Source organism: Nicotiana tabacum, chromosome 1, assembly GCF_000715075.1.
Source record: "Nicotiana tabacum cultivar K326 chromosome 1, ASM71507v2, whole genome shotgun sequence".
Classification (NCBI taxonomy): Eukaryota; Viridiplantae; Streptophyta; class Magnoliopsida; order Solanales; family Solanaceae; genus Nicotiana; species Nicotiana tabacum.
This window is the reverse complement of record NC_134080.1, coordinates 86,973,284-87,045,372: the sequence shown is the minus strand read 5'-3', so window position 1 is coordinate 87,045,372 and position 72,089 is coordinate 86,973,284. Positions and strand designations below refer to the sequence as shown.

At 39.1% G+C, this 72,089-nt stretch overlaps 1 protein-coding gene across 5 annotated transcripts; it reads left to right on the top strand.

Moving 5' to 3' along the window:
• Positions 1-13,099: 13,099 nt before the first annotated feature.
• On the top strand, positions 13,100-30,343 carry LOC107809569 (uncharacterized). 5 transcript variants are annotated; one of them, XM_016634229.2, is made up of 10 exons: positions 13,100-13,648; positions 13,734-13,879; positions 13,984-14,142; positions 22,303-23,881; positions 27,399-27,465; positions 27,579-27,666; positions 27,948-28,098; positions 29,664-29,756; positions 29,843-29,877; positions 30,081-30,343. In XM_016634229.2, the coding sequence occupies exons 1-4, from the start codon at positions 13,640-13,642 to the stop codon at positions 23,726-23,728; spliced, it is 1,740 nt and encodes a 579-aa protein (XP_016489715.1). In that variant the 5' UTR covers positions 13,100-13,639; the 3' UTR covers positions 23,729-23,881; positions 27,399-27,465; positions 27,579-27,666; positions 27,948-28,098; positions 29,664-29,756; positions 29,843-29,877; positions 30,081-30,343. The 5 variants fall into 5 exon arrangements, with proteins under 5 accessions (XP_016489715.1, XP_016489716.1, XP_016489714.1 ...); XM_016634230.2 differs by lacking the exon at positions 27,579-27,666 and having other exon boundaries at positions 29,668-29,756; XM_016634228.2 differs by lacking the exon at positions 27,579-27,666.
• The last annotated feature ends 41,746 nt before the right edge of the window (positions 30,344-72,089 follow it).

Below are 72,089 nucleotides of genomic sequence, written 5' to 3'. Positions count from 1 at the left end.
AAGTGAGTAGTATTTTAAGTAATTTAAGACAATTCTTAATTAGGCAGGTAATTGGTTAATTAACCGGATAGCGGGATACTACTTAATTGATCATTTGATAAATTTTAAATTCCCCAAACAAGGAGAATTACGTGGCAGTAAGCCATATCTTGGAAAAATGACTCTTTTTCATTTGTGATGAGGTGGCTAACTAATGGGTTGGTTACAAAAACACTTCAATTCTAAAGATTCTTAATTAAAATCGTAGCTGGCTAGTTTTCTTTATATTCATTTTCATTTTTTGTTTTATTAGAGAAACTAAAGAATTAAGGAAACATTACTATCATGGCTGTGGAAAGATGTTGGAATTTTGGTGACAAGTTCTTGAACTCTAACAATTTTCCTCTTTTTGGCTTAGTTTTCTAGTCAATTACCCAACAAATACGTCCACTGTTGTGACGACCCAGCCAGTCGTATCATAAGTTACTGCTCCGTTTTCCCCATTTCTGCTTGTTTATGCTTCGTTATCTATATTTTGTGGTATCGGATTGGCCGGATCGAGTCCGGAATGAGTTTGGTGAAGTTTGAGACACTTAGTCTCTTTTAAGGGAGTTTAAGTTGGAAAAATCAACCGGATGTTGACTTACGTATTAGAGGGCTCGGATGTGAGTTCCGATGGTTCGGTTAGCTTCGGGAGGTGATTTATGACTTAGGAGTGTGATCGGAATGAGTATTGGAGGTACGGAGTAGAATTAGGCTTGAATTGGCGAAGTTGATATTTTGGCTATTTCCGGTTGATAGGCGAGATTTTGATATAGGGGTCGGAATGGAATTCTGAGAGTTGTAGTACTCCCGTTGTGTCATTTGGGATGTGTGTGCAAAATTTTAGGCCATTCGGACGTGGTTTGGTTGGGATTTTGATCGAAAACGTAATTTGAAAGATTTTAGAAAGTTTGGCTTGAATCCAATGTATTTTGGGTGATTTAATGTTGTTGGAGATGTTTTGATGATTGGAGCAAGTTTGAATAAGGTATTGGAATATGTTTGTGCTTTTGGTTAAGGTCCCGGGGGCCTCGGGGTGATTTCGGGTGGTTAATAGGGAAGTTGAGATGTATTGCAGCTACTGAACTTTGTTGCTTCTGGTGTTTTCGCACCTGCGGTTTGGGGACCGTAGGTGCGGCGCCGCATGTGCGGAAGGGGAACCGCAGAAGCGGATTTGATAGGAAGAGGCAGGAACCGCAGATGCGGTAATTGAACCGCACCTGCGGAGTCGCAGGTCCGTAGATTGGATCGCAAATGCGGAATTGGTCCGCTAAGTGATTTCCACAGAAGTGGAGGATAGACCGCATATGCGGTACCGCAGAAGCGGGTTTTTGACCGCAGATGTGGGTATCCCTGGGCAGAATGTATATATGTCTTCCTTCGCGACTTTTGAAGGGTTTCACCATTTTTAAATACAGATTCGGGAGCTTTGGGCGATTTTGAAGAGAGGAATCAAGGAGGCTTTGTTAAGGTAAGGATTTTGGACCTAAAACACATTTCTATGGTAGTATTTCATGGATTAAGGCTGTAATTAAAGGAATTAAAGGGCTAAAAATGGAGGATTAGGGCTTGAGTTTAAGAGGCCTTTGAAAGAGGATTTGAGGGGTCATTTGGACTCTGATTTTAGTGTTCTTGATATGCATAGACTCGCGGGGAGACGAGGAATCTATTGATGTAAAAATTCTGAATTTCGAGACGTGGGCCCGGGGGTCGGATTTTGGTAATTTCTGGATTTTTGGTATTTTTCGATTGTTTTCACTTGGGCTTCGTTCCCTTAGCATATTTTGACGCCCTCGTCCTGATTTTGGATAGATTCGATGCGAGAGGAGGCCGATTCGAGGGGCAAAGGCGTCACGGAGTAGTATTTTCACCGGTTTGAGGTAAGTAACCATTGTAAATCTAGAACGGAGGGTACAAAACCCCGGTATTTGACTTGTTTTGATAAACGCGGTGACGCACATGCTAGGTGACGAGCATGTGGGCGTGCACCGGTAGGGATTGTGACTTGGTCTGTCCCGTAGCGACTATTAAGTCACGTATTTGATTTGGAAATATTATGTTATCCCGTATCTTGGATATTTATATTGTATTATGAGCTGTATGTCATGTTTGGGGCCTTGTGCCAACCTGTAGCAACCCTTAGGGGCATTTTGACTATTTTCCTCACTTTACTTGCTAGAAGTATATCATCAGTCTTGTTTTACTCGTATAAATGATTAAAACTGATTTTATCACTCTACTCCTAATTGTAAGGATTGTTTGGGCCGAGTTCCCTAATCTCTATTGATAAGCCCGAGAGGCTGTGAGGTTAATGATTGAGAGAGGGTGAGAACTTGATTATGAGGATATTTGTATATATGTGAGTTATGGATCGTGTTGCACGCCGCATCGATATATATATTGGATCGGGTTGCACGCCACAGCGATATGACGCTTGGGCTATAGGAGCCCCTCCGGTGTCTGCACACCCCTAGTGAGCGTAGTCGACTATTATATATGGATCGGGCTGCACGCCACATTGGTTACTATGATTTCTATTATTATGAGATACTAATGAGCCGAGTGCTGAGAGTGAGTACTGTGTGATGAGGGTCGAGTCACGAGTGACTGAGAGGCTGCCCTAGGGGCCATATTCTGAGTGATTTCCTTGCCCGAGAGGCTTTGTTATGATGTTTTCACTGATTTCACTCTTCTTTTAAATAAGCCTTTGTTGATTTTAAATGTTTAAATTGGAAGTGTGATTTTATAATAAAAACAGATTTTGAACTGTAAAGATGACCTGATATTCTGTTGATTATTCAGTTATGTATTTTTGAACTGCTCGTCACTGCTTTCAGTCCTTATTTACTCTAGTTACTTACTAAGTTGGCATACTCACGTTACTCCCTGCACCTTGTGTGCAGATCCAGGTGCTCGAGAGGCCGAGTGAGGGCTTTCAGTTGTTTCAGTATTTGACAGAGACTTCGAGATAGCTGCATGGCGTTTGTAGCCCTGTTCTCTCCCTCCTATCTTATTATTTTTCTGCATTTCCTAGACTATTGATGTATTAGGTATTCAGACTTGTATTAGAGGCTCTAGACTCGTGACACCAGATAGTTGGGGCTGTGAAGTTTATTGTTATTTTGACTTTCCGCATATCTTTTGTTGCCTTAACGCTTATAATGAATTTGGCATCTAAAACTTGTGTTAGAAAATGGCTTAATGTTATTAAAAAGAGGGTTGTGGTTATTGATTAGTTGGCTTGCCTAGAATTGTGATAGGCGTCATCACGACCGGTATTCGGGGTTGTGACAAGTTGGTATCAAAGCCTAGGTTACATAGGTCTCGCGAGTCATGAGCCGGTTTAGTAGAGTCTCGCGGATCGGTACAGAGATGTCTGTATTTATCCTTGAGAGGTTGTAGAACCTTTAGGAAAAACTTTATATTCTTGAATTCTTGTTGTGCGAACTTGTTGATCCGAGTACTAAACTTCTGTTATTCCATTCTCTCACAGATGGTGAGAACACGTGCTACCGGGCAGGGTGGACGGCCCCTAGTTCCACCAGCTGGGGCCACCAAAGGCCGAGGTCGCGGTCGAGGCCGTGGCAGGGGCGGAGTAGCTAGAGTAGCACCGGCAGATCCACCAGCTGCCCCAGTTCCCGATTAGGTCCCAGTTGTGGATGCTACAGTAGCACCGGCCTAAGCACCAGCTGTGCCTATTATGATTCCGGGCCTTTAGGAGGCTTTAGTTCAGATCTTATCAGTGTGTACTAGTTTGGCTTAGACGGTTTCAGTTACTATGGCCGCAGCTACTTCTCAGGCCGGGGGAGACACCCAGACTCCCATTGCTTGCACACTTGAGCAGGTTGTGCAGGGACTCCAAACACCGGGGGCACCTCCAGCCCAGTCGGTTGAACTAGCTCAGGAGTTTGTGGTACCAGTTATGCCGGATGATGAGCAGCGTCGACTTGAGAGGTTTGGTAGACTCCAGCATCCGACATTCAGCGGTGCAGAGGGCGAGGATGCCCAGGGTTTCTTGGATAAGTGCTAGCGGATGCTTTGTACAACAGGGATTCTTGAGACTAGTGGTGTGGCATTTACTACCTTTCAGTTTTCTGGGGTTGCCTTCACTTGGTGGGAGGCGCATGAGAGGCGTAGGCCTGTTGGTGCACGGTCCCTTACTTGGCAGCAGTTCACTGTTCTCTTCCTGGAGAAGTATGTACCATAGTCGCGCCGAGAAGAGCTGCGTAGGCAGTTTGAGTAGCTGCGTCAGGGGGAGACGGTGACGCAGTATGAGATGCGGTTCTCTGAGTTAGCCCACCATGTGGTTTGGATGGTTCCCACAGATTGAGAGAGGATCAGGAGGTTTGTTGATGTCCTCACGTACCAGCTTCGGATTCTCATGACTAGGGAGAGGGTCATAGGTGCTACCTTCGAGGAGGTTGTTGATATCGCCCGTGAGATTGAGACGGTTCGCCGACAGGAGCGAGAGGAGAGGGAGGCCAAGAGGTCTCGAGGATCTGGTAGCTTTAGCAGTGCTCCTTCGAGGGGTCAGTCCCAGTAGGGCAGAGGCCGTTCTTTCAGACAGGCCCATTCAGCTTGCCCAGGTTACCGTGGAGCATCATCGTGTCATGGCGTTCATAGTTCTCATCAGGGCCACTCATCACTTAGTGCCCTTCCAGCTCAGAGCTCGTCTCGTGCTCCATCAGTCCAGGGTTCTTCCATGCCGGGTCCTTCTACTGGTCATTCCGGTGCCAGGGGTTCCCTTCAGTCCCCATCTCCAGCACCGAAGAGTTGTTATGAGTGTGGAGAGTTTGGGCATATAAGGAGGTAGTGTCCTCGTCTTTGTGATGGTCAGTATCAGCAGAGGGATCAGCCCTCCACTTCTGCTCCAGTTACCTCACCACCTACCTAGACATCTAGGGGTGGAGGTCAGTCAGCCAGGGGCCGCCCTAGAGGGGGAGGTCGATCAGGTGGTGGTCAGGCCCGTTTCTATGCTCTTCCGGGTAGACCTGACGTTATGGCTTTAGATGTTGTCATTACAGGTATTGTTTTAGTCTAACACAAAGATGCCTCTGTATTATTTGATCCCGGTTCCACTTTTTCTTATGTGTCATCATACTTTGCTTGTTATTTGGGTACGCCCTGTGAGTTTCTTACCTTACTTGTTCATGTATCTACCCCGGTGGGCGATACTGTTGTTGTAGACCGTGTGTACCGATCGTGTGTGGTGACTATTGGGGGTCTGGAGACCCGAGTGGATCTTTTATTATTGTGTATGGTGGATTTTAATGTCATTTTGGGCATGGATTGGCTATCTCTGTGTCGTGCTATTCTGGACTGTCATGCTAAGACAGTCACATTGGTTATGCCGGGTGTGCCAAGAATTGAGTGGTGAGGTGTGACTGATTATGTTCCTAGTAGAGTGATCTCATTCTTGAAAGCCCAACGTATGGTTGGGAAGGGTTGTCTTTCATATCTAGCGTTTGTGAGGGATGTCGGAGCTGAGACTCCTAGTATTGATTCTGTCCCGGTTGTGAGGGATTTTCCGGATGTGTTTCCTGCAGACCTGCCGAGCATGCCACCGAATAGGGATACTGATTTTGGTATTGACCTGGTGCCGGGCACTCAGCCCATTTCTATTCCGCCATATCGTATGGCACTAGTGGAGTTGAAGGAATTAAAAGAACAGCTTCAGGAACTCTTTGATAAAGGGTTCATTCGGCCTAGTATGTCACCTTGGGGTGCGCCGGTTCTATTTGTGAAGAAGAAGGATGGCATAATGAGAATGTGCATTGACTATAGGCAATTGAACAAGGTAACAATTAAGAACAAGTACCCTTTGCCTCGTATTGATGATTTATTCGACCAGCTTCAGGGAGCGAGAGTGTTCTCCAAGATTGATCTCCGTTCGAGTTATCACCAGTTGAAGATCAGGGATTCGGATATTCTTAAGACAACTTTCAGGACCCGATATGGTCATTATGAGTTCTTTGTGATGTCTTTTGGGCTGACTAATGTCCCAGCAACGTTCATGCATTTGATGAACAGCGTGTTCCGGCCTTATCTTGATTCGTTTGTCATAGTCTTCATTGATGATATTCTGGTGTATTTACATAGTTAGGAGGAGAACGCAGAGCATTTGAGAGTTGTATTGCAGAGATTGATGGAGGAGATGCTTCATGCAAAATTCTCCAAGTGTGAGTTTTGGCTCAGTTCAGTGGCTTTCTTGGGGCATGTGTTGTCCAGTGAGGATATTCAGGTTGATCCGAAGAAGATAGAGGTTGTTCATAGTTGGCCCAGACCGTCCTCAGCTACTGAGATTCGTAGCTTTCTTGGTCTGGCAAGCTATTATCGCTGGTTTGTTCAGGGATTCTCATCTATCGCATCGCCCTTGACCAGGTTGACTTAGAAAGGTGCTTCATTTGTATGGTCGGACGAGTGTGAATAGAGCTTTTGGAAGCTCAAGACAGCTTTGACCACAACTCCAACACTAGTTTTGCCATCAGCTTCAGGTTCATACACCGTGTATTGTGATGCTTCGAGAGTTGGGGTTGGTTGTGTGTTGATGTAGAAGGGTAGAGTTATTGCTTATACTTCTCGTCAGTTGAAGCCCCATGAAAAGAACTACCATGTTCATCATTTGGAGTTGGCTGTCATAGTTCACGCGTTGAAGATTTGGAGACATTACTTGTATGGTGTGTCTTTACTGATCATCGCATTCTTCAACATTTGTTTAAGCAAAAGGATCTTAACTTGAGGCAGCGAAGATGGTTGGAGTGGCTTAAAGATTATGATATCACTATATTGTATCATCTGGGAAAGACCAATGTGGTGGCCGATGCTTTGAGTCGAAAGGCAGTGAGTATGAGGAGTCTGGCATATACTCTAGTTGGGGAGAGACCTCTTGCAGTTGATGTTCAGGCCTTTGCCAATTGGTTCGTGAGATTAGATGTTTCGGAGCCCAGTCGGGTATTAGCTTGTGTGGTTTCTCGGTCTTCCTTATATGATCGCATTAGAGAGCGCCAGTATGATGATCCGCATTTGCTCGTCCTTAAGGACAGAGTTCAGCATGACGATGCTAGAGATGTGACCATCGGTGATGATGGGGTGTTGAGGATGCAGGGCCGGATTTGTGTGCCCTATGTGGATGGGCTTCGGGAGTTGATTTTGGAGGAGGCCCATAGCTCGCGGTATTCCATTCATCCGGGTGCCGCGAAGATGTATCAGGATTTGAGGCAGCACTATTGGTGGCGGAGAATGAAGAAAGACATTGTAGGATTTATGGCTCGGTGTCTCAATTGTCAGTAGGTGAAGCATCAGAGACCGGGTGGCTTGCTTCAACAGATGGTTATTCCGGAGTGGAAGTGGGAGAGGATCACTATGGACTTTGTTGTTGGACTTCCACGAACTTTGAAGAAGTTTGATGCTATTTGGGTGATTGTGGATTGGCTGACCAAGTCCGCGCACTTCATTCCGGTGTGTACCACCTATTCTTCAGAGCGGTTGGCAGGAATCTATATCCGGGAGATTGTTTGTTTGCATGGTGTCCCAGTTTCCATTATTTCAGATAGGGGCACTTAGTTTACTTCGCAATTTTGGAGGTCTGTGCAGAGAGAGTTGGGTACTCAGGTGGAGTTGAGCACAACTTTTCACCCTCAGACGGACGGACAGTCCGAGCGCACTATTCAGATATTGGAGGACATGTTGCGTGCTTGTGCCATTGATTTCGGATGGTTATGAGACCAGTTTCTACCACTTGCAGAGTTTGCCTATAACAACAGCTACCAGTCAAGTATTCAGATGGCTCCATATGAGGCTTTGTATGGGAGGCAGTGTAAATCTCTGATTGGTTGGTTCGAGCCCGGTGAGGCTAGGTTATTGGGGACTGATTTGGTGCAGGCTGCTTTGGAGAAGGTGAAGGTGATTCAGGAGAGGCTTCGTACAACGCAGTCAAGGCAAAAGAGTTATACTGATAGGAAGGTTCGAGATGTGTCCTACATGGTTGGCGAGAAGGTTCTGTTGAAGGTTTCACCCATGGAAAGTGTTATGAGATTTGGAAAGAAAGGAAAATTGAGTCTGCGGTTCATTGGGCCTTTTGATGTGCTTCAGAGGATTGGGGAGGTGGCTTATGAGCTTGCTTTGCTACCCATCTTGTCGAGTGTGCATCCGGTATTTCATGTTTCTATGCTCCGGAAGTATATTGGGGATCCGTCTCATGTTCTGGATTTCAGCACGGTTCAGTTGGACGATGATTTGACCTATGATGTGGAGCCAGTAGCTATTTTGGGTCGGCAAGTTCGAAAGTTGAGATCAAAGGATATAGCTTCAGTGAAAGTACAGTGGAGAGGTCGACCCATGGAGGAGGCTACCTGGGAGACCGAGGGGGAGATGCGGAGCAAATATCCTCACATGTTTGAGGCTTCAGGTATGTTTCTTGGCTCGTTCGAGGACGAACATTTGTTTAAGTTAGGGAGGATATGACGACCCGACCAGTCGTCTCATGAGTTACCGCTTCGTTTTCCCTATTTCTGCTTCTTCATGCTTCGTTATCCGTGTTTTGTGGTATCAGGTTAACTGGATCGAGTCCGGAATGAGTTTGGTGAAGTTTGAGATACTTAGTCTCTTTTAAGGGAGTTTAAGTTGGAAAAGTCAACTGGATGTTGACTTACGTGTTAGAGGGCTCGGATGTAAGTTCCGATGGTTCGGTTAGCTTCAGGAGGTGATTTATGACTTAGGAGTGTGATCGGAATGAGTTTTGGAGATACAAAGTAGAATTAGGCTTGAATTGGCGAAGTTGATATTTTGGCTATTTCCGGTTGATAGGCGAGATTTTGATATAGGGGTTGGAATGGAATTCCGAGAGTTGCAGTAGTACCATTGTGTCATTTGGGATGTATGTGCAAAATTTTAGGCCATTCGGACGTGGTTTGGTTGGATTTTTGATCGAAAATGTAATTTGGAAAATTTTAGAAAGTTTGGCTTGAATCCGATGTGTTTTGGGTGATTTAATGTTGTTGGAGGTGTTTTGATGATTGGAACAAGTTTGAATAAGGTATTGGAATATGTTTGTGCTTTTAGTTGAGGTCCCGAGGGCCTCGGGGTGATTTCGGGTGGTTAACGGGGAAGTTGAGATGTATTGCAGCTGCTGAACTTTACTGCTTCTAGTGTTTTTGCACCTGCGGTTTGGGGACCGTAGGTGCGGCGCCGCACATGCGGAAGGGGAGCCGCAAAAGCGGATTTGATAGGAAGAGGCAAGCACCGCAGATGCGGTAATTGAACCGCACCTGTGGAGTCGCAGGTGCGTAGATTGGATCGCAGATGCATAATTGGTCCGCTAAGTGATTTCCGCAGAAGCGGAAGATAGACCGCATATGCGGTACCGTAGAAGCGGGTTTTTGACCGTAGATGCGGTATCCCTGAGCAGAATGTATATATGTCTTCCTTCGCGATTTTTGAAGGGTTTCACCATTTTTAAACAAGGATTCGGGAGCTTTGGGCGATTTTGAAGAGAGGAATCAAGAAGACTTCGTTAAGGTAAGGATTGTGGACCTAAAGCACATTTCTATGGTAGTATTTCATGTATTAAGGCTGTAATTAAAGGAATTAAAGGGCTAAAAATGGAGGATTAGGGCTTGAGTTTAAGAGGCCTTTGAAGGAGGATTTGAGGGGTCATTTGGACTTTGATTTTAGTGTTCTTGATATGCATAGATTCGTGGGGAGACGAGAAATCTGTTGATGTAAAAATTTCTGAATTTTGAGATGTGGGCCCGGGGGTCGGGTTTTGGTAATTTCTGGATTTTTGGTATTTTTCGATTGTTTTCGCTTGGGCTTTATTCCCTTAGCATATTTTGACGCCCTCGTTCTGATTTTGGATAGATTCGATGCGAGTGGAGGCCGATTCGAGGAGCAAAGGCGTCGCAAAGTAGTATTTTCACCGGTTTGAGGTAAGTAACCATTGTAAATCTAGAATTGAGGGTACAAAACCCTGGTATTTGACTTGTTTTGATAAACGCGGTGACGCACATGATAGGTGACGAGCATGTGGGCGTGCACTAGTAGGGATTGTGACTTGGTCCGTCCCGTAGCGACTATTAACTCGCGTATTTGATTTGAAAATATTATGTTATCCCGTATTTTGGATATTTATATTGTATTATGGGCTGTATGCCATGTTTTTGTGGCCTTGTGCCGACCTGTAGAAATCCTTAGGGGCATTTTGACTATTTTCCTCACTTTACTTGCTAGAAGTATATCCTCAGTCTTGTTTTACCTGTTTAAATGATTAAAACTGATTTTATCACTCTACTCCTAATTGAGAGGACTGTTTGGGCCGAGTTCCCTAATCTCTGTTGATAAGATCGAGAGGTTGTGAGGTTAATGATTGAGAGAGGGTGAGAACCTGATTATGAGGATATTTGTATATATGTGAGTTATGGATCGGGCTGCACGCCGCAACAATACTTATATGGATCGGGATGTACGTCGCAGCGATATATATATTGGATCAGGCTGCACGCCGCAGCGATATGACGTTTGGGCTGTAGGAGCCCCTCCGGAGTCTGCACACCCCTAGTGAGCGTAGTCGACTATTATATATGGATCGGGCTGCACGCCACATTGGTTATTATGATTTCTATTATTATGACATACTAATGAGCCGAGTGCTGAGAGTGAGTACTGTGTGATGAGGGTCGAGTCACGAGTGACTGAGAGGCTGCCCTATGGGCCATATTCTGAGTGATTTCCTTGCCCAAGAGGCCTTGTTATGATGTTTCACTGATTTCACTCTTCTTTTATATAAGCCTCTGTTGATTACCACTAAGTATTTGATTTCAAATGTTTAAACTGGAAATATGATTTTATAACGAAAACGGATTTTAAACTGTAAATATGACCTGATATTCTATTGATTATTTAGTTATGTATTTTTGAACTGCTCGTCACTACTTTCAGTCCTTATTTACTCTAGTTACTTACTGAGTTGGCGTACTCACGTTACTCCCTTCACCTTGTGTGCAGATCTAGTTGCCCGAAAGGCCGAGTGAGGGCTTTCAGCTGTTTCAGTATTTGATAGAGACTTCGAGGTAGCTGCATGGCGTCCGCAGCCCTGTTCTCTCCCTCACATCTTATCATTTTTCCGCATTTCCTAGACTATTGATGTATTAAGTATTCAGACTTGTATTAGAGGCTCTAGACTCGTGACACCAGATAGTTGGGGCTGTGTAGTTTATTGTTATTTTGACTTTCCGCATATCTTTTGTTGCCTTAACGCTTATAATGAATTTGGTATCGAAAACTTGTGTTAGAAAATGGCTTAATGTTATTAAAAAGAGGGTTGTGGTTATTGATTAGTTGGCTTGCCTAGTAATGTGATAGGCGCCATCACGACCAGTATTCGAGGTCGTGACAATTTCTTTGTGCATTCATCTTAATCATCCTATATCACGTGGTGGGAAGATAAGATTGTACATATTCCTTTGGGGTCTGTCTGAGATAAGATGTGTGCAACTAATTGTTGCGTAAATATCTTTCTGTGTTGCTCTTTCACCTTCTTTTTAGGGCTTTTGTTAATATTTGGCGGGATTGTCAAGAGAATCGGCTCATGTATGTTAAGGCCAACCCTTCTTTCTTTTTGGCATGGTCCAAGTTATACAGAAGAAACGAGCAAATACACAATTTTCATAAACGACTCTATTCATAGAAATACTAGAGATGCTTATGTTCTTGATTCGCCATGTGTCAAATTGTTATATCTTCTGTTCATGGGTCTCAAAAATATGTAAGTTGGTAAAGTTTATTTCAGGATATTAATTAGAGGCATAATGGTCTTATGACGTGCCGAGCGATTTTGTTAACGTATTTCATATGCATTTCATGCATTTATACATGCACATTGACCCATGACCAGATGGCGTTATATACGCCTATATATATGTATATATTATATGTATACGGGATATGAAAAAAGGTTATGGCGTTATATATGCACCACCACCTGATCAACTAGTATACGTTGATGATGTTGACCACAGTGGCCGAGATGATATGATGGGATGCCCTCAGAGGCTTGATGACGTTATGTACATATAGACCTATGCATTACATGATATTTATACGCATATGCATGACCTTATAAATATTTCATGATTTACAGAGCTATCCAGATTTACAGGTTGAGTCATTTACTCCACGTTTTCTTCCATGTTTCTTATATACTTATTTACATGACTTACATACTTAGTACATTATTTGTACTGACGTCCTTTTGTTGGGGACGCTGCATTCATGCATGCAGGTATAAATAATCAGTCGACGAGCCCTCATACTAGACGAGATTGACATTCAACGAAGGATCGGTAAGACTCCACCTCATTTGGAGTGCAACCGAGTCTATGAGTCATCGTGTCAGAGTTTTGTTACAGACTTATGGGTAGGCCGGTATCTTGTTCCATTTGATGTCAATAATCGTAGAGGCTTTGTAGACAGAGATTCAGATTGTACAATATGTCAGAGGCCTTGACGGCCCATATGTATTCATGTTTTAAGAATGATAGTTTATTGATACATTAGCCCACTTACAATTGTACATTACGAGTTGTGGCCATGTTAGCCCATGATAGTCACAAAAGGAATGAATGAATTACAGAGTGGTTCGCTCTGGCCACCACGGCACCGGGTGCCAGCCATGCTTCCCCGGGTTCGGGGCGTAACAGTAGTAAAGATGTAATCTATTTGAGAAGCGAATAACTTAGTATCATGGGTGGCTACCTTGGAAAAACTAAGATTTTACTTAAATGGGAATATACACAATTTTAGCTTTAAACAAAGCAGTTTGTGGTGTTCAAATAAGGTAAAAATAAATATAAAAATTTCGTTCAAACTTCAATATGGCATCCTGGAATTTTATAGAAATTCGAAACTCCATCACGCTAGGTTGGAGTTTCATTTGTAGTTAACTTTTGAATTCCAATACGACGAGATGAAATTTCACTTGTAAAAGTATTGAAATTCAATAATCGTGAGTTTTTTCGTATTTAGCTACAAGTAATTTTATCCAAATATTTATCATCAATATCAAAAGAGTGGCTAAATGCCAATAGCTTTTGAAATAATGGCTAAAGCTTGATTAACGGTCCAGAAATTGGCTATTTGCCTAATTTCTTCCTTCCGTCCGTCCGTTCATTACCTGCCCAATATAGCACCCCCCCAACCCCTGGCCCATACAACCCCTCGCACAAATCTTCGATCTCCGTCGGCGCAATAGGTCTTCCCCTGCATACCACGCCTTCACCAGTGGACTTGAGGACAACTCCGCCAGCTCCTGACATCTTCGTGCTTATCATGGCAAGATAGAAAATTTTAATATCTTAAATTTTTTACACAATCAAAATTAGAGATTCTCACAAAAGGTGTACATTGAAGGTCTCAGTTAAATTTCAACAGGTTTTTTGGGTGGAACCGTTAGTTTTAAGGTTTAGGACTAAAAATATCAACATTTTTTATACATCGACTTCAGATGCCCAAACGGGTAACCGCCCGTTTACAGTGAAGAGCTCCTTAATTACTCTCGTCCCTTCACTCTTCAGTCCAATCCATATCAGCCGTCTTCAGCCCATCCATTTCAAGTTAACCGGAAATGCAGCCTGTAAGTCCTTAAGAATCTCTGAATCCGTTTAATACTCATTTTCTCCTTCCTTAAAATACATTTGTCCTCATTATTTTTTTTCCAGTTATTGCTTGTCTCCGAGGAATCTCAATTTCTTATTCGGATACTGAACGGGAGTTTTCAAACCCTAAACATTATTAAAGACCGTGTTTTTCATGCATTTGGCGATTTATTCTGCTCGAAAGCGAATTTGGATGTTATCGACACGAGGCATGATTAGTGGATTATATAGTTATGCTTATAATTCTCTCTGTTTTTTTTTCAACTCATTTTCTTTGCCATAGAGTTGATAATTTTTGTAATTTTATGTGTAGACAAGATAATGTAGTGCAAAGTGTGAATCGGGAGGAGCAAGGATCCAATGATTGGTCGTCTAAGGGGAACAATTCCAATCTAGAAGGGGATTCCAGAGTGGGTTTCAACGTGTTGGATGCGATGTTAAAGCATAGTTTGGATCGTCTGAAGTGTATGAGGTTTGTTCGAATTTTGGTTGGGAAGGTTTATATCTTTTTAGTTTGAATTGATGAGCTTAATTTTGTATTTTTATTGATAGGCAGAAGAGAGTACGTTTAGTGCAAATAAGGGCAAAATATTTCCCTTTCTAGTGGTTCCATAATTGATGATTTCTAGTGGCATACGATTGCGTACTGTGCATCACAAGTATTTGGATATGAGAATAATTCTGAGTTTGAAACATGGTAATTAGGCAACTGTATTGTGGTCAAAGTAGTTGTTGATATGAGTTATTTGTCATGATTGATTGATTTGATGTTCCAACTTGCACTGCAGACCGGACTAAAGCACCTATTTGTAGGAAACTTTCAATATGAGACGAATCTTTAGTTAATTGTCTTTTGATTTTTGGAATTACTTTGTAGACCAGAGTGAGGCATTTGTTTTCTGCTCTTCTGTCATCATTTTAGTTCTCCAGTGTAGTCTGGTCAATATATCATCCTTCCTTTCTTCTGTAATTACTTTAGTCCTCCTGCATAGGCTGATCAATTTATCATTTTGACGATGGCAAATTTCTGAAATGAATCCAAAAAGATGCTTATCAAAATAGTCATTTTTTAGTTCACCGAGTTGCAAGCAAATTGGATTTCATGCTCCTTGATAATGGTACGCAATCTAGAATCATTTTTGAAAATCTATGCTTTTTGTTTCTTGTTCCAGTCACGTACCATACCTTGCCTAATCATAAAGTGAGACCTTTTCCTGGTGGGAGATATAGGTACCCGGTGGAATAGTCGAAGTGCACAGGTGGTACGGACACCACCAACATCAACCAATATAAAAGATGATATGACTTTTCTGCTTTACTTTCTAATATTGTTATCTGTACTTTAAGGACTATTACGTTCATAAAGTATACACTGGACGCAAACAAGTAACTTTTTCGGTTAGAGGTACTTGTCTACTGCACTGTAGCACTGGAGTAAATAAGTTAAAATATTCAGCATGAATTCCTTTGCTGACTTTTTGCTGTGTTTTTGCCTTGCCAGACTACCTCGGGATGTTATTTAGCTTCCTTTGCAGTAGTTAACTGGCTAAGGGAGTTAACTTGGCCTTGAGGATGGAATTCTAGACACAAAAGGATTAAGAATTATGGGAATAAAATAAAGTTGTTACATCTATTTTTTGTCGTCTACTTTTAAAAATTGCTACCTCAATTCCAATTAAGAGTAGTATATCTATATAGATTATTATATCGTCTTATTTTTGACAGAATAATTTGTAGAGGTTGACGAAAGTGTTTACAATAGTGTTTTAAAATGTGATAAGGTGAAATGGCTAGTAGGATGTCAAATAAAAGTTTTAACAACCTAAATTAATAGTATCTATTGTTGAAATTAGTGTTCTTGATGGCATGCATACACACTTATAGCCTGTTTGGCCAAGCTTCTCAAGAGGCCAAAAGTGTTTTTTCCCCAAAAGCACTTTTTTCCTAACTTGAGGTGTTTGGCCAAGTTTTTTTGGGAAAAAAGTGCTTTTGGGAAGAAGCAGATTTTGAGAAGCAAAAATAAGTAGCTTCTTTCCAAAAGCAGAAGGAGAAGCAGTTTTGACTTCTCTTCTTACCTAAAATACCCTTAATAAAATATAGTATTGTCACGACCCCAAAACCAACCCGGTCTTGAAGGCGCCTATCGTGAAACTAGGGCAGCCGACACATTTCCAAAATAGCTCAACATTTCATTTAAAGCTTAAAAATACTATTTTCACTGAAATTCCATAAAAGATGTAAAGTCAAAACCAAAATAAAAGCGGAAAATAAAAGCCCGACCTCGGGTGTCACTAAGTCATGAGCAATACTACATTTGTTTCGAAACACAACTAGACCAAAATTGTCTGAAATATCCAAAATATACTAGAAGGAAGATAAAGGAGGAAGGCGGGACTGCGAACGTCAGGCAGCTACCTCGCTAACTCCGGTGAAATCTACGTCTGGAACAGTCAACAGCCGCTATCGTGGCCTGAGATACCTGGATCTGCACACAAGGTACAGGAGGTAACGTGAGTACACCAGCTCAGTAAGTAACAAGTCCAAACAATGAACTGATAGGTAGTGACGAACTAAACCTCAGCAATTATAACACATTTAAATTGTACAGGAAAGTAGACATGCTGGCAGTTTAATATTTTTAGCTTGACAATAAAGAAAAGTACTAATCCGGACTTATGAAGTATAAAGCTCAGTAAAACTCTACATGTCAATGCCAGGGATGTATGAAAATGCACCGTGTGCTCCCACTCTCAAGTTCTCAACCACTCGGTACCGCATATGGCCATCCAGCCCAGGAAATCCATCCCGGAATATATATAACATGCTGACCTCAAGTCAACCGGTACCGATGAACAAGGTTAATCCAACCCTGAGGAGAAATCCTTCTCTAGGTATCAGTACTTCGGACAAATCCATGTCCAGGGAAATCCATCCCTCAATAGTATCATCCGCGCTCACTGGGAGTGTATAGACTCCGGAGGGCTCCTTTCAGCCCAAGCGCTATAGCAAGCCAACGAAGGCATAATCAATAATCTGTTGCGGCGTGCAACTCGATCCCATAACTGTCACTCAAATTCAGGCTCTCGGCCTCACTCAGTCATAACTCTCCAGTCTCACACACACGGGCTCACGATACCAAGAAATTAGCCCGAAACAATGATATGATGTGCCAAACAACAATAACTGAGACTGAGACATGATATAATATGCATGAACAAGACTGAGTACAAAATATCTATGAAGCTAACGATATGGCAGCAAGAAACGACCTCTCGGGTTTTAATAGTATCAGCGTGAAGCCTTAACATGGTAATTAACATGATCTATATCTCATTAACTTAATCACATAATCACTACATAGGTATCAGCAAGAAAGAGTCACTAAGCGGTGCCATGGAATGATCCAGGCCGCAATTCTCACGGTGCACGCTCACACGCCCATCACTTGGCATTTGCGTCACCTCATTATTAATCATAGAACACATAGTTCGGGGTTTCGAACCCTCAGAACCAAGTTTGGAAGCGTTACTTACCTCAAACCAAGCCAAAACTCTAGCTCGCGATGCCCTTGCCTCTCAATTCGGCCTCCAAATGCTCCGAGTCTAACCAAAAATTAGTATACTAACATCAACATATGTTAAAGGAATGAAACCCACACGAAAATTATCAAACTAGACCAAAAATCCCAAATTTGCTCGAACCCGGTCCCCGGGCCCATGTCTCGGAATACGATAAAAATTACAAAACTAGAAACTCCTTTCACTCCCGAGTCCATACATACAAAAACCATCAAAATCCAATGTCAAATGGCCTCTCAAATCCTCAAATTAAACTCTCCAATTTCAAGCCCTAGTTCCCCAAATTTCTTCCCTAATTTCCACTAATATTATGATTAAACAATGGAAAAATCGTCATAAACACAAGTAATAAAGCTTAAGTAGCTTACCCAACTGATAACCCTTGATCCCTCTTGAGAAATCACTGTCCAAGCTCAACACCTGTCTTCAAAAATGGAGAAATTAGGCAAAATTTGCGAAGGAGACCTTTTATACTTTCTGCCCAGTATTTACCGCATCTGCGGTCACATTGTCGCTTCTGCGACGACGCACCTGCGGAAAAATCATCGCAGGTGCAGTTTTCACTTAACCCTGAAAATCCCGCTTCTGCAGCCATAACTCGCATCCGCGGTCTCGCAGGTGCGGTCCTTTGTCCGCACCTGCGGATTTGCCTCAACTCTCAATTCTCCGCATCTGCGGCCTCCCTCTCGCACCTGCGGTCCCCAATCCGCAGGTGTGGATATGACAGAAGAAGCAGCTTTAGCTGCTCAAACCAAGTTCCAATATTTCCGTTAACCATCCGAAATCATCCCGAGGCCCTCGGGACCTCAACCAAAAATATCAACAAGTCATATACCACTATTCAAACTTATTCCAACCTTTGGAACACTCTGAACAACATCAAAACATCAAATCACTCTCGGATTCAAGCCTAAGAACTTCTAAACTTTCAAATTCCGCAAACAACGCCGAAACAAACCAAATCACCTCCGAATGACCTGAAATTTTGCACACACGTCACAAATGACACTACGAACTTGCTCCAATTTCTGGAATTCCATTCCGACCCCGATATCAAGATTTCCACTGCCGACCGGAAACTCCAAATTTTCAATTTCACCAATTCAAGCCTAATTCTACCACGGACCTTTGAATTACTTTCCGAACATGCTTCTAAGTCCAAAATCACCTAACAGAGCTATACAAACCATCATAATTCACATCCGAGACCTCCTACACATAAGTCAACATCCGGTTGACTTTTCCAACTTAAGCTCCTAAATTAGAGACTAAGTGTCTCATTCCATTCCAAGACCACTCCGAACCCGGACCAACCAACACAATGCGATGAAATATAGCTGAACAACACATAAAAAAGCAGAAATGGGGGAAACGGGGCTGTAACTCAGGAAATGACCGGCCGGGTCGTTACAAGTATATACCAAAATAACCGTTAAACCTAATACTTAGAATATTAATGTCTAAGCATTTCTTCTTATTTTTAGGATAACTTTCTAATATATAGTGACTTTAGGGGTGAATGCTTTTATATTTGTTGAATGAGTTTTAATATATTTAACTTATATTAAAAGAATTAAGTACTTTTTAATTTTATTTTCATATTTTACTTAAATAAAATAAAAAGATTTAACTATTGCTTGTAATAACAAAATTTTGAGATTATTTATTTACTTATGATATTAACTATTAAGTAAATCTATTCATGTCCTTATTCGCAATTTGATACTTAAAAGCACTTTCTTAAAAGCTTGGCCAAACACAAATTATTGCTCAAAAGTGCTTTTCAGAGTGATTAGCCAAACACAAACTGCTTCTCTCCAAAAGTACTTTTTTCAAAAGCACTTCTCAAAATAAGCTAATTTCTCCAGCTTGGCCAAACAGGCTATTAATGTCTCTTGTTCCTATTCCAGTAAATATTGAGAAGAAAATCAGTAGATTGAGGAATAATTTTTATGGGAAGGCAATTCAGAAAGAAGGAGATGTCATTTAGTTAGATGGCAAGATGTGATGGTATCCAAAAAGGGAGGAGATGGTAGTCAAGAATCTCAGATAGCATAATAAAAGTCTGATGTATAGTGCCTCTGAGATACAATGAAGATAGAGTTGAGTTGTGTAAAGTGGTTAATACACTAAGTTTGGCAAGGAAGACTGGTGGAAGCCAAACCATGTGGTACAGGCAAGTTGGGTGACTATCTGGAAAAGCATCAGTAAGTCATGGAGGGATTTCCATATAACTGTCAAGCTGAAGGTGGGTAATGGTGTAAGGGTAAGAATCTGGGAAGAGGGTGGGTGCTTAGAGTTAAAGATAAGTTTCCTACCTGATACAGTCTCTATGTTAATAAAGGTTGTTTGGTTCAGAGTTTACTCTGAAACTGGCAGGAATGTGCAGTTTATAAGGAATTTTAATGACTGGGAGATAGATTAGATCAGTCAGTTGTTGGTTGTTTTAGAACCCTTCAAACTGGACAGTAGTAACTAATAAGAATGAAGCACAGGTCCGGCTGGCAAATAGTACAGGGAATTTTACTCTTAGTAGCTGCTATAACATGTTTCAGGAAAATTTGAATAATTGGAAGGAGACATGGCCTTGGAAGATGATATGGAAGAGCAAAGCACTTTCAAAAGTGGCATGTTTTGGCTGGGTTACGGCAAGAAATGTCTGTCTAACTGAAGATTTATTCCAGAGAAGAGGATTTATGATGTGCAGCAGGTGTTATCTGTGTGAGAAGGAGATAGGATCAACAAAGCACATACTGATTCACTGTACTTTCTCATGGCAGATTTGGACAGTTGTTTGGTTTGCAATTGGTGGTGCCTAAAGATGTGCAGAGTTTATTGTCTAGCTGGCATGGCATGCAAAGAAGATTGGGGAAGCAACAAGAAAATTTGGAGAACAACTCCTTTGGGCATCCTATGGAGTATATGGTTGGAAAGAAATAGGAGGTGTTTTTTGGAGAAAAGAATCAGATAGCAGTTGTAAAACATAAATGTGCAGAAAACTGTTCTGCTGGTGCAAGGAGGAAAGTAGAGGTTTATCAGATTTTAGACTTCTTAGATTCATTGACATGAGTGTGCTTAATAGCTAAATGGATATCTTTGTAATTTTGTAACTTCTTTTTTGCAGTACCATCTTGACACGCAGGCTCCTTTATGCACCAGGCTACCCCCTCAAAGCAAGTATCAAGATGGTACTGCAAAAAAGAAGTTTCTTGCTTATGAAGCTTAAATATGGGCTAACGAAATATAGAGATATTACCGAGATTTCTGTCCCACATGGTGTTGCACAGTGGATGTTCATTAACAGCTTATGGGACGCGTTTCAGATGCACGCCAGGTGGAGAATTCGGGACGTGCAAAGAATAAAACTCTGGAAGGTCAGATGGTTTGGGGATCAAGCTTTGGCGAATGATTTTCCAGATTTATATAATATAGCCATTAATAAAGACTGTTATATCAAGAATGGTGGGATGGTAATGAACGGAATACTCAGTTCAGAAGGAATTTCAGTGATTGGGAGTTAGAAAGTGTTGCTATATTTTTGGACATTGTTGGCAGAAGCTTTTTTGGAGGTCTCACAGCATGATTCTTTGTGGTGGAAAGGTTGCAAGGATGGTAAATTTACAGTAAACTCGAGTTATCATTTACTGGCAGAACTTTGGAGGAGTATAGAACAAATTGGCCATGCAAATCACTTTGGGAGACTAAAGCTCGACCCAAAGTCGTGCTTTGGATGGTTGGCAGCACATGAAGCATGCCTTACGCAGGAAACATTGCAAAAGAAGAGAAATCAGCTTATGTGGATGATGTTATTTGCAAAGAAAATGGCGAGACAGTAAATCATCTTCTATAACACTGCAAATTTGTGTGGCCGATTTGGCGTATGTTTCTTAACTTGTGTGGGATTCAATCGGTCATTCCAGCAAAGGTGGAACAAGTGCTAAGCAGTTGACAAAGTCAGAGAATGAAGAAAGTGAAGAAAAAGATTTGGAGGACAATTCCATTATGCATATTCTTGAATATATTGCTCAAGAGGAACAGAAAATGTTTTGAGGGGATGGATTCCTTACGGCTTTAGAGGATTCCGCTCTAGTCTTGTTGTACTCTTTCTCAGTATGTTCTTGGTACTGAGTTTATTACTAATAATACCTTTTACTTATAAAAGAAAGTACCATCTTGGTACTTGCCTTAATAAAAATTACTTACCTTATAAAAAATTGTAGTTGAACTTGATCGACGAAGAATATTCTGTTTAAAGAACGATATGAAAGGGATGATAAGTTGAAAACTCTTACCTTCAATGCTTCCCGTGATGCGGAGGATTTAACTAATACATGGATTGCTCCTGCTCTCCTCGTGGATAAGAATGATATCCTCTGCTAACCTGAATGTAAATTGGTGGGACATGTTAGCTTGTATTTTCTACAGGATTTTCTATGTTCAACACTACTAAGAGGTTAAAAAACCCGTCCTAGAGTTGAATTATAACAATGGGCTATCTACTTTAATCATGTTAATGAGTCCAAAATGTAGAAGGAAGGATAATTCAGAGAACTGAATTTAACATCACAAGCAGCTATAGATCAAAATCTTGAAGCAAGCATTCAATGATGATTGACTAGGATAAATCTGTAGTGTTGACAAACCACAAGATTTAAGTTAGAAATAGGCTTGCATAAAATAGGGGAAGTATTTTCTTTTAAAAAAAACGAGGTGTTTGGAGATTGCTAATCTATTTTGTAATTGCTGCTTGCATAGACAGAACTCGAATTAAATGTGTTTACTGATGTCTAAACAACTGACTTGTTTGTGTTTTTCCCATATAACTGTTCTTAGTTCTGTATAGATTCTTAAGTCTAGATTTCACCCTTCCCCATTTCTTTCTGAGGACAATATCATTAAATGTGAGAGAAGATTTACTTTTCTTTTGTTCAGCAATGTCAATGGAAGATTACTTTCAATCCTGTGCCTGTAGACTGTTTCTTGTTGAAGTTGAGTGTGTTGGCTTCTTTTTCAGGTCCCTAATATCTTCAAAGAAAATTACGTGAATTTTGCAGGGAAAGAGTATCCTCAGCTGAAGCAGGCATTAGTAACTGCAACTTGGAAATAAATTTCAATAGAGACTCATATGTTATTAGAGCTATGTGTCTGGATGGTAAACTGGGGGCAGCTTTATCTCTTTGGTGCAACATGATACAACATAGTATTATTCCCGATGGGATCACACACAATTACCTCATCAATGGACTGTGCAAAAAGGGTGAATTGGAGAAGGCAGAATGGATTGTTAGAGGTATGTTATATAGGGGTCCTTCTCCCACTTGTGCTACGTACAATTCCTTAATAAGGGGTTATTGCCTCATGAATGGCGTCGATAAAGCTCTAAACACCTTTTCTACCATGGCCAACCATGGAATTATACCAAGCAGAGTTACTTGTAACATTCTTGTTCATGCGCTTTGTAAGAAGGGCTTGGTGGAGGAGGCGAAAAAGCTTTTCCATAAATTACTAAGCAAAAATCATGATGGGGGGAGCTCAGATTTGATTACGTCAACCATAATGATGGATGGCTGCTTCAAAAATGGAGATACTGATCAAGCTCTTGCTTTTTGGGAGAGGATGTTAAAAGAGGGTATCAAAGTTGATAAAGTTTCTTACAATGTTGTCGTCCATGGATTCTGTATGAGCCATGACGTGGGTACTGCATATAAGTATTGCTGTGAAATGCTAAAGCTTGGTTTCCTTCCAGATGTTTATTCTTACAACACTCTTGTTGGAGCACTTTGTAAAAAAGGAAAGACCAGTGATGCTTGTTATATCTATGATGTTATGACAAGAATGGGTGTCACCCCAGATCAAATTACGTACAAAATGATAATACAGGGCCTATGTATTAACAGGGAGATTGATAGAGCCGGCTGTTTTCTTGAATACATGTTACAGAAATCCATTATACCGGAACCCCTTGTTTGGAATGTTATAATTGATGGTTATGGAAGATGTGGAGATATTGAGAAAGCTTCATATATTAGGGACAAAATGGTTGCATTTGGTGTTCTACCAAACATATTTACATATAATGCATTGATTTATGCGCAGATAAAGTCAGGAAATCTTTTTGCAGCTCAGTCCTTGGAGAAGGAGATGCTTTTGTGTGGTCTTACGCCTGATTCAGTTACTTACAATCTGTTGATTGGTGCTGCTTGTAATCTTGGCCTGATTCACTCGGCACTTCAGCTACATGACCAAATGTTGAGAAAAGGTTGTCAGCCAGATGTAATAACTTACAGCAAACTACTTAAGGTGTTTTGTCTACAAGGTATGATGAAAGAGGCAGACAAGCTCTTTGGGAAGTTACTGGCATCTGGTTTAGCTGTTGATCATGTTCCCTTTCTAATACTCATGAAAAGATACTGCAGAATGAGAGAATTTGATAAAGTCTTTGACCTTTACCAAAAGTGGTTAGTGGCAATGCCTAGATGAGAATGTTTTCCCAGGAAATATTGTGAATTCAAGGGCTACTCTAGATGTATGTGGTCCAGAAGAGAAAGCTACTTAGGCTTTTACACCTGGTTTGACAGATTTTAGGTCCAGAAGCATTACCCTCGTAGCAACAGCTGTCTTTGTTTCCCAGAGGTATGTAATCTTGGTTTACTTACAGCCTCTGCCCCGCTTTATGACCTGTTTGATTGGGCATAAAGACTATGCTAGTATGACTTATAATATTTGCATTGATTACATTCCTAGATAAACATATCCTCCTTCATCCCAATTTTATCTCATACTGTAACTGTGAAGTTGAGACGCAAAGCTCAATTGGATGTCAATAGAAGTGTGTCCAATACTGGGAAGACAATTAACTTTCCGAAGAATATGCAAAAATGGGTACAATGTTTAATTTGATTACTTGGTTTGAACCATTAATATATTTTGGTTAATTAGTGAAGTTTGCTTATACTGTTGGTTTCAAAAGTGTCACCAAACTGTCCATATTTGATTTATTTTGTGAATTTGCATTGTGAAACTGGTAAATTTTCGTCTGCGCCTTATTTTGTTGAAATGTGTCAAGATTGGGGCTTGTGCTAGAAGTTTGTTTTGTCTGGCTTAGAGATGTATGCCACACACAGAATAGGAAAATTGTGAGATTTAGAGAACTAAAAACCTCAATTTGCCTCGAAATATAAATTATTTAGTATTAGAGTGAGATGTGCCTGTCTAGAGAAAGAGGAATATCCAGAAAAGGAAATTGGTCAGACTATGTCCGAAAGGCTTACTTTTATTTCCTGAGACTGAATTTGTTTATTTGAAAACTAGCTCAGTTTTCATTTTAAATTTCATGTATATCGATCTCCAAATAGCTTTAAGGCATGAGCTTGCTTACATATTTCGTCACTCAATAGGACCTCGTACCTTACTTTTTTTTTTTAATGATATTGTGAGTTTATTCTTCATATTGTTGGTGCATGACATCATGCAGCGACGGCAAACAATACAATCATCCAAACATTATATATATCAAAACGATACAATACAATACAATACAATGCTATGCGATACATAACAACCATCCAAACAAGCTGTTAATAATTTTGCAATATAAACATAAGTAGATGCAATATATTCGGTATGCCTTAAAAGTGCCACTTTTCATTTGGCTTCTTTCTCTCTAAATGAAGATAGCCACGTTCACTACTCCATCTTTTCCACCAGTCTTGCAACAGGTCCTCCTTTGTCCCGACTTTTGGAACATGCATTTTCCATTCCACGCCCAATGCATTACACCTGTCTTCAAGCAGCACTTTTGTCCCTACCTCTTCCCATTCCTGTCCTACACCATGTGGTTTTCTATCTGCACGACTTTTTTGTTTCTCCCTGAACTTTATCAATCACCTCGTCTGGAATTCGAAGATCCTCCATGGTATTGCTGTGAGTATAACATTCTTCATTCTCCAAAATCTATCACCATCTTTGATATACAAATAACTTTCATGCAGATGGATATTCATCCGAGTATCATAATTCACCAAATGCCCATTATAAATCTCTCTCCACTTAGCTCCACCAACATGGGATGCTCTGGTTTAGTCTTGACTCTTGAGCAAAGAGAGCGGAAGCATCTAATATGTATGAAAATCAGAATTCAGCTTTGCCTTACTGATTTTTGCCCTTTTCTTTCACTTTCCTGGAAATCCTGAAAACATAGGGTTACTTTAGAGTAGGTTAACATTGTGTTGAGAGAGTCGAGCTTCTAGTAAATTGAAATTTTTCCATCACTTCTGCATTTCTTAAGTTGGATTATTGGAACAATTTTCTAGGAGTATCCTCATTTGATTATTCCAGTGTTGTGAAGAGCGTGAAGCGTGGAAAAACGACAACCCCCATTTCGCTTAAAGCGAGAAGCGAGAAGCGAAACGCTCGCTTTTTTGAAGTGAAGCGGAATTTTAAAAAAAAAAAAATTAAAATAAGAGGAAGGGCAGTATACCATTCTGTTAAAAACTGGGCAGCATAAAAATAATGAAAGAAGAACTGGGCAGCATTTCAGCGAAGAGGAGAAGACTTAGAAAGAAGAACCGAAGGTAAAAAAAAAATTTGCCAGCATTTCGCTGCTATTTGGACTGTGAAAGAAAAAGAAAAAGAAGAAGAAGATGAAGAAGGAAGAAATCATCACATACCTGTTGCTGCTGAATCTCTGTTGAAGTTGAAAAGGGAACCCTAGTTGCTGTTGCTGCTGGTCGTGTTTTAATAAAAGAACACTGAACACCCTTCTTTTTTAATTAAATAGGCTGACAGCTCTTTAAAACAAAGAAGCGCACGCTTCGCTCGATTCGCTTCGCTTCGTCGCTTCTCGCTTTTTGGTGGGAAGCACACGCTTTTGTCTACCTGAGTCGCTTCATATAGCAGAAGTGGGTAAGGGGTCGTGTCGCTTCGCTTCTCACTTTAAGCGAGGAAGCGAGCGCTGGATTATTCAGGTTCCTTTGTGTTTGATCTCCATATAGGTCTTACAGCTAGAAAATATTACTCGCTCTGTCCCACTTTATGCAACGATTTGGAATACAAGGGTCAAACTATCTAATTTTCGGTGTGATTTTGGATATAGAATCTTCAAGTTTTTGGAAATAAAATTTCATATTTAGAAACTACATAAAAAATTACTATAAGTCACAATAATTAACAATTCAAAATGATTAAAAGGCATATGAAAAATTCATAGTCAAAGAAAAACTACCGGCTCTTCAAATAGTAACTGCAGTGTGACAGAGGGAGTATTTTATTTTGTTCCTAATTTCATGTGAGAGAGCAGGAAGAAATAGGAATTTCTTCAATGGAAAGTTGGAAGCTTTACTTGTACTCAGTTTTAAGTTGTTTTCCATGTTTGCTCCTGCAAAGTCAGCATCCACTGCTTACTTGACTGAGGTTTTCGATTTAAACTCTGTTGGCAGCATATCTCACCTCTAATTTCCAGAAAAATATTCTCCATCCCTCCTTTTTTTTAATCTTTTGGACCTTCATTGCCAACAAAGGATAATTTTATTGTATTGATTGCCTACTGGAGTTCCTCCCACATTTCTGCCCTCACCCTTTTCTGATAAGAAGTTAAAACCCTTGTCCCGATGCAGCATGAGGCACAATAGCTGTGATGTCTGGAATTTTGGCATCTAATCTCATTTCAATAGCTTTTTAATGCATGTAGATAATTTCAGTCTGAGCCAAAGTGTTGCTTCTCCATTCTTTTTTGCTCTACCCCTTGAAAAAAGTAACGGAGTAAAAAAGCTCAGCAGCAACTGAATCCTGGATTTCTGATCTAAAAACAAAAAAGAAAAAGATAGGCTGTATAGTTACTGAATTATATGCTTGGCCTAGCACCTTTTCTGGATAATGGAAGTTTAAATTGAGAACTGAATAAATGGGGGTTCCCATATCATTTAGGGAAGGACGAGAGAGAAAGTTCTGTTGTCCGAGAAGCTGCCTTAGCTGTGTCCGTTAGACTTGTTGCTTTTGGGATTAGAAATATGAAAAAAGAAAAATGATCCAAAACCTAGGCAACTGCTCTTCATTTCTTATTCCAGATAAGTTTTCATGCATTTCCTAGGCAATGATTTCCTCACTTCATGCTAATATGCTTTCCAACAATATTATTATGTTTTCTTTGCAGGTGGATGTGCATGCAGGGTGAACCAGTTATTGCAGCATATCATTCCATCAAATTGTGCTGATGAGTGGTTAGTCCTCAACTAAGGAAACTTTATTCATAATATAAAGACTACTATCTCTTCTTTTTTGGGTTATTTCCAGTTTAGATCAGTAAGGTTAAGATTTTAAATCATCTTGACAGACCGTGCTGTGCTTTTTTCACTTTTCGGGAAGAACCTTGATATTATAACTTTGCAGTTTCGGTGGTCCATTCTTTCCGGAACTTCAAGGTTAATCGCAATCTTTAACCACATAATTATTTCTTTGCGCTTAACCGTTGATGTCATTCATTCTAGAAATGACTTCTTAACTGTTAGAGGAGCTAAATATAACTCCAAATGGGAATTGTCAATTTGCCAGCTTTGTGCATATCACTTAATATGAATATAGCATATGTAATCCCGTCTTTTGTTTAGTGGAAAAATAGTTTGAAGTCGATTCTCCATGTTATATGTTGCCTTTTTTTTTTGTTTTTCAATATGCTAATGGTGATTTGGATATTTCTTTTCAGAATGTTCGGCTGCTGGATTTAGGGGTTTTATCATGTTACTCTGGGAATACAAGTTCAAGTCCACAGGAGATAATACAGATGTATTGACCGGCAGAACTTGCTTTGAGCTCTTCATGATTACGTGTTGCAATCATGAAGTATTACATGTTGGGTAGGTTTTCAGTGTGTCTTCCTCTATCTTTCAATAGATGCACAAACATGAAGTTTAAAGTAGTTTGAGCTCCTCATGATTACATGTTGCATCACCTTCAATTATTTAGCTTTTCCTGAATTTCTCTTTGGTATTTCCTAGTTAATATATGGTTTCCTTAAATGTCAAACGGGTAGTTAAAGGAAGTGGTCGTATTTGGAGTATTAACCTTTCAGCTTTTCATGACAAATTTTATTTCAATATATGCTAACTTTATCAGTGTATTTTGGTAGTTCACGGTGGAACTTGTGATGGGTATTTAGATTGAATAATTTGAGAAAAAGGAAATCTCCTTAGTAAGCCCATTACAATAGCAGAAAGTGTGAGAGATATCCTAACTTTTTACTTTGCTAGTTACTTGGTGATAGTCGGTTAAATAAGGAAAAGTTAGAACTATAATAGTTACCTCAGCAGGAAGTCCTTTCCTCTAAATTTTGTAATTTGCTTCATTAGTTAAGAGTCATTGAAATAGTTGCATCCAATATAGTTTCCTTAAAGCGAAACAGAGAGCTATGCTTTGTTAAAGAGAAATAGTTGCATCCAATATAGTTTCGAACTAAGGAGAGTTTGCAAAACTTGAACTCACTTTGCCAGCAGGCTGGACGCTATCTTTGTTCTAAGCAGGGTCAGTATATAACCTATATCAATACTGTTTCAAAAAAGGGAAGCCCGGTGCACTAAGGTCCCGCTATGCGCGGGGTCCGGTGAACGATCGGACCACAAGGGTCTATTATACGCAGCCTTACCCTACATTTATGCAGGAGGCTGTTTCCCTGGCTTGAACATGTGACCTCCTGATCACATGACAACAACTTTACCAGTTACGCCAAGGCTCCCCTTCGATATCAATACTCTTTCAAAGAAAGATAAAATAGACCTATATACACTGTTATTTTTTGACGAAGTGGGTTCATATGAACGCTCTTGGTCCCATGTGGGTCTGCTCCTGTTAATGCTGATGTATAGTGTGGATAGGAGTAAAACTTGACAGAGGAGCACATGAAGTTATTTTGTAGCAGTGAGCTGCTTCAAATCTCTATTGAATTGACAATAATCTCTAAGAATAATAGTTGAAGCAGCATAGAAGTACCATCAAATTGTTAAATTGTAGTTTCAGAAAATCTACATATGTTATGTTCTCCAAAAAAAAAAAAAAAACCCACATATGTTACTACTAATTCGATGGGCTCATTAACTGGAAAAACATTGATGCTTGTTGAGGCTTTGATGTTATTGGTCAAGACTAGTACTTTGTTCGGTGTTTTATATATGCGTGTATATAATGAAATGTCGTTGCCCAGTCACGTGAGAACTGAGAAGTAAACAATAATTAACAAGTCAATATCAGAAGTTGAGCACTACCTATCAAAAGAGAATGCGATCAACTACTTGACGGCTATGTTAGAGGAGGTGGTCTCTGCTATTTTCTTGCACTCTTTCATAAATGAAGATGTGCCTATAGCCTTTTCCAAATAGAAACTAGTTTTCTTAAACTGATTGGTTGACATCCTAAAATGATTTGTTAGTCAGAAGAACAGAAACATACCATCTCTTCTCGTCTTGAAGTCCCAAAGAAAGAAAGGCACAACTTCTCAAGTGATGCATGCATTGTTAACAAGGTATTATGCTGCTTAATAACTATTTCTTTCAAGTAATGCTGATATCAATGTCTAAGCTTAAATTGTCTCCTATTTTTCCATCTCAGGAAGGAAGACTTGAATTGGAGATATCTAATAACGGGTTAGTTCCTGGCTGTATTTTAGCTACTAGCAATATGCACGTCAACGTGTGTTTGCTTCTCTCTTTAGTTGATAAAGAGTTGTAGACCTAACGTCTTCTGCTTCTTTTGCTCTATAGTTCTTGTGCTTCTGTTTTGTTCATATTAATTCTGTGCTTATTGTGTCTTTCTTTTATCAAATTAAATGTACTTTCTTCTTTTATAGGATAAATACGTGTCAACCAACAGTGCTGACAGTATGGTTAAACAATGCACAAGCTGTTGGAAGAAAGACTTTTTTTGGGGTTGGGGGGGGGGGGGGTTCTTAACTATTGGATTAGAACTTAATGTTATTGGATATGATGCCCATTTTTTTTGGTAAGTGAAATCATACTTCTATAAATCATAGACTTAGAAGTAAATATTTGCGAGACGACTTTATGTACTGACGTTCACATGTATATAATATATTAATTGTGTATATTTCAAGAGTTGTGGTTATTTCAAAAAAAATTGTGGGATCTCTTTGAATGGTTTACAAGGAAATAGGAATTGTGCATGTAGCAACGAAGCTCAAAAGTTGTAGCTAGAAATTTGTGGCAACAACGATATTGTTGGCAAAAAATTTAATTTTTGTTGCGGAATGTTCTCTTAACTAACAGTAACACGTCTTTTTAAAGAATTTTTACCCAAAGTCATCCCTTATCTTTGGGATAAGGCTTAATTTGTCATCTAAATATAACACCAAGCATTATTTGTCCTTTAAGTTTGCAAACACTTTTAGTCTAATTAACCCAGAGGTCTACTTTCGTTAGAAAACTAACAGATGCATGACACGTAATCTGCAATGCTCAACAGAGGTTGTGGTTACGTTTAGAGGACACTTAAATCTACCTCTTACTTTTAACATGTTTAGCTGGTATTATGGGATATCACTATTTGGGCCACATCTCTTTCATGCCTATTATCCTATGGAAGTGATACCATGTAGCCATTTTTAAGTATGATGTTTAAAATATATATATACAATTTATAATGTATTTAAAGATTAGCCAATTCTCAAACTTCATGACACGGCCTCCTGAAGTATAAACTTCAAGGTTCAAACTTCAGGAATCATAGTCTGAAGTTCAAAAATTTTGTCCAGAAATTAGAATTTTATCTCCTGAACGTCAAATTAGCAATTCAAAAATTTAGGACACTTAGTCCTGAATTTCAAATTAACAGCTCAAAAATTTAAGAGATTAAGTTCTGAATCCCAAATTAGTAGCTCAAAAATTTAGGACACAAAAAATCAGAATACTTAGTCATAAAGTTTGGGCGAATTGGCTAATCTATAAATATATTATAAATTGTGGATATATTTTAAATAGCAGGCTTAAAAGTGACTACTGGTTCACTTCGCCCTATAATCTTTGAGCCTATTTAATCTTTACTAATTGTAAAAATTGTACGTGGCGCCCTATTTGGTCACCCCCATTTGACATATATCCACTTTTTAAAAAAGTTTTAACTTGTACCCACTGTTTAAACAACTTCAGGCTTCTTTCTCCTCCTCCTTCTCCTCCTTCGTTTTCTGAATGCTGAAGATTGAGATATTGTTACGCGTTCTAGCCTAATGATTCATATATATATGTTTGTCCCATTATGTTTAGTTTGGTCTTATTCACCATAATTTAACCTCTTAGATTTTTTTAGCTTTACAGACACATTGTTTTTGGTTCTAATTTATCTATAGTAACTTGTTTTCATGTCGAAAATATTTTTTATTCTTTTTTAATTTTTGAAATGAACAACATCAATCACTGCTAATCATGATCTATTAAATTCATTGTTGTTTAGAACTTCAGCTCTAAGAATGCTGAAGTTCAGGAAATACAAAATAAACTTCAGCCTTGAAATTCATCACAAACAGAACAAAGCTTCAGCTAAAACATGCTGAAGTTCAACAAATACAGAACAAAGCTTCAGCTACTAGATTGCTGAAGTTAAGCAATTATAAACAAAAGCTTTAGCTAAAACATGAAGTTCAACAAATACAGAACAAAACTTAAGCTATTAGAATGCTGAAGTTCAGCAATTAAAAACAAAAACTTCAGCCAACACATGTTGTTGTTTTATTGAACTGAAGTTTGTCATTTGCACTATGAACTGAAGTTTGCGTGATTGTCTTTGCAAGTTAGGCCAAACTTCATGCAAAAATATCTTAAGTTTTGCTACACTTCAGGCCCGTATGCCTGAAGTTACACGAAAAGTAGGTATACTTGCAATTTTTTTTGCAAAGAGGGTATAAGTTAAAACGTGACCCAAAAAGCGGGTATAGATTATGAGTGTTTATCGGGCGGGCTGGGACGGGCTGAACGGGAAAAACCTTAGCTAGTTCGGTTAGCGGGCGGGCTGTTAGCGGGCTGGGGATAACGGGCTGTTATAGGGCTGGGATTTTTTGGGTTTTCGTGGGCCCGTACGGGTTAGGGCTCACACGGGCTCGGGCGGGCCGGGCTCAAATTTTTTTCTTTTTTTTTTTAATTTAAATTTTATTTTTCTTATTCAATGTTATTGATAGTTAAGTATTTGCAAACTTTTAAGGGTTAGAACTAAACTTTGAAGTTTAAAGTTTAAAGTTTTAAATTTGAAATTGGAAAGTAAGTGGCTACAAAAATTATTTAATAAGAGTATAAGACCAATAGGCAAATATAAGGAACAAACTCCGAAGGCTTTCATTTATATTTTTAATAGTTCAAATTAATTTGCAAGTTCTTTTTTGATTTTTATTTTTATTTTTGAACTTGCAAATTAAAACTTAAAAGTTTACAATAATTATAAAAAATAAGAAATAGTACATCACATGCTTTGCATCATTTTTTTAAGTTCTTCCATGTCAACATGAGGTTCTTGGTTTCCGGGATTGGTTGAATCGGAACCATAAACCATTATATCTCCAATTTCTTGGTCCTCCTCTTCGTCTACTTCGTCACGCCCTTGATTTCGCCGTTCTGATCTTATCCAATCTCTGAAGCACACTAGAATTTCCAAAGCGTTGCTGCCCAATGAATGACGGGTATCTCCTAGCTGCTGCCTTGCTTGGCTAGATACGCTCTCTGATGCGACTGTTGAAATCGGCACATTTAGCACGTCTCGAGCCATGGCCGAAAGAACAGGAAATTGATTTGAGTTGCTCCTCCACCAACTCAGCGGTAGAAAATCCTTTGTGAGGGGCTCTGGTGACTTTTGCAAGTAGAATTGTAGTTCATCAATATTCCTGCTACTGGTTTGTTGATGCTCTCCTAGTGTAGACCAAATCTGATAATCTTGAACACAATCATCATCGTCCATAGTTGTTCCAGATGTTGAAGGATTAGTTGAAGGAATATTTGCATCTACAACCGAAGAAGCATCAACAATGTTAGCATAATAATTATATAAAGTTTCTAAATGTGTGTGTAGCTCAGAAATACAAGTGTCAATATCAGGAGTTTCAGTTGGGCCAACATCCATATAAGTATATAAAGCTCTAATTAATTGGCGACACTTTATCATTTTGACAGTAAGGTTTAAAATAGCACCAATTAGGTAAATATAGGGAATTTGGTAGAAATACTTTTTAAACTTATCTAGCATAGATTCAACAACAGTAGCATATCCTTCTTTCTGCTTCAAATTATGTAGTAAAAGAGAAATTTCAGCAATATGAACTAAACCATTTGAAATAATAGGATAAAAAGCTCCAGAAAACTCAAGTGTAGCCACATAAAATTTTGGTAAAAATTGTATAACATCATGAATGACTTCCCAAGTTCTAGATGTTAACAAACGGTTAGGATCGGTACAATGAGAATTAGCAACTTCAGTTATAGGCATTCTATATTTATAACAACATCTTAAGAACAAATAAGTATAATTCCACCTAGTAACTATTTCTTCAGGCATGAGTCTTGGTTTTAGTCCATAGTGTACACATTTTTCCTTAAATGCATTTAATCTAGCACTTCTATTATTTCCTTGAATTACACCAACAGCTCTCCTAATTAAAGTAATTTCATCTCTAAATAATTCAAGGTCACTCTTCACAATCAAGTTATAAATATGACATGCACATCTAACATGAAATATTTCAGGAATTGGTGGGTGTAGATGCAATTTTAATATTGTAATAGCAGTAGTGTTGTTAGAAGCATTATCAAATGACATGCACAAAACTTTTTCTGCAAGATTATAAAATATAGCAACTTCATGTATAGTATTACTTATAAATGCACCAGTATGACTTTGATCTTCATCATATTTAAAAGCAATAATACGTTTTTGCATACAAAAATTATCATCTATCCAATGGCATGTAACAGTCAAATAATCATTTCCATTCACAGCACGACCAATATCAGAAGTAAGAGAAACTTTACAAGGAAGACTTGCGAACAAATAACGTATATATGTTTGATATTGTCCAAAAAGCCTAAAGATATCAGCTCTACAAGTACTTCTAGGAATACCTTTAAACATAGGGTTATAAATTCTTTGAATATAAGTAACAAGATACGGTGAAGAAGCAAAACTAAAAGGTAAACAACCTAAAACAATCATTTTAGCTAATTCTTCCCGATCTTTCTTAATATCGTATTTCCCAAATAACCCACCAGTACTCGGGTTAAGTCTTTGTTGCCCAGATAACTCATCTACTCCCCATTCAAGAGGATGTTTCTCTTCCATATGCCTACGAAGTTGACCCGTTCCCCCTCCTTTACCGGGCTCATGTTTATAATGTTCACTACAAAATTTACATTTTACATATTTTTTTTGATCTTCTAGTCTTTCAAAAAACATCCAACACTTACTTCTTAATCGTCGATTCTTCTTAATAGGGAGAGGAGACCTACTTGTTGCACCTGCACCCCTAACATTTTGAGTTTGACTAGCATTACCAGGTGTAGGTGGTGGTATGTCAAGATTATCGGGTGATTGAATATCATCTAACAAAGCATCTAAATCATCATCTACACCATAATTTTCTTGCATTCGCTCATAATCTACATTTAAATTTTCAGGTGAACTTTCAGAAATATGTGTAAAGCTACTAGAAGAACCAACACCACCTCTTGTTCTTTTTGAAGTTTTCTTACTACCACCTCTAGTGCATGCTTTTTTGGCCGCTCTAAGTAAATCCATTATATAAATTAAAGTAAGAAATTAAATTAAGAAATTAAATTAAGAAACTAAATTAAGAAACTAATTAATAAAATAAGTGCACACCAAATAAGAGAAAGAGATGGAACGAGTGTACCGGGATTTCTTATGCCGCACTAATTTTGAATTTTTGATATCAAAATTCAAACTTCAATTGATAGACCGAAACTTGATAGTTGATAATACTTGAATACTTGATAATTGATACCATATTGATATTTGATAATAATAATTTTGTAATGGCTACAAATAATTGATGAAACTTGAAATAATAAATAATTGAGAATTTGAGATTTGAGAATTTAAGAACTATAATATCAAGAGAGAATTGAGAGTTTGATACTTGAGAGAGAATTAGAGTAGTAAGAGAGTGAATTTGTGAGAAAAAATGAAGAAGAAGAGGGGCTACTTATAGATTTTGGGGTGGGTGGGCTATATTATTAATGGGGGGGCCGAAATTGGCCATTTCTGCAATTTCTGGCCGTTTCCCAATGGTCATTTCTGAATTTGACCGTTGGGAACGATCCAATTTAATTAAAAAAAAAATTTCAAACGGAAACCGGGCTGCTAACGGGCTGCAGCCGGTGTTCAGCCCGTTAAGGAAATTCGGGTTTAACGGGTTCGGAGCACCGTTAGTCTAAACGTGAATGTACACAACCCGGCCCCCGTCCCAACCCGTCCCAATGTGAACAATAGCGGGCTGAACCAGGCTGACCTGGGTTGAAGCGGGCTGAAAACGGGTCAGCCTGGCCCGATTAACACCCATAGTATAGATGCAAATGCCCCTTACTAATTTGGGGGTAAAATTAAAAAATAGCCAGATTTACAAATGGTAATTGAAAAATAGTCACAATTTCAAAAGTAATCGAAATTTAGCCACTTTTTATGCAAAGATAAATCTGAACGAAAACACTGTTCAAAATTCGAGAAATATTCCAGTATAATATACTGAAGTTCCAGTATAATATACTAGAGTTCCAACATAATATACTGGATTTCCAGCATAATATACTGGAGTTCCAGCATAATATACTGGTCCAACATAATATGCTGGAAGTTCATATACACGTACTCCAATCTCTAATATATTATACTGGAACTTTCCGTGTGTTGGAGTTCCAGCATAGTATGTTAGAAGTTTATACACAGGTGCATCACTCTCCAGTATATTATGCTGGAACTGTCCGTGTTGCAGTAAAATAGTGGCTATTTTTCAATTACCAGTCCGAAAACTAGCTAGCCCGTGCTATTTCACCTAATTTGGGCGCTAACTACTCCCTTATTATCGTATTCAGTCGACAAAGTTGAGTAGCCAAAAATTCCCAATAACTAAAACAAATATTGATATCGGTCATCAATTTGTCTAATCTAACCGTGGCTGTAACAGAAAGGAAATAAAACAAAGTTCTTGCACAAAGCGAATGGCTGCTCCAATGGTCTTTTTATAGCTGAAGAGACCCTGGTTATATTTGCTCCCCCGCTCCGATCCAACAAAATATTGTAATACTTGTCCTTTTCCAATTTTTGGGACCAGGAGATCCTCCGGGAGAGGCGTATCCAGGTTGACGGATATGGGTCCACGTGAACTTATACTCCTCTTCCTAAATTATGTATAACAATGTTATATTTTTTTTCGAAATTACTTAAATATGTATGTGAATCCATGCTTAAAGACTCCTATGGTGCAATTATTATTGGGTGCACCTCTAAAAGTGAAATTGGCTGTTCAAATTCCACTCTGAATAGTCTTGATTTCAGCACGGAGTATAGATATACATGTGAAAATTACTAAAATTTCAAAAAGAATATAATTATAAACTTATAATTTTAAAAGTATAGTGGGTTTATGATAAAAGACTAAAATTAAACCCGTTAAATGTGAATTATAAATACAATTCTTTACAACAGTGCATCTATCCTCTTAAAATCTTGGATCCGCCTCTATCTCCGTATGTCTTTAATGTTTAATTTGTTTGTGTCCGCTATAGTGAAGTGGTCCTGCCCTGCTATTGTTGCAAGGGAGGTATTACTATTGCAACTTTTCACGTGCAGGTGTTATTAACCCCCAGTATATTCTTGATTAAGATGTTTTTCCCATTTTATTTGATGAATAAAGAAAGATACTTATGACTTCTAGCCTTTTTCCTATCTTTTTCGAATACTATTAGGCCAACCATTGCCTAAGTACTGCATGTTCCAGATTTAGATAAAAAGTGCCAGGCGTATACACTAAAAATACATGGAGAAGTGACTAGTGTTCTGGTAATTGAATTGTGTGTAGTGAGGTGAGTTTGTTGTCTGTGTAAAATTGTGATCCTAGTGTGCATGTGAGTAATTTTGCGAGAGTGGTCTACTCCCTAGAAGAGAAATGATGAAAAAAATTGAGGGTTGGAATTGTGATTGATTTTTGTGTGCAGGGAGTGGAGAGTAGTGAGAGTGACGTCATGGTGAGAATTGTTTAGAGGATTACTGTAAAAGGATGAGGAGCCAAATTAGGAATGGTGGCAAATTTGAGTGAGTAGCCACTAGAAGAGAACGTGTCAATTTATGTGTCTTAATTTGAGGGATATGGAATTTAAGAAAAATAAAGAATTTTTTTAAATTTTACGGTCTTAAATTAAAATATGAGTAATGTACCAAAATATCCTTTACATCCCTTATGGTCTAAACCATGTTATGTCGAATATTAGAGCAATGTGTTATTAAATACAAAAAAAAGACACTATTTTTGAAACATACTAAAATGAAAAATAGACATAATTAAAACATAGGAAGTAAAATAGATGAGAATGCATCTTTTTGTTTTTTTTTGTTTGAAAACAGAAATACTATTAAATTCCATTTTGTCAAAGGCAAGAAATAAAAATCAATCACTAGTAAAGTCCAAAATCATGTCTTTTTGAAATTTTATTAATGTGGCAATTTTTGTCATTTTCTAGTTCTTTTTTTAAAAAGAGAGCTAACATCAAGTAAAAAACCCAAATTTTAAAGTATATTCATCTTATATAGAAGCCACGGTTTGAGGAGCTTGGGATCAACATGTGTGCTTTGGCTACTGGCTTAAAAGTTAATTCTACTTAGAAATAGAGGGTGTTTTTGGTAATTCATGAATTATCTCCTTGAAATAATTTGTACTTGATTGCCTTAAAGGTGTACGTTTCTTTTTCTCGACAAAACAGTCACACTTGGTTGCATGTACCATGAGCACGTGTGAGCAATTTGTGAATAGGTGGGCCCACTTTAATTTACCGTCTCACATGTCCAACTCTATTTTTAAGGCTATTTTGTCTATCTAAGGCCCGCCAACTCTAAACCTCCACAGAGATCATCTTTATCGAGACATCAACACTAGAAACACCGATTTGAGCTTGAAGCTGCCACACACCGCCATCTCTGATACCCACTTCTTAGGTACCATTTCATAACACCCTGCCCCAAAGACAAACCAATGAAGACCATCACATCAACGAGCCTAAATGCGTTCAAACAAGGACGACGACACCACATCACAAACAAGAATTCCACCAAGTTTGAAAATTTCCAATCTCACTACTCCATCAACCAAAGCCTGAACATCCATAGTCTGATTGCCTCTCCTCTGCTGGAAGTAAATGCCGAATCTCTAAACCATGAACGAGAAATCCTCCTCTTGGGACATTCACTGCCACGACACATAAATATGCACCCCACCATTCACACCAGCACTGCGCGATAACAACGCATGAATATCACAATACACTGTGCATAGTCTCGAAACTATACGCAGGAAAAAAAATCCTACACCATATCTGTAGCACCATTACAACTCCTCGATGCCCAATTCATAACAAACGCTCAACATCGTATAAGAATGAGCAGTAAGGAAATGAAGACATATGCTTCAATGAAATTAAACCGCACGATGAGGAAATCAAGAAGGGAAGTTCTCCTAACAGCCTTGTAGCCTCCCGAAGATAAGTACATACGTTTTCGTACCGATCTGCAAGACTCTACTCGACTTACTCATGACTCGTGAGACCTAAGTGAACCTAGCGCTCTAATACCAAGCTTATGTAAAAGCCCAACCCACTAGTGATATTGTACGCTTTGGGCCTAGGCCCGCACGACTTTAAAACGCATCACTAGAGTCTAAGTCTTGTCTACTTATATACCAACATCTCTCCCATGTTTTGTTGATGCGGGATTCGCCTAGGGTGTCACATACACCCCCCTTAGGGACATCAACATCCTCATTGAGGTTTGCCCCACCACCGTTCAAGGTTGCACACGGAGTGGCTCTGATACCATATGTGACATGCTAGGCGAATCTCACTTTGATAAAATATGGGACAATATCACTAGCGGGTTGGGCTGTTACAAATGGTATCAGAGCCATTCTTGTATCAGCCTTGCCGATGGAGGGTTAGAGTTCAACTGAGTTTAGGCAAATCTTGGTTAGTCGGGGCAAAACTTCAGTACTGAGTCTAGGCGAATCCCATGCGGTGGGGCAAACCTTAGCGAGGACGCTGAGTCCATAAGAAGGGGTGTATGTAATACCCCAGACTTTAGACAGAGTCCCACATTGACAAAACACAAGAGGGATATTGGGTATATAAGTTAATAAGCCTTAGATCCTAGTGACGCGTTTTAAAGTCATAGGCCCAAAACGGATAATATCATTAGTGGGCTGGGCTGTTACATGTTTTGCCCAGTGGCCTTTCTTCGTAATCGCGAAAAAGGCCTCATATTCGCAAAGGCAAAATTGTCAAGGCCTAAAAAAATCCTCTTCGCGAACTTCGACGAGGTCCTCGCGATCGCGAAGGCTAGCCTAGACCAAGCTTCGCGAACACGACCAGGTGATCGCGGATGCGAAGAACAAATCACCCTTGCCCTAAATCCTTCATCGCGAACGCGAGATACCCTCCACGTAAGCAAAGAAGGATAACCAGTACCAACACTTTTTGCAATTTTAGATTTAACTCTCGGTGGTCCGAAACACACCCAAGCCACCCTAGACCCCGTCCAACAGTACCAACAAGTTCATAAACATAATACGGACCTGCTCGAAGCCTCGAAATAGATAAAACAATAGTGAAACTAAGAATCGCACCCTAAAACCAAATTAATCAACTTCAAACTTCTTCAACAAGATCCGAACACGACGAATCACACTTAGACAACTTGGAATGAAGCCAAATTTTGTACACAAGTCATAAATCACCATACGAACCTATTACCTGGCTCAGAATGCCAAACGGACATTGATAAAACCAAAGTCTACTTCAAACCAAATTTAACAAACTCTAAAATCTTTAGGGCGCTAACTTTCAACATTAAACGCTGAAATGCTCCCGGATCACACAAAACTCGATCCAACCACATGCCCAAGTTAAAAATTATCATACTAACCTATTGAAATCATCAAATACCGGTTTTGAGGTCGTTTACTAAAAATGTTGACTCAAGTAAACTTAGCCACCTTAGGCTACTATTAAGGAACTAAGTGTTCCGAATTCAACCCGAACCCTTTCAAAATCAAACCAACCATCCCCGCAAGTCATAAAATAGTAAAAGAACATATGGAAATTCTTAACTAGGGGAATGGGGACCTATAAGGCAAATATAGCTACCCGACCAGTTGTTTTAAGGTCTAGCGCGTCCTTCGGTGGTTTGAGTCCTTAATTAGCTTCACTTCATATTTTATAATTTGTACGTGTGTTCAGAATTAAATTTCAGGAAGTTCAGAGTTGATTCAGAAGGAAAATTCTAAATTCGAAGCTTTAAGTTGGAAGAGTTGACCAAGATTTGACTTTTGAGTAAATGACCTCAGAATCAGGATTTGACCAAGTTGGCTCATATGATGATTTCAGACTTGGGCGTATGTTCGGGTGGAGTATCAGGTAGTTCGGGAGCATTTTGGCGCTTATTGTGGAAAGTTGGTATTTTGAAGATTTTAGAAATTCCTAAATTTTATTTGAAGTGGACTTTAATGTTATTAATGTCCATATGGGATTCCAATCCTTGAATAGGTTCGTATCATGATTTTTGTATAGTACATAAAGTTTGGCATCATTCCGAATGTATATATATGATTGGGGTGCGTTCATTGAAGTTTGGATGTTTCAAAGTTGAAAGAAGGATTTTGATCATCGATTCGTGAGTTGTGATGTTATTCATGGCATTTAGAGCCTTTGGATAAGTTTGAATAAGGTATTGAAACTTGTGGGTGTGATTGGACGGGGTCCAGGGGGCCCCGAGTGTGTTTCGGGATGGTTTCAGATCATTTCTCCATGTTTTGCTGGTGCTGGTGTCTGGGTTTGTTCTTCGCGAATGCGAAGGGATTCATGCATTCGCGAAGAAGGATTTTAGGTTGCTGAGATTTTGTGCTTCGCGTTCACGACTGGTGTCTCGCGTTTGCGAATGTTTGGGATGCTTTGCTACACGTTAGCGATGTCAGCTTCGCATTTGCGACGAAGAAGCTGGCCTGAGGGAATTGGCCTTCGCTTTCGCGATAGAGTGGACGCGTTCGCGATAGTGCATCCTAGTGAAGCATCGCGTTCATGAAACTAATCTCTCATTCATTGAAGAAGAGTATTGGGACCAGAGTTTGTTGAGTTTCACGAACGCGAGGGCAGTGCATAAGTTTAGAAATCGGGCTTGGGTTCATTTTTATCTCCTTTCCTCTATTGGAGCCAATTTTGGGGTGATCATGAAGGAGATTTTTCATCATCTATCATAAGGTAAGTGGTTTCTACACATTGTGAGTTAAATACATGAATTATATATGGATTTGAACATAAATATTGGTGAAAATTGTGAGATTTGAAGAAAAACTAGAGATTAAATTTTTGAATTTTGACCACGAAATTGGATATAGAATTGGGGATAAATTATATATTTGAGTTCACGGTGTTATGGGTATAATTTATCTTCGAAAAGTTTCGAATCCGGGCACGTAGGCCTGAAGGTTGACTTTGTTGACTTTTCCAGCAAAGTTGGGAATTGTTATAAATTGATTAATTTTTATTGGTTTGCATGTTATTTGACTAGTTTATGATTGATGGGCATCAATTTGAGGTGTTAGAGAGGAGTTGGAGCCGGTTATGGAACTTCGGAGCGAGGTAAGTCTCCTATATAAGCTTGTGAGGAGTAAACTACCCCGTAGGTATTAAATTGTTATGTGCTACTAGTTGTGGGTGTTACGTATGCACGTGGTGACGAGAGTCCGTACGTAGCTAAAAACATGTATATGTCCGGGTAGACTTAGGACTTTATCATGTAATATTTGAAATTATTTGAACTCAATGAGCTAGTTTAATTACTTGAATTAATAATTGAAATCGATTTGGGAATATATTAGGCCAAGCTTTATCACCTTGAGTTGTTTGGCAAGATATTTGATAGATGGTTAAAGTCATGTTTACTTTATGTTCGTGCACCTATGCTGCAAATACATGACTCATAATTCGATAATTTTTTCCTTTCCTATAGACCGGGCCGAACATATTGGTAGTATATTGAGATGCATCTCTGGTTCACGCCGGCCGATCCTCAATAGTGTACACACCACTTTGGTTCAGGTCGTACGACCTCTGCATAATTGTGCGTGATACAACTAGCAGTCCAGATATTTATGAGATTCCCCTCTTTTATTGAAACCTGGCATTTATATGGAATTCCTTATCCGTTTGAGATTACACTTGATATTTCTGATCTGTTGAGATAGCATATGATATTTGAGAGATTTATATTGTCAAAAGAAATGTAGGAGACTTATGATAGTTATAGGTTTTATCACATTATTACTGTTGTGCTTCATGTCTGTTTATGATTTATCATATTGGTTTATTGGACCACTAGTAAGCGTCGATGTCGATCCCTTGTCACTACTTCTTCGAGGTTAAGCTAGATACTTACTGGGTACACATCGATTTATGTACTCATGCTACACTTCTGCACTAAACCTACAGGATCTGGCAGGTTCATTTAGTGGTCATCTTGGCGCGTAAGCACAACAACTGAGGGGACTTTATAATGAGCTGCTTTCTATACTGTGCACCGCAGTCCTCAGAGTCTCCATCTTCTTTATTTACTTTATCATGTCTATTTTCTACTCCAAACAGATGTTGTATTATTTTTGCACTATTAACGGACGCTCATGCGCTTGTGACACCGGGTTTTGGGGATGTTCTAGAATTTGTTTATGGACTTGCTTAACATTGACACACTTTTACTTTATTTATTTAAATTATATGTATCTACAATTTTAATGCATTAATCTCTTTATCTAATAAGATTCATGATTTCAAAAATAATAAATAATATTAAGTTGATAGTTTACTATTAGCTTGCCTAATGGCGATGTTGGGTGTCATCACAACCTATATCGGGAATTGGGTCGTGACAGCTTGGTATCATAGCACTAGGTTCACTTAGGTGTCATGAGTCATGAGCGAGTCAAGTAGAGTCTTGCGGGTCGGTATGGAGACGTTTGTACTCACTTTCGAAAGGCGATGTGGCTGTTAGGAGAACTTCCCTTCCTTAATTCTTTGTTGTGCGATTTAATTCCATTAAAGCTCATGCCTTTATTTCTTTCCTACATATTCTTATATGATGTTGAGCGCTCGTTATCTATTGGGAATCGAGGAGTTGTAGTGGTACTACATATGTGGTGCATGATATTTCTCCCTGCGTCTCCGAGCGTGCTATTATCGTCGCCTTGTGGAAGGGTGATCTGTTGTTTCATCCCATTGCTAGTGTTACCAACGGTTCGAGGCTATGCATAGCGTATTATAAGGTACATATGTTGTTATCATGCAATGTTGGTATGAATTGTAGGGTGCTTAATTATGTGTCGCGGCAATGAATGACTCTAAATGAGGATTATTTATTTCATGGTTTATAGGTTCGACATTTAATCTCGGCGGAGGAATGGAAATTGGACTACGGATGTTCAGGACTTGGTTGACGGAGTAGCGAGACTTGATATTTTCGAACATGGTGGAATTCTCATTTGTGATGTGTTGTTGTCATCCTTGTCGGAATGCATTAAGGCTTATCGGTGTTATGGTCTCCCTTGAATTGCCTTCGGGGAAGGGTGTTGTGGAATGGTGCATAAGTAGTGATTATCAGAGATGGCAGTGTATGGCAGCTTCAGAGTCGAATCGGTGTTTCTAGTGTTGATGGCTCGAGAGAGATGATCTTTATGAAGGCTCAGATTTTGTGGCAGTTTATCCGTTCGGGTGATACAAAGATGGATTATTATTTGAGGCAATATTTTGGCAGCGAAGGAGGGGGAAGGACATGGTGGGAGGTGCCTTGTGGTGGTTGAATTGCTAGCAGGTCAAGTATGAACAACAGAGACGGAGTAGTTGCTTAAGGAGATGGTTTAACCGAAGTGGGAGTGCCAGTGTAGTATATGGATTCTGTGGTAGGATAGCCACATGCCTTGAGAAAGTTTAGAACAATTTGGGGATCCTGGTGGGAAATGAGTAAGTCCATGAATTTCATTTAGGATGGTGGCTACTGTACTGAGGGAGGTTGAATATAACAGAAAGAATTTTGCTTGGAATGAAGAGGGGTGTGAAAAGTTGATTATCGTTTTGGGATTCAACATGACTCGAGTTTGGAAGATATTGTTGGACTTTCAGTTTATGTTAGTGGGGAATGAACAGACTCTTACAGCTAACGACGAGCATAGGCTCAGGATGGTTTAATGATTTTGTGGTAGTTGTACCCAGGGCAACGTCGTTGGAAGATGTCGATATGAAATTCCATAGGTGGGCTATCTCCTGTGAGCAAGTTAGCGATTGCTTGATTTTGATGAAGTTCCTATGAAGAGTTCTACTTACTACCTGGCAGGAGGTCGAATGTGCGATTGTGGATGATAATTCTAAGTGTTTTATGAAAAGTTTAATAAGAGATTGCGAGAAATTTGGCGGGTTAACGATGCAAGATCATGGTAACTGAGAAGGAGTGGTTATTGTGGGTTCTAGATTTATGTGATTGTATCTTGAAGCTGAGTGGGGGAGCCTACCATCTACAATTAGGTCACATGGTTGTGTGCCTTGGAAATGTCAGGTTATCGATATATTGGTAGATTAGTTATGACTAAGGAAAGAAAACATCAAGGGAAATTCGGGCAAAGAACTTGATGAATTTGTGCTACACCTCAATTTATCGATTTATGTACTGATTTTGGGATGACTCGAAATTTGTGCTTCTTATGGATGTGATGTACAAGGAAAAGAATTCATCCGATTACTTCTTTGGGAGTGTTCATATTCTAACAGAGTACTAGAGTTTGGTTATACATTCAGGACCAGGTCAGAGTGGGTAACTCTCAACAATGTTCTAGTGGGTTCGAGAATTGAAGTGCGGTGTCTAAGGATTTTGGGTTCGTTATGTGGCTAAGGATCATGTTTTGCAGCAGAGTGTAAAGGATACTTAGAGAATTTCTATATTATCATCAGGTTTGCAGTGCGGCCTTGGAGAAATGGGAGAAACAACTTCAAATTTGTAGGAGGTCTTTTAGAACGGGTGTATCAGTTGGAAATACTATTGAGTGCCTGAGAAGGATATGGGATGGCTCATGGGTATTGAGATGATGCGGTCTTGTGATTTGGGTCACCCGGGATGAGTGTTGTTTGATGTCCGTTATGTGTTTGAATGGAGCTATTATTATTTCGAAGGCAAGTTTAGAGTAAATGGGAAGAAGTTGAGTCAGTTAGCAATGGTTTGAATCAACATAGTTGTGGAAATGATCAGTTCCTTCGATGTGGTAAAGCTATACAGGTGATTCGTGGCCATACGTGCAGGCTTGACAGCCACCGTAATTTGATTGATTTGGAGGTATTTGATTTTGATGGCCTTTGTTAGGTGTAAATGGATTCTGGAAGAGTTATGGCAGTTTAGGACATGACTTGAGGTTTGCATTTTCTACGGCTATGAGAATTCGGTTGTGTTTTAATTGTTCTTTTGAGATGAGTTAAGTGAAAGGTTTCGAGCCAATGAAGTGTTAATTCTACTAATGCTTTAGGGGTTGTGATGAAGTTCTTGTACTCTCATATAGAGGCATGATAGGTGCAGTGAGCGGTATGGAAATTGGAAGTTGAAGATCGAGGTTGCGATTCTGTTTTGATGAGAATGTCATGAGCCCGGAGGAGCGATGGAAGATTTCAGATGTTTAGAGTCTGCTGGCAGTATTTTCGAACAACTTGAGGATGGTCTATTTTGTGGAAGAAGTGTTGGGTATCAAAATACGGATACTTGACTAGCACTACAGAAATAACATAGTCGATGGCCATTTATGTTCAGATTTTACTACCTGATGCAGAAGGTTGTGGAAGTATATCCTACGGGAAGATTGTACGAGTGTGACATGTTAGTCATTTGATTATTAGAGATTGAAATTAGGTATGGAGATTCTAGTACTGTCGCTAATGGGAGAGTTTCTGCCTGAGAGGCACTCTATTCCTTTGGTTGTGGATAGTGGGGAGTTTGTTCCAGATTGGACGACTGCTCGTATGTGTCATGAATAGGGTCACTTTTGATCTTTGGAAGGTTATTTCCTTGTATAGGATGATCGAAATCGACTTGAGTTCCGTTGGTAGATCTGATGTGAATGTATGCTCTACATTAGGTCGAATGTGTTCATTCAGCATAACATTGCTTATGGAGGAGTCTTTGGGCATTGGATGTTATTCATATCGTAAGCTATTCTATGTGATACTCTATTATGCCATGTGGGTTGTGTGATGGTTGGATTATTCGTACATGTGTTGTGATTCCGTGTAGCTTGTGAAGTTATATGAGCAAGATGGCTCTTGAAATGCATATCGTTTATTTCACCTTAGTTGTGCTTGAGTTTTGTAGCACATGGCACCATCTGTCTCCCCAGGGTTGTATTTATGCACTTGGCGTGCTTGTGGTCGATATTCGAGCATTTCATGGGTATGATCATTATGGCTTGATGGGTATTTTGCTATTGATTGATATGTATGGATCGGGTGGCACGCTGTCACAGGTATGATGTTTTGATTGGGTTCCACGCCATAATGATATCATGTGTGGATCGGGTTGCACACCGCAACAGCGAGATGTTGAGTACGATTCCTTATACTTATTTTGTGTGCCTTGTTTCTCATCTCTAAGATAGGTTCATAGCATATGTTTGTCCGTTTTATTCGTTACATGGGCTGGATAGTTCTTTGCTAGAGTTCATTCTTCCGTATGAGTCATATTCGAGTTGTAAGCTTATTGGCGCATTGATAGCGTCATATGAAATTTTAGACGGTGTTTGAGGTGTCTTATTGCCCGAGCAACTTGTACTGGGTGAAACGAGGTTATTGGACTTGAAATCAGTGCGATCGGATTTATGTACGGTATATTAAAGAGAAATTGTCATTATTCAGTTCTTAATGAGGTAATGGTTCTTGTCAAGTGGAGAGACTCAATGATTTATTGATTTGGCAGGTGGTATGAGTTTCTACATGTCGTTTTCATCATTTCAGTATCACGAGGGTTGGATCAGGGCTTATGCGCGTTATGAGGTATACTACGGGCATCAGGTTAGTGAATTTGCAGCTTTTACGGTTGGGGGATGTTATTATAGGCATACAAATTATGCAGTGCATTATGTGGTTTCACTATGGGTTTATGATCATGTTTGGTACAACTTGTTGAGATTGATACGGTGCTCGTATGTTAAAATTAGGTCTCGTAGAGAATTTTGGATGTTGGAATTAGGTTCAAAGGCTTGTGGCTAAGGTAGCAGGAAGGATCTTCAGTATAACTCGAGCTAATGTGCTCACTTTGGTTGTGGTGGCACGGGTAGGTGCACGAGGTGTTAAAAAATGATTTTGGGCAACTCCAGAACGGTTCTTGGCAAGTTCGAGGATGAACGTATGTTTATGTGGGAGAGAATGTAATGACCCGAATGGTCGTTTTGAGCTCTAGCGCATTATTTGGTGGTTTGAGGCCTTGAGTAGTTCACTTCATGTTTTATGATTTGTATGTGTAGTCGGAATTGAATTTTGGAAAGTTCAGAGTTGATTCGGAAGGAAAATTCTCAATTCGGAAGTTTAAGTTGGAAGAGTTGACCAAAGTTTGACTTTTGAGTAAACGAACTCAGAATCAATATTTGAAGATTCCAATATGTTCAAATGATGATTTCGGACTTGGGCGTATGTTACGTTTGAGTATAGGGAGATTTGGGAGCATTTCAGCGTTTATTGTAGAAAGTTAGCATTTTGAAGATTTTAGAAATTCCTAAGTTTGACTTGAAGTGGACTTTGATATTATTGATGTCCGTTTGGGATTTTGAGCCTTGGAATAGGTTTGTATCATGATTTATGACTTGTACGTAAAGTTTTGCGACATTTGGAATGTTTAGATATGATTCAAACGCGTTCATCGAAGTTTGAATGTTTGAAAGTTGAAAAAGAATTTTGATCATCGATTCGTGACTATGATTTTATTCGTGGCATTTAAAGACTTTGGATAAGCTCGAATAAGGTATTGGGACTTGTTGGTGTGATTGGACGGGGACCCGGGTGTCACGATCCCAGTTCGCCCTCCATGAACCATCATGACGGCACATAGTCTCTACGACTAGGTAAGCGTAATTTGTGAAAGAAAAACCAAAATTTTGCGAAAGTAAACAATTTAAAACAGAAATAAAGCAGTAACAATGTTTAAATGTGCCGGTCGACATACACCATGTTCAACTCTCAATACCAAAACATAAATCCAAAACCCGGAAACCCACAAATCACAAGCTAAGATCAATACTACATGGCTCTAACTCCGGAATGTCTAATAAGAATAGAAAAATACAGAAGGGCTACATACTAAAAAGCAGGAATAGAAAGGGACTTCTCGGTCTGCGGACGCGACAGATGTACCTCGAAGTCTCTAGAGAAGTTGCCTCCTCAAGGATGATAGGCCTGAGTAGTGGTAGCTGGATCTGCACATGAGAAATATGCGCAGAAGGGGCATGAGTACACCACAACGGTACTCAGTAAATGCCAAGCCTAACCTCGGTTGGGTAGTGATGAGGAAGTTCAAGGCCCTACTAAGGTTAAATAAAATATAAAGATGACAAGATAAGATAAGTAGTGCAATTGAGAATCTACAGTAAGAATCTATACAAGATAATAAGAGTACAATAACAGAAACAGAGATGAAGGCAAACCACAAGGAAGTACCACTCATAACAAGGATGATAACCGGGGATCTCTTGGTATCCCGAGGATCTCTTGGTATCCTCAATATATTCTGGGGATCTCTTGGTATCCCGAGGATCTCTTGGTATCCTCAATATATGCTAGGGATCTCTTGGTATCCCGAGGATCTCTTGGTATCCTCAATATATGCTAGGGATCTCTCGGTATCCCGAGGATCTCTTGGTATCCTCAATATATGCTAGGGATCTCTTGGTATCCTCAATATACATTCAAGAAATCTCTTGGTATCTCGCACCTCAGTTCAGATCATAAATACGTACAGGGGATCTCCCGAGATGCCGTCCCGTAGTCCCAAAGTAAAAACACACAGCAGCAACACAAGAATACCCCATTTAAGCTAAATTTCGTACCAAGTAAACAGTTAATTCTAGCTTAACATGCTTCACGTAATGCAACTAAGGCAGTTTAAGCAAATAGGCAATTAAGTCAATTAAACACGCTTTTCTAAACTAGCAACATGCTAAATTCACAAGTAAAATAAAACAGGAAAAAGAACTCAATTGAAATACTTAAGGAAAAACCGAATTTTCAACAATTAGCTCAAGTACGCGCTCGTCACCTCATGTACAAGGCATTTCAATTATCAAATATATCATATCCTAAGGGGAAGGTCCCCCACACAAGGTTAGACAGACCACTTACCTCGAACCGGCTCAAAAATAACCCAAGACCACGTTCTTGCCTTGAGTACTTGACTCCAAATGACCCAAATCTATTCAATTCAATTTCATAATGTAAATAACACTTCAAGTAACTGATTCTACAAAGAAATTCTAAGCTAATACACGAAACTAGGTAAAATGACCAAAATGCCCCTCGGGCCCACGTCTCGGAATCGAGTAAATTTATAGTTTCAGAATCCTCACACTCTCACGAGTCTAACCATACCAAAATTATCCGAATCCGATGTCAAATCCCCAATTAAAACTCAATTTCTTGGTCTAAGAACTTTTCCCCAATTTTCATACAAATTCCGAAATTAAAGGATGAATTCATGTTTAGATTAATGGGTTACAAGCAAAAATGAATTAAGAATCGTTACTCAATCGATATCTCTGAAAATTCCTCAAAATCTCGTTCAAATCCGAGCTCCCAAGCTTAAGTTTTGATAAAAAAGGGCTAAAACCCTCGATTTGAAATTTTAACCAGGCGCGTTCTTCTTCGCGAACGCAATGCACAAAAGTCCTGCTGGCCAAATTCCTCTTTCGTGAACGGGTAGCTTACATGAGCAGACCCTATGCAAACGCGAGGACCATGTCGCGAACGCGAAGACCAACGTGTCCTTACCTTCGCGAACGCGGGACAACATCACGAACGCGAAGCACATTTCAGCTGCTTCTCCCAGATGCTCTACTCGAACGCGAGACCCTATCGTGAACACGATGAATGTTTTCTTTGCAACACAACAGCAGAAAATCTGTTGTCTTTCCAAGTCGAAAAGTGGTCCGTTGAGCATCCGAAACACCCCCGAGGCCTCCGGTACCTCAACCAAACCTGCCAACCAATCCTAAAACATCATTCAAACTTGTTCCAACCTTTGGAACGCTCAAAACAACATCAAAATACCTATTTTTCATCGGAGTCAAGCCTAAGAATTCCAAAAACTCTAAAAATACGCATTCGATCAAAAAGTCTATCAAACCTCGTCCGAATGACCTGAAATTTTGCACACACATCACACTAAACACTATGGAGCTACTCCAATTTCCGGAATTCCATCCCGACCCTCGAATCAAAATCTCACTATCAAATCGGAAAACTTCAAAAATTCAACTTTCGGCATTTCAAGCCTAAATTAGCTACGGACCTCCAAAACACAATCCGAACACGCCCCTAAGTCCGAAATCACACAACGGAGATAACAGAACCATCAAATTTCCATTCTGAGGCCGTCTTCACACTGTTCTGACTACGGTCAACTTTCCAACACTTAAGCTCTCATTTAGGGACTAAGTGTCCCAAAACTCGACACCGAACATCCCGTCAAATCTAACTATCAAAATTAAACTTGGAAAAAATAGTTAATAGGGTATCGGGCGTTAATTATTAAGACGACTGGCCGGGTCATCACACAGGGGGCCCGACGTGAGTTACGGGGTGGTTCTAGATCATTTCTCCATGTTTTTCTTCTGCTGGTGCTAGTGTCTAGTTTTGTTCTTCGCGAACGCGAAGGGATTCACGCGTTTGCGAAGAAGGATTTTTGGCTGCTGAGATTTTGTGCTTCACGTTCGCGACTGGTGTCTCTCGTTCGCAAATATTTGGGTGGCAATGCTACACATTCGTGATGTCATCTTTGCGTTCGTGATAAGGAAGCTGGCGTGGAGGAAATTGGCCTTCGCCTTCGCGATGGAGTGGACGCTTTCGTGATAGTGAAGCCTGGTAAAGCATCACATTTACAAGACTAGTCTCGCGTTCACGAAGAAGAGTTTTGTGTCTAAAGTTTGTTGAGCTTCGCGAATGTGAGGGCAGTGCTGCGTTCACGATGAAAGGTCACATGGCAGTGTATAAGTTTAGAAATCGGGCTTGGGTTCATTTTTATCTCATTTCCTCCATTGGAGCAAATTTTGGGCGATCGTGAATGAGTTTTTCATCATCCATCATAAGGTAAGTGGTTTGTGCACATTGTGAGATAAATACATGAATTATATATGGATTTGAACATAAATATTGGTGAAAGTTGTGAGATTTGAAGAAAAACATAGAAATTGAATTTTTGGGATTTTTACCACGAAATTGGACATGGAATTGGAGATAAATTATATATTTGAGTTTGTGTATTATGGGTAAAGTTTATCTTCGAAAATTTGCGAAATCCAGACACGTGAGCCCGAGGATTGACTTTGTTGACTTTTCGAGCGGAGTTGGGAATTTTTATAAATTTATTTATTATGAGTGTGGAGTATATTTTGTTGGTTTGCATGTTGTTTGACTAGTTTCGGATTGATGGGCATCAGTTTGAGGTGTTAGAGAGGAGTTTGAGCCGGTTATGGAACATCGGAGTCAGGTAAGTCTCTTGTCTAACCTTGTGAGGGGGAAACCACTTTATAGGTATTAAATTGTTATGTGATACTAGTTGTAGGTGCTACGTACGCACGTGATGACGAGATTCCGTACGTAGTTAAAAGCATGTATATGTCCTGGTAGACTTAGGACTTTATAATGTAATATCTGAAATTGTTTGAACTCAATGTGCTAGTTTAATTACTTGAATTTATAACTGAAATCGATTTGGGAATATATAAGGCCGAGCTATTCGATACATGGTAAAAGTCATGTTTACTTTATGTTCCTGCACCTGTGTTGCAAACACATGACTCGTAATTCGATAAGTTTCTTCCTTTCTTGTGGATCGGGCTGAATGCCTCGGCAGTATATTGAGATGCATCTCTGGTTCGCGCTGGTCGACATTCAACAATGTACACACCACTCTGGATAGGGCTGTACGACCTCGACATAATCGTGCGTGATACAACTAGCAGTTCAGATATTCATGAGATTCCCCCCTTTTATTGAGACCTGGCATTTATATGGTATTCCTTATCCGTTTGAGATTACAGTTGATATTTCTGATCTGTTGAGATAGCATATGACATTTGAGAGATTTATATCGTCAAAAGAAATGTAGGAGAATTATGATAGTTATAGTTTTTATCACGTTATTACTGTTGTGTTTCATATCTATTTATGATTTAATCATATTGGTTTATTAGACCATTAGTAAGTGTCGATGTCAATCCCTCGTCACTACTTCTCCGGAGTTAGGCTAGATACTTACTGGGTACGCGCTGATTTATGTACACTTCTGCACTAAACGTACATGATATGGCAAGTTCATTTGGTGGTTATCCTAGCGCGTAGGTGCAACTACTGAGGGGACTTTATGGTGAGCTCTTTTCTATATTACGCACCGTAGCCTTAAGAGTGTCCATCTTATTTATTTACTTTATCCTGTCTATTTTCTATTCCAGACGATGTTGTAATATTATTGCACTCTTTAGCAGACGCTCATGCACTTGTGACACCGGGTCTTGGGGATGTTCTAGAATTTGTTTATGGATTTGCTTAACATTGACACACTTTTACTTTATATTTTATTTAAATTATATATATCTACGATTTTAATGCATTAATCTCTTTATCTTATTAGATTCATGATTTCAAATATAATAAAATAAATAATTAAGTTGGTTGTTCATTGTTGGCTTGCCTAATGACGATGTTGGGAGCCTTCACGACCTATAGCGGGAATTTGGTCGTGATAGCAAAATGACCGGTTGGGTCATTACATTCTTTACCTTAAACATACGTTCGTCCTCGAATGGGTCTAGAATCATATCTGGAATGATGAATAAGTGTGGATATTTGCTCCGCATGTCCTTCTCGGTCTCCCAAGTTGCCTCCTTGATTGGTTGACCCATCTACTGGACCTTTATCGTAAAATCTTCTTAGACCTCAACTGGTGGACCTGCCTGTCAACAATGACAATTGGCTCCTCCTCATAACCCAAGATCTCATCTAGCTGAAATGTGCTATAATCTAACACATGTGACCGGTCAGCATGGTACTTCCGGAGCATAGATACATGGAAAACCGGATGAACTCCCAATAGACTGGGAGGCAAAGAAAGCTTGCAAGCAACCTTTCTAATTCGCTCCAACACCTGAAATGGACCAATGAACCTCGGACTCAGCTTTCCCTTCTTTCTGAACCTCATGTTACCCTTCATCAACAAGACTTTCAAGAGAACCTTCTCGTCCACCATAAATGATAAATCACGCACCTTCTGATCCGCGTAACTCTTCTGTCCGGACTGAGCTGTGCGAAGTCACTCCTAAATCAACTTTACCTTATCCGAGGAATTCTTTACCAAATCAGTACCGTATAACCTAGCCTCGCTAGACTCAAACCAACCGATGGGGTAACGACATTGCCGGCTATACGAAGCCTCAAATGGAGCCATCTTGACGCTGGACTGATAATTGTTGTTATAAGCAAACTCAGCCAATGGTAAGAATCGATCCCACTACCCTCCGAAATCAATCACACATGCTTTGAGCATATCCTCCCGATAGACTGTGAGGCAAAGCAAGCTCATAAGCAACCTCCCCAACTCACCTCAATACCTCAAATAGGCCAATAAACCTCAGACTTAGCTGCCCTTCTTTTCGAACCTCATGATACCTTCATCGGCGAGACTTTCAAGAGAATTTTCTCGCCCAACATAAATGATAAATCTCACACTTTCTGATCTGCATAACTCTTCTGTCTAGACTGTGCTGTGCGAAGTCGCTCTTGAATAAGCTTTACCTTATCAAAGTCATCTTTCACCAAATCAGTATTGTATAACCTAGCCTCGCCGGGCTCAAACTGTTAAACCCCAAGTTTTCATACGTGAGAGTACGTCGTAAGTCATTGATGTAAGATCGGAAATGAGATTGTATTTGGAAGCAAATAAAGTAAGTTAATCATGTTACCTTGGAGGTTACAAATATTTAAGATCATGAATAATGAGTACCAAGAGGGTTGGAAATCTTAGAAGCTAAACCAATTGAAGAAAATAAGTTTCGTCAAAAGTCGACAAGTTTGGAATGTTATAACATGTACTTTGGGGTGAGACTAGGGTTCTTAAAATGATAAGGAGGTTATTCTATGAGTTATTTTATTCGTATGATATTCATTTTCTACATTTTGAAGGCAAACAAGTTGTGGAACAAGAGTTGGCAAAGGTCATCACAAGTTACATTCATAAATTTGCTGAAATTTAGGTCAAATATATCTGAGCATTTATCCTAATATTCTTGGAATCATGGGGTGTTCTACCTACCAAATTGAAGGTCTACGAGTCTAGTTTCTAACGCATTAAACCGTTCGTCAATACGATATTGGAGTAGAGAGATATTCGCGTTTTCGCAAGACCGCGCAAGCAGCTCCCAATGGGACCCACTTAGGCGGTGGTTGACCTACTTCAATTTATAAACGATTTGGACGCCTATTGTTTCTCATTTTTCAACTAAAATTCGTCTACAAACCTCTCCTAACCCTCCTAAACATATACCACAAGGGTTTGAAGTGATTCCAAAGTGATTACACCATATTTCAACATCAAAACTTAGTTCTAGTGAAGAACAACACCTCTTTGAGGTTGTGTTGTCATTGAGGATTGTTGTAGGCTGTATTTGGATGAAATTCCAAGTTGTTGCTGCTGTCTAACGTGAGTATAACAGCCTACTAATTGTTCTTAAGCTTGATTGTATGTTGGTTAAGTTGTTAGGATGATAAACTACAAGATAATACTTGGATTAGCTTAAGTCACTTCTATGGTGTTGTATTGCTATTAAGGGTTGTTGTAAACTGAATATAACTTGGATTTTGACTTGAAGTTACTGTATAAGGTATTTATATTGTGATATTGCTTGTGCCTAAGGTTATCTTGATGTTGATTAAGTTAAATGGATGGGCTAGACATGAACTAGTGAATAAAGTTGCTAATTGAGGATAGTTGAAGTTATGGATTATTTTCGTTGTTATAAATATATGGTATAAGGCTGGAATCATTGATTAATGACTTCATTATCATGTTAATTATACTTTTATGTTGAAGTAAGAAGTCTATAAGGATTGATAAGGGGTATACGGATTCCAATCGGAGCTTGCCGCTCGTCGTAATGTAGTTGTGACTTGTTGTTGTTATATGGTGTCTTGATATTGATAATTATGTATTGATGGATTGCTCTGGTAATTGTTGTTGGTATATGGTATTGGAGGAGGCCCTTGTTACAAGGGAGATGCTGCCCAAATTTACGTAAACGAGCTACTAGCTTAAGTTATAGACTTAGCCTTTGCTCAACACTGATTTTGAATCTCCTTATACTATGATAGATTGAGTTGACTTGTTTGAAGAGTTGCTTGGAAGGGATTAGGGACTCAACAGGTTTAAGGTATGTTAAGGCACTTTCTTCTTTCTTTTGGCATGATCTAAAGTGAAATGAATACGCTACTTCATAAGGATCTACTCCTAGCAACTAAGGTTGTCCATGTTGTTCTTTCCTTATAAAATTATTTTAAGCAAGTGTGTATGATCCTTGAATCCTACTAAGGTTCATATTGAGGGTATGGATGTCCATAGTTCTCTTAAGTTACTCCAAAAGGTTTAGAAGGTGATTCCATGAGTTGAGCATGCATTATATATATGTATCTATTTTACTCTACCGAGCCGTGCTATAGTCGGCTGGGTATGACACCTATTGTGCAACCACTGATCAGTTGGTTTACTGAGCTCCACGTGGCCGGGTACGATTCTATCGAACCTTATGATGGTCGGTTACACTTTTACCGAGTCCTCTTTGAGGCCGGGTATGATATGATGATGATGATACCCACAAAGGCGAATATTTTAAAAAGTTTATGTATATATGTGTATTATGCATTTTATATCAGTAACCCCCAGAGGCACTCAGATGTTACAGGTTGTATCTCCTCTATATCTCTCTTTACATTACTGTTCTTGTTTAAGCTTTCCTGCCTAACATACTCGGTACTTTATTCGTACTGACGTCCCTTTTGCCTGGGGACACTGCATTTCATGCCCGCAGGTCTCGATTGATATGTTGACAATCCTCCTAGTAGGCTATCAGCTCAGCAAAGGTGTTGGTGCACTCCACTTGCTCCGGAGTTGCCTATTTGGTCAGTATGCTTTGGATATGTATCGATTGGTGTGGCGGGGCCCTATCAGATTTTATATACTCTTAGAGGCTTGTAGACAGATGTCAGGTGTATGGATAATTGTATGGCCTTGTCGGCCTATGTTTCGAGTTTACTAATGGTCATGTCGGCCTTATAGGCCCGTATGTTACATATATTAGTTTGTATATCATGTTGGGTCTTCATATGTTGAGTATTCCCTTATATTTTATTCTTGTTATCTCATGACGGGTTTTCTAGCTCATTTACTCATGATAACATGATAAGAAAGATATGTTACGTTGGTACTCGGTTGAGTAAGGCATCGGGTGCCCGTTGCGGCCCTTCGGTTTGGGTCGTGACAGAAGTGGTATCAGAGCAGTTCTGTCCTATGTCTACAAGCCGTGTCTAGTAGAGTCTTGTTTATGGGTGTGTAGTGCACCACACTTATAAGCAGGAGGCTACAGGGCATTTAGGTCTGTCACTCTTTCTTCTTACTCTAGATCGTGCAGTAGAGCTCAGTTGTAAGAATTCAAACTCCTAAATTCGACCTTAGTCGTAATACAACGATACCTACATCCACAAAGACAGTTGGTACGAGATTGCATGTGGATGTGGAAGAGTTGAGTTAGAGGAACTCGATTTCACATCATGCTTATGATGAGTAAATATGAGGTGTTCAACAGATCATGTGTGTACTAAGATGTGTATGCTTCATAATAAGGAGCCTTAAGGCACGGATATCTATTCACGAATATGGTGAAAATCTATGAGGAATTCATAAGCTAGATACAAGTTTTAACAAGTAAAAGAAGTAAAGTGAAGAGGGGTACGAGGCACCCAGATAATGAAGATTATCAATATTTTCAAATCAGGCAGAGAAATATAAGCATTTTGGTACCTTCATCAATGATAGAGGTACGTACAATTGGCCACATCCATCTTAGTTATGTTCTATGGGAGCTAACATATATTATTTAAGAGAAAGATGGGATATCAGGATCCAGTTGGAGTTAGAGTAACCCAAAAATTGTGGATAGGTTGTTATCATTAACTAACGTTTCCAAAAGATGGTGCAAATGTGGTAATAGATCTCCTTCTAAGACACCCAGATGGTGAACTCTAGAGTAGTACAATTAGATACGAATACTGGAATATTCAGAAATTTCAGAAGATAGGTAGTGGGATCCTAGAAGGGACAAATATTTACCTTAGTATGACTCTAGCCCCGAGTAAAAAAAAAAGAATGTTAGGCATTCCAAAGAGCCAGTGAGATGAAGCTAGGAGAGCTTATAGGGAAAGAACTTTTTGTTGAAGTTTTCAGAATAAAGTGATAGACAAAAAAAATATTACCCGGAGAATAAGAAGAAAATAAATGAAGCATCATGAGTAAGATGTGATATATGGGTGATAACAGTAAATCAAAATATGACACGATGACAGAGTCTATAGTCAAAGTGAAGGAAAATATAAGAGGTGACAAGCCTTAAGGCAATAAAAGAGTATAAGCCATAAAGTCATATTCTTACTTCGAGAAATGAGATGATGACTTCAACGTGATTACCAGGAGGAAAAGTTAGACCCCAGAGTAATAAAAATCAGTATGGGTTGGTGAACAAGATAAAACCGAACATGAATTAGGGACCGGAGGATTTGATAATGGTCGACATCATGAGAATTTCAAAGATCGTGCTCCAACAATAATAGAATAGACAACAGACGAATAACCTTTAAAGGTTATTTAGGAAGTCGCTTACCTAAAGCAAGCACTCTGAGCAGAGTTAATCTTAAGGGACTAAGTGTGCCAGTTACCGTAGGTGTCACCTTCGTGCGTAAGAAATTTAGTTATCCCTGGTACAGAAGGTTACCATAAGGTGATTAAGGTTCATTGATAATGTGAAAAGACGCCAAATATGAAAAGGTAAAACAACTATAGGTAGATCGTCGTAGTACTAAATCTTAGTACTCCCCTAAAGGGGGTAATATGGTGTGATATGATATTAAGTCGGAGTTAAGCGGTTCAGTTAACTATGGAATGGTAAAGAAAGAATGTGGTAAAATGGAGAAAGGGATGATGTTGCATTTATTCAGTTCCTGTAGATATGTTGCGACTCCAGAAAATTATACAAGCACGACACCGGGGAGAGGCAGTAAAAGTTTCCGGCCAGGATGTTATTGATAAATAAGTGTGAATGGACACTTGATACATTAGGAGCAAGTGGCGAGAGATAAGTTAAGACAAAGGATATATCCCAAGAGGGATTATGTATATATATATATATATATATATATATATATATATATATATATATATATATATATATATATATATATATATATATATATATATATATATATATATATATATATATATATATATATATATGGACCAACGATTAATTAGTAGTTGATTCAGGAAGAGCCCAGTTATGGCTAGACAAGAGGTCACAGATAAATCAATAGATCATGCAAGATAAATGTGGTGAACCGCAGCATAGTGAATTCAGTCTCGCAGATACGAGATCGCAATCATTTGAAAAAAATTTAGATAGGAGTTGAGGCAATTAAAGGTACCATTTTTAAGGTTTATAAAAATAAGAGAGAGTGCCACTAAGGAGACAATAAAAATTTGAGCTTAGAAGTAACCCTACGAGCACAAAGGCATAAATTTATGTAACTAAGGATTATTATGGGCGAGTAAGAATAACGAAAATCACCTTCGGGTGTACGATATATCAAGCTCGCAACTTTACAAGAGCCAGAAGGTCTCCCTAAGTACTACAATGAAAGACTAGCTGAGGAAATAAGGAAGAAGGTTTCCACCTAAGCATAGTGAGCTAAAGAGTAAATTATCCTGTAACAACAGTCTCACTACAATATTGTATACACTCCATAAGAAAGTGGCACCTATCATGGCTAATGAATGGTAAAAAAAACCATCAAAGGTGATGTTTGAGATCATATGAGGTACAGGAAATTATAGTATTCGTGGGCAAAATGACAAGCCAAGTATTCATGCAACAAGTGATAGAACGACCAGCAAAAGTAATTACTTACATTTAAGGACAACTGAGAAGGCACGAAAGAAAATTTATGGTGCTAGCAAGTTAAAAGAAGGTTGCGAGTAGTATAAATAGATCGGTGGAGGTCCTAAGGTAAAGTATTGTAGAGCAACAAGGTTTTAGGTAGATAGGAGTAAGGATATGAAAAGGTGAGTGAGAAGGTGACGAGAATATGTATGTCCTCGGGATTAAACCCATCAAAACAAGGGAGCTGATGATTTCCATATGTAATACAAAGCTCGGTACAGCCTGAATGAACACAGAGGAGTCTGAGACTAGGTGCATTTAGAAGAGATGGAATGCTGCACTGGCAGTAGAATAAGGGTCTAATTGTAATAGATAAGAGGATGATACTTAGGCCTTTGATTGAGTAACAATTTAACGAGAAAGGGATTTCATTAATTGCACTGGATTAGAATACCCCCATAAGATGAATCGCGTTGTGATGCAATGAAATACGGTTATTGAAGTATAGTATTATCCTAGGTGGATCAAGAAAATCACTTCATATGTTCCCCGATAAGATGTGAGTCCTAGTGACAGTGTATTACGTAAGAGGTTGCAAGTTATCAATGATAGATTATAGATCAACATTAAGGCGAATAAATAATAGATGGGTACAAGTTCCAAAGTTCGAGATGAGATTTGTTTGTTATTCTTAGATGAATAATAATGAGGAAGCACTAAAGGACTTAGATTTATACATATAGGATAAGCAGCGAGAGAGTAACCTGGAGTTGGGTAGCAAACCTCGGTAATAATAAATCGAAGTAAGTTTTATGGTATAGTATAACCTACTTAGATGTAGTAAATCCATAAGGATAGATATACAAGGATATGAAACAAGAGATAGAAATAGTCTTAAGTTCGATAAAGTACCAAGCGAAAGACATCAGTACACCTATAGATGCCTAGAGGGACAGCTTGTCATAATTCTGTATATGTTCATAAAGTGAGGCTTAGATATTGGCTAAAAGATGGAGGAAAAAGAGAAAACGAGTTGCTAGGCGCTCATACAAGGACACAGTCGTACATACTGCATGACATAAGGTATCAAATGTTACGATGTTGGAAGAATTCAAACCACATGTCATGGTGTGACAAAGAGGCCTAAAAGGGGGGAATGCCCAAGTGTTTGGATTTATTCACGAAACAGTTGCTTAGATGGAAAGATGAGCATTAAATTATTCGTAAGAGCCATAGTTTATGAAACTGATAAACGCATCAGTCAACATTCGAGGACGAATGTTCCAAAGGGGGAATGATGTTACACCCCAAGTTTTCATACGTGAGAGTACGTCGTAAGTCATTGATGTAAGCTCGGAAATGAGATTATATTTGGAAGCAAATAAAGTAAGTTAATCATGTTACCTTGGAGGTTACAAATATTTAAGATCATGAATAACGAGTACCAAGAGGGTTGGAAATCTTAGAAGCTAAACCAATTGAAGAAAATAAGTTTCGTCAAAAGTCGACAAGTTTGGAATGTTATAACATGTACTTTGGGGTGAGACTAGGGTTCTTAACATGATAAGGAGGTTATTCTATGAGTTATTTTAGTCGTATGATATTCATTTTCTACATTTTGAAGGCAAGCAAGTTGTGGAACAAGAGTTGGCAAAGGTCATCACAAGTTACATTCATAAATTTGCTGAAATTTAGGTCAAATGTATCTGCAAATTTCTCCTAATATACTTGGAATCATGGGGAGTTCTACCTAATAGGGACTCCGAGGTCTGCGGACACGACAAATATACCTTGAAGTCTCTACAGCTGCCTCGTCTCACTAAAAATGCGGCTGATAAGCGATATTTGGATCTGCACACGAAAACATGTGCAGAGAAGATGTGTAGGGAAGGACATGAGTACACCATAATGGTACCCAGTCAGTGACAAGCCTAACCTCGGTCGAGTAGTGACAAGGTCAAGTCAAGGCCCTACTGATATAAACATAATGAAATAAGACAGACTGATATATCGCAGTAAAAATAAATACGAAAATCTAACAAGAATGGAATCATAGAAAGACAACAACCCAGAACACGGAGATAACAATAGGGGATCTCCCGAGATACCGTCTCGTAGTTCCAAACATAAATGTGCAGGGGGATCTTCCGGAATACCGTTCCATAGTCCCAAAGTAAATATACAGAACATGGGGATCTCCCGAAATACCATTCTGTAGTCCCAAAGTAAATATTAAGTGTAGGGGGATCTCCCGGAATACCATTCCGTAGTCCCAAAGTAAATATGCAGCTCAACCAACAGAAATAACAGTTACAACAAGAAAACCTACAGTTTAGACTAAGTTCAAGTCAAGGAAAACAGGTAATTTCACTAAACATGCTGCACATAGTTCAGATAGGCAGTTACAACACTCATGCTATTCTAAACTAAACAGGATAGTTACATATGCTAGTGTAGTTCAAATAAGGAGAAAATAGGATATGACTTAGTGAAAAATGGAATTTTACAATAAATATCCCGTGTACGTACTCTTCACCTCACGTACACGACGCTCACATATGAAAACAGTACCAAATCATAAGGGAAGTTCCCCCCCCACAAGGTTAGGCAAGCCACTTACCTCGAACCAATCTCAAATCAATCCGTCACAATGCTCTTTCCACGAATATCTGACTCCGAATGGCCCGAATCTAGTGAAAACCAATTACACAACATAAATATAACTACAAAAAACTAATCTAGCCAACAAAATCAAAGCTAAGACAAGAAATTGAAAAATTCCCAAAAAGCTTCCCCGGGCCCACGTTTCGAAATCGGGTAAAAGTCACAAATTATGAACACCCATTCACTTACGAGATCACTCGTACCAAAATTACTAAAATCCGATACCAAAATCTCGATCGAAACCCCAAAATTCGGCCTAATAACTTTTCTCAACTTTTTCCAAATTTTCACCCCAAATCCGAAATTAAATGATGAAATCAAGCATAGATTGGTGGGATATAACCATAAAGGAGTTAGGAATCATTACCCAATAAATTCCTCTAAAAATCTCTCGAATTTTGCCTTCTACGGAGCTCCCAATTCAACTTTTTGATATGAACTTAAAACCCTCGTTTTTGAACTTTAAATTCTGCCCAGGTGTTCCCTTCTTCGCGAATGCGGAACACCCCTTGCGTTCGTGAAGAGCAAATTACTCTTGCCCAGAAATTCTACATCGCAAACGCGATACTCCAGTCGCGAACGCAAAGGCTTCACAACTCAACCCTATGCGAACGCGGGACTCCTCTACGCGAACGCGTAGACATAAGGGCCTGGGGACCCATCAACCAAACTCTTCTACGCGAACGCTGGAATATCTTCGCGAACGCGTAGGCATACGACCTCAGAGCTTCGTGAACGCGGGACCAACATCGCGAACGTGAAGCATTAAATTTCCACCTGCCCCAGATGCCTTACGCGAACGCGAGATTCCTCTCGCGAACGCGATGAAGGAGATCTCTGCAACAAAATACCAGAAAAATCTGCTACTTTCCTAAGTCCAAAAATGAACCGTTGAGCATCCGAAACACACTCGAGTCCCGCGGGATCTCAACCTAACATACCAACCAATTCTAAAATACCATACAAACTTAATCGAGCCCTCAAATCATATCAACCAACGTTAAAATCACGAATCACACTCCAATTCAAACTTAAAAAACTTGAAACTTCAAATTCTACAACCGATGCCGAAACCTATCAAACCACATCCGATTGACCCCAAATTTTGCACACAAGTCATAATCAACACTACTGACTTACTCCAATTTCCGGAATCAGAATCCGACCCTGATATAAAAAATTCACTACTGGTCCAAATCTCCGAAAATTCGACTTTCGCTATTTCAAACCTAAATGAGCTACAGACCTCCAAAATACAATCCGGACACGCCTCTAAGTCCGATATCACCAAACGGAGCTAACAGAATTGACGAAACTCTATTCTGGGGTCTTATTCACACAGTTCCTACTACAGTCTAAATTCTAAGGCTTAAACTTCCATTTAGGGACTAAGTATCCCAAACACTTCTAAAACCCAAAATGAGACTGTCCGACAAGTCACAATAACAGAAATAGATATGTGGAAAGCAATTATAGGGGATCGGGACTCTAACTTTCAGAACAACCGGTCGAATCGTTACAAAGAGTCTCCCTTGCATTATACATATGCTAGTGTATTGAAAAAATATAAATGAAGAATAGTTAGTTACTTCTAAAAGTCGTATTTATTATTTTATCTTCTTCGATTTTATATTTATAACATAAAATACATGCACATGTAAGGTACATGCATTTTTTTCTTTATGCACATACATTGCACTTGCATAAAAATTGGTTACTAAAATGATTTTTTTAAAGAACAACTTCAGAGACATACTAGGATATTTTTTTAGTTTTGTAGTATCTAATATAAGATACCGTCTTTAAAATATGCATCAACCATGTGCCTCAAGCATTCACGGGAAAAATATTTTCCAGCTTTCATTATATTGTTTTCAGTATTTTTTTACGAACATAGTTTTTAAATATTTTTTATTTACGGTATCTTGAATTCCTCTCTTCCTCTCCCTCCGTATTATATAAATCTGTCTTAAAATAATAAAAAAAATCATAAGAAGAAGAATACTTAAACAGAAGACCTCTCCCATAATATATACTCATCTAGCTTTTGGCAATGACACCTAGTAGCCAAGCTACCAAAACTCAGCCTCGATACAATCTGCGCTCAGAGCAAACCGCACAAAGTGTGAGATGAGAACATATAATGCAGTAATTATCACTAGGTTCTTTAAGCCCTTTTTTAAAAGGAGTTTTGCACAAGTCAGGAAAAAGAAAAAGCTGAAAGAGTAACAAAAAAGAGTAGTCGAAGAAAAAAACTAAGAACTAAAAGCTAGTTTTTTCTTAGGTTTGGGAATTAACTGAAATTCTAAGGTGACTTGCCACAACCCAGTCAAACGAGAGTCGAGTCACTATGTTTTTGTATGCATCACCTGTAAATTTAAAGGTATATATATCATTTGGAAGCAAAATTTTTCTATCTCTCTCACACAGTGAGGCCTATCCGAAATTTCTCTCTCTCCCTCCCTCTCTCTCTCCCTTCGTGGACGTCTATCCAAAATTGCTCTATCCATGTCCTTCTGTGTTAATATAAATCTGTCTTAAAATGAAGAATAACATAAGAAGAAGAATACTTAAAGCAAAGAGTCCTCCCATAATACCTACTCGTCCATCTATTGGCTCAGATTGAGAAAATATTTACTTGTTGCTTAGATTGAAAGGGTTAAGAAAAGATCTAAAAGGTTGTTCAAAGAGTCAAGAATAAAAATTCAACTAAAAGAAAATAATTATGAACTAAGAGAAAAATAAGCTTTGGGGAAGTCGAAGAGTCTCCCTTGCATTATACATGTGTTGGTGTATTGAAAAATATAAATGAAGAATAATTAGTTACTTCTAAAGTTCGTATTTATTATTTTATCTTCTTCTATTTTATATTAATTACATAAAATACATGCACATGTAAGGTACGTGCATTTTTTCTTTATGCATATAATTTGCACACACATATTTTTTCTTTATACATATACATTGCACACACATAAAAATTAGTAACTAAAATAATATTTTATAAGGAACAATTTCGAGACAGATTAGGATATTTCTTTAGCTTTGTAGTATTTAATATAGGATACTGTTTTTAAAATATGCATCAACCATGTGCCTCAAGCATGCACAGGAAAAATATTTTCTAGATTTCATTATATTGTTTTCAGTATTTTTGATGAATAAACTTTTTAAATATTTTTTTATTTATGGTATTTAGAATTTCTCTCTCCCTCTCCCTCTCCCTCTCCCCTCCCTCTCTCTCTTCTTCTCAATCTCCCTCCGTATTATATAAATCTGTCTTAAAATAAAGAAAATCATAAGAAGAAGAATACTTAAACCGAAGACTCCTCCTATGATATATACTCGTATATCTTTTGGCAGTGGCACCTAGTAGCCAAGCTGCTGAAACTCAGCCTTGGAACAATGTGCGCTTAGAAATTCACAAAATGTGTGAGAGGAGAACATATAATGCAATAATAGTCACTAGGTTCTTTAACCATCTTTTATGAGGAGTTTTGCACGAGTTAGCAAAAAAAAATTTGAAAAAAAACAAAAAAACGTAGTCGAAGAAAACTAAGAACTAAAAGCTAGTTTTTTCTTAAGTTTAGGAATTAACTGAAATTCTAAGGCGACTTGCCACGACCCAGTCAAACGAGAGTCGAGTTTATATGTGTTTGTATGTAGCACTTGTAAATTCAAAGGTGTATATGTCATTTGGAAGCAAAATTTCTCTATCCCTCTCACTCAGTAGAGGTCTATCCAGAATCTCTCTCTGTCTCCCTCCCTCCCTCCCTTTGTGGATGTCTATCCAAAATTTCTCTCTCTCTGTATCCTTCCGTGTTAATACAAATCTGTCTTAAAATGAAGAATAGCATAAGAAAAAAAATACTTAAAGCAAAGAGTCCTCCCACAATATATACTCGTCCATCTATAAGCTTTGTGAAAGTGGAAGAGTCTTCCTTGCATTATACATGTGCTGGGGTATTGAAAAAATATAAATAAAGAATAATTAGTTACTTATAAAAGTTTGTATTTATTATTTTAACTTCTTCGGTTTCATATTAATTATATAAAATACATGCAAGTGTAAGGTACGTGCATTTTTCCTTTATGCACATACATTGCACGCGCATAAAAATTAGTGACTAAAATAATATTTATAAGGAACAACTTCAAAGACATACTAGGATATTTCTGTAGTTTTGTAGTATCTAATATATGATACTTGTCACAACCCAAATCTCAACATGTCGTGATGGCGCCTATAACATTACTAGGCAAGCCGACAATCATAAAATAACTATGTATTTTGAATTAAAAACATGATTTAATAAGTTAAACAATGAAAAATCTCATAAACAACTAATAAGAACATCTCCGAGTCAACTACAAAAATACCCAAAATGTTGGTATCACCGAGTACATGAGCTACTAAGTGTCAATACAGTCTAAATCTCTAATACAACTGTTTGGAAAATAGAACAATACTGAATAAACTGAAAGAAAAGAGAGTCGAGATCTGCGGGCGTCGTAGTAGCTACTTCAATAGTCTCCGAGCAGATACTGCACCAAATATGGCAACCGCCGTGTCCAGATGGGATCTGCACACAAAGTGCAAAGTGTAGTATGAGTATAACCGACCCAATGTACTCAATAAGTAACAAGACTAACCTTGGGCTGAAAGCAATGACGAGCTCAGAAAGATATAGTTAGATTTTAGATAATGACATTACAAATATAATAGGGAAATGACAGTAATAACTCAGAGAAGTTCCATATTCAGTTCATACACTGTACAGAAATGTAGACATGCTTTCGAGTTCTACATTTTAAACTCAATACTGATATAATATGCCAAGTACAACTAGCATGAGGAATGTTACATCTCTATGACTACATGTCAAATATGCATATCAAATGTAATGCATCACAGTAATAATCCCAGGTGCTCACACTCTCAGAGTACTCAATCTGACTATCTCAACTCTCACTCATCACACTCAACCACTCAGCACTGTATGGTACCTGTGCTCACTGCTGGGTATGTCAGACACCGGAGGGGCGAATCCTGCCCAACCGCTAATATAAAGCCAATATGGCCTGCTGTGGCATGCAGCCCGATCCCATAATAATAGATAAAACTATAAGACCTGATGCGACGTGCAACCCGATCCATAGTAATAGTATATATATATATAAATCCAATATGACCTGCTGCGACGTGCAGTCCGATCTACAATATTACTCATAACACGGTTTCCAGTCCCTAACTCAGTCATTAATCTCTACAGTTTCACGGGCTCACATATCTCATACCACTCAACCCAAACAATGATAACATGATGTAACGGTAAATGATAACAGAGGTTGAGATATGATATGCAAATGAATGTATATGACTGAGTACATAATTGCAATTTAAGAAAATAACTCAACAGCAGAAATGACTTCAGTGGGTCCTAACAGAATAAGCATATAGCCTAAATATAATTTCTAACATGGATCACAGATCAATTACTCTAACACGCAGGAATTTCAAGGATAGAAACAAGATTAGATAACTACATACTACCACGGAATCAACTGAGTCACAATTTTAGCGCGGTACCCGCCCACACACCCGTCACCTAGCATGTGCATCACCTCACACCAACCATATAACATATATTTCAGGGATTCATACCCTCAGTATGAAGTTTAGAAGTGTTACTTATCTCAAAGCACGCAACTCAATGCTCCAACAAACCCTTGCCTCGCAAATCGGCCTCCGAACGACTCGAATCTAGTCACAAACAACTTAATATAATCAAAACAAGTTATAGGAATCGATCCCATATGATAAAGCTAAGTTTTTTAACCAAATTCAAAAGTCAACCCCAGGCACACACCTCAGAACCTAACAAAATTCACAAAATCCGAATGCCTATTCAACAACAAGTCCAACCATACCAAAATCATCCAATTCCGACCACGAATCAGCCCTCAAACCTCCAAATCTTACTCTCCAATTCCTAGTCCAACATCCCCCACATTCCACCTTAAAACACATAATCTAGGTGTAGAAATCAATGGATATTTAATATTATTAGACAAAAGTGATCAAAATAGCTTACCTCTTGATTTGTAGTGAAATCTCCTTCAAATATCACCCCTAGCCGATCCCCAAGTCCAAATTTGAAATTTTACTCTAACCCACGATTTGAGATTTTAAATAGTCTTCCTAGTAGTTAAACTATGCGATCGCGACATTTCCCACGCGATCGCAAAGAACAAAATTTCAGTAGCTAAAAACCTCCTACGTGATTGCGCTCTCAGGGTCGCGAACGCGGTGACTAACTTCCCAAAGATACACGATTGCGGCAAGACTCATGTGATCGTGTATAACAACGCGTATGACTCCCAGGTCTCTTCTTCCTTCATCGCAAACAGTGAACCTTTTACGCGTTCGCGTAGCACAACTCCCCAAAGGTCCAAAATCACAGAAAAAATCTCGCGAACACACTAAGAAAATTCCCCACCTTCCAGATTTAGTCCTACACGATTGCGGTCCTCTTTCCAAGATCGCGAAAGAGGAAACCATATACCAGAAATATCATCAACTCCATAAGACCAAACTCAATCCGAAATCAATCTGAATCTCACCCGATGCCCTCGGGACCCCATCCAAACATACAAATGCATCCAAAAACATTATATGAACTTAATAAAGCCTCCAATTGCATCAAACAACATCGAAAAAATGAATCGCACCCTAATTCAAGCCTAATGAACTATTGAACTTTCAACTTCTAAAACCAATGCGGAAACACACCAAACCAACTCTGATTGACCTCAAATTTTGCACAAAAGTCACAAATAACACAATAGACCTATTCCAACTTCCAAAACCAAAATTTGAGCCCGGTAACAACAAAGTCAACTCTCGGTCAAACTTTTCAATTTTCCTAATCTTCAACTTTCCAACTTCGCCAATTCAAGCCAAAACGACTTACGGACCTCCAAATCAAAATCTGGACATACTCCTAAGTCCAAAATTACCATACGAAGCTACCAGAACCATCACAACTCCATTCTGGAGTTGTTTACTCATAAGTCAACATCCGGCCAGCTCTTTCAACTTAGGCTTCCAACATTGAGACTAAGTGTCCTAATTCATTCTGAAGCATCCCTGGAATCAAACCAACCAGACCGACAAGTCACATAACCACAATTGAACATATAATAAGCAATAAATGAGGGAACATGGCAACAATACTCAAAATGACAGGCCCGATCATTATATTCTCCCCCTCTTAAAACAATGTTCGTTCTCGAATGGGTATAGAATCATACCTGGAGTCTCAAATAGGTGTGGATAGCTACTCAGAATGTTCAGTTCGGCCTCTCAAGTTGCCTCATCGACTGACTAACCTCTCCACTGTACTTTTATTGAAGCTATATTCTTTGATCTCAACTTTCGAACATGCCGTTCGAAAACGGCCACCGCCTCCACATCATAAGTAAAATCTCCATCTAATTAAACTGTGCTGATGTCCAAAACATAAGATGGATCACCGAAATACTTCCGAAGCATAAAAACATGAAACACTTGGTGAACACTCAATAGATTAGGTGGAAATGCAAGCTTGTAGGCCACATCTGCAATCCTTCCAAGCACCTCAAAAGAGCCAATATACCGAGGGCTTAACTTGTGCTTCTTCCCGAACCTCTTAACACCCTTTATGGGTGAAACTCTGAGCAATACCTTCTCTCTCACCATGTAGGCAACATCACCAACCTTTCGATCGACGTAACTCTTTCGTCTGGACTGTGCCGTACGAAGCTGATCCTGAAATTGACCTTTTCCAAGGCATCCTGACCAAATCCGTGGCCAACAACCTAGTCTCCCCGGGCTCAAACCACCCAACTATAGATCAACACCACCTCCCATATAAGGGCTCATACGGATCCATCTTAATACTCGATTGGTAGTTGTTGTAGGCAAACTCTGTAAGCAGTAGAAACTGATCCCAAGAACCCCCGAAATCTATAACACAAGCGCGTAACATATCCTCCAATATTTGAATGGTGCGTTCAGACTGTGTGTCCATCTCTGGATGGAATGATGTACTCAACTCAACCTGTGTGCCTAACTCTCACTGCACTGCTCTCCAAAACTATGATGTGAACTATATGCCACAATAAAAAATAATGGACACTGACACACCATGAAGGCAAACAATCTCACGGATATAGACCTCAGGTAACCGCTCAGAAGAATAGGTAGTCACCACCGGAATGAAATGTGCAGACATGGTCAACCGGGCCACAATCACCCAAATAGCATCGAATTTCTTAAAGATCTGTGGGAGTCCAACAACGAAGTCCATAGTTATACGCTCCCATTTCCACTCAAGAATATCAAGCCTCTAAAGCAAACCACCCGGCCTCTGATGCTCGTACTTTACATGCTGGCAGTTCAAGCACCGAGCTACAAACTCCACCATATCTTTCTTCATTCTCCTCCACTAATAGTGTTGCCTTAATTCCTAATACATCTTTACGGCACACCGAGGAATAACAAATTGTGGGACTCCTCAAGAATTAACTCACATAATCCATCCACATTAGGCACACAAATCCGGCCTTGCATTCACAATACCCCATCATCTCCAATAGAAACTTCCTTGGAATCACCATGCTAAACCGTGTCCTTAAGGATAAGCAAATAAGGGTCGTCATACTGATGCTCTCTGATGCGATCATATAAAGAAGACCAAGAAACCATGCAAGCTAGAAGCTGACTTGGATCCGAAACATTAAACCTCACAAACTGATTGGCCAAGGGTTGAACATCTGATGCAAGCAGTCTCTCACCAATAGGAATATATGTAAGACTACCCATACTCACTGCCTTCCTACTAAAGGCATCAACCACCACGTTGGCCTTCCCAGGATGATATAAAATGGTAATATTATAGTCATTTAACAGCTGCAACCATCTTCGCTGCCTCAAATTCAGATCCTTTTGCTTGAATAATAGTTGCTGACTCCGATGATCTATAAATACTTAACAAGACATACCGTAGAGATAATGCCTCCAAATCTTCAATGCAAGGAAAATGGCTGCCAACTTTAAATTATGAATGGGGTAGTTCTTCTCATGGGGCTTCAACTAGATAAAGAATAAGCAATCACTCTACCCTTTTGCATCAAGACACACCCAACAACAATCAGAGAAGCATCACAGTACACTGTAGAGGAACCCGATACTGAAGGCAAAACTAGAACTAGAGTTGTGTTCAATGTAGTCTTGAGCTTCTGAAAGCTCTCCTCACACCTAGGGCACCCTTCTGGGTCAACCTAGTTAAAGGCGTATCGATGTATGAGAAATCCTCCACGAAGCAGCGATAATATCCGACCAAGCCAAGAAAAGTCCGAATCTCAATAGTTGAAGACAATCTGGGCCAACTCTGAAGCGCCTCAATATTCTTC

Coding starts and splice junctions, on each gene's coding strand:
- LOC107809569 (XM_016634230.2), top strand. Junction 13,880..13,983: donor TTGGATGTTATCGACACGAG/GCATGATTAGTG, acceptor TTTTATGTGTAG/ACAAGATAATGTAGTGCAAA. Junction 14,143..22,302: donor GATCGTCTGAAGTGTATGAG/GTTTGTTCGAAT, acceptor TGAATTTTGCAG/GGAAAGAGTATCCTCAGCTG.